Genomic DNA, 69,732 nt, shown 5'->3' on the forward strand with positions numbered 1-69,732 from the left:
AAATACAGTGTAAACTCTATATAACGACACTTAAGGGACTGAACATTTTTCGGCGTTATAAAGAGTGGTCGTTAAATGGAGAGAAATAAAAGATATTATTTTACTATTCTATAATAATATGCATTTACCAATATAGTACACATTTTGCACACGAACATTATTATTAAAATTTATTTTTTTACTATTTGGTGTAGAGGAGCGCTACATTGAAAATTTCTATAATACGTGTAATAGCAAACATTATCTGATTGATGTGCTTCTTTTTAACTGACATTGTTTTGTTAATTCTGAATTGCTCTCTATACAATTGTTTTCAGTTTTATTTAAATTTTTAGCATTTTAAGTCTAATCCAACTCTGCGAACAGAACATATTAACAGTTGAGTAATTAAATGTCATCCGCCCCAGCAATACGTGCGTGACAAAGTAAATTAGTCGCGTAAAAAATCAATAATAAGAAAAATGCTGCTTGATTAGAGTAATTATACTGTAATTTCACACCAATTTTATTTTTCACTTGAATTCAGAAATTTTATTATGTGTACAAAAATTTTACTGCAACCTTGTCACTGAGACAAATATTTTTTTCAACGTAAGTATGCAATAAGAAACAATCAGACAGATTTACATTTTTACTGTTGAAATATGCTATTGGTAAAAATTCGATAAAATACGAAACGATAATGCTTTATACAATATGCGAAGCCTTTGTTACAAGGACCCCTTATTTTATATTTCAATACACACATAGGGATAGCCATGTGAATTATCCTTTATTTATTATTCGTCTTCAAAGTTATAACGAGCATCTCTTCAGTTGTTTCAAAGAATGCCTTTCAATTATTCAAAATTGGACTTTAACTCAAGAACCCCCTATGCACTAAAGAAATCGTTGTTGGGAATTCGACTCGCTTATAACATATATAAGTTCAGACATATAGTATCTGAATTATAATGAATGTAAATTTCAAACATAACAAAGGCCTTTAAATTATAACAAATTATACGACATACTAGAAACTAGAATTCAAAAGCTTTGTCATTCGCTTGAAAATTGTAGATGATATTCTTTAGCTAAACAATATTCTCATATAAGGAGTACATCGCCATCTAGTGGGTCTACTTACAATAAGTTTTTATTAAACAATATTGTTTCCAGGACCTTTATTTATTTTTCCCCATAAATCCATAATGTTATTAGGTATTCGGAGAGAATTATATTACCGCTAAGTGGTTTATTAAAATTATTGGTTGGTAACGTTAAAAACGTATCAGGAGATAGGCTGCGAGGGATTTCAATTACGTAGGGTTCTCCGCAGGGTTAGCCAACTAGAAAGAATAAATGGAAACTCTGAAGCACATATTCACAAATGTTGTTATAAATCATGATAGATTATTAAAAGTGAAAAAGCTTCCAGTTTAATTTATTCTCAATACAGCATATGTGAACCGTCTAATTCGTTCTATTACTGTTTGAAATATCCATTTGGTTTGAATATATGCATATTGTCATATAAAATACAACAATATCAAATGTGCGCTTAATCATACAAAGTATCCTTTTGTTCAGGAAAATATAACAAAAAAACAAGTGAACTGAATAATTTTAGGATCGGGGATACGCTTAACTGCTTTCCATTCTTTATTTCCTTATTTGAAATTTAAATTTTTCAGTATTGGCTTTAAAATATGAGTTCAGGTTGCGAAATATAGAATATGTATATGCAAATACGAATCTATCTAATGCTCTTATTCTTCTACTAAAATACACACCGTGTTATAGAGAATAAGTGCCATCTGCTGTTAACATCGGTCGTTATGTTCTCAAGTTCTATTTAAATTTCTTTGCACATATTTGTTTACATTCATATCGATATGTTCAGACATAGACGCCCAATACGCAAGAATTTTGACACGTCAGCGTCGGAAATATGGACGTCCATTATCAACAAACATTTGCAACAAAATTCTCGGCGCAGGAATAACATTTTGATATATGGATGTTGGAACCGGGACGCAATTCAATAAAGTAACTCAAACATTTCAAATATTGGAAGTTGGAGAATTATAAATCTTCGATGAAAGGTGTCAAATATTACGGAACTCGCCATAAAGCAACCTGGGGGAAAGGAAACACAGGGCTATTTTAAAGGCCCCACGCACGAAATGATAACCTGTTCGCTCACCATATGCACCATTTCGCTCTACTTCACATTTCACATGTGGATCGTTACGTGCTGCACACTAAGCAATTGAGTACAGTGGAATTCGTTTCTTATGACTCCGCCTGTATTGACCAACCGCTTAATATGAAGTAATTACAGTGTTAAGTTTGATTTTCAAATTCCCTTTAAGAAAGTTTGGAATTGATGACTCCGTTTAAAATGACATATCGTTTATTATGACTGATTCTCAAGAAATCATATCCGGCTATAGTGACCCATTTTCGCTCATTTTTCTGACCCTTCTTATGTATATTGATATTACAATTCATCGTTCTTTTCCTTTTTCTGTTAATAAATACAGTGTAACCTCTATATAACGACACTTAAGGAACTGAACATTTTTCGGCGTTATAAAGAGTGGTCGTTAAATGGAGAGAAATAAAAGATATTATTTTACTATTCTATAATAATATGCATTTACCAATATAGTACACATTTTGCACACGAACATTATTATTCATACATTGCGTATAGCCTGTTATCTTCGTCTAATGTTTTTTGCTACTCCAATATTTTAATTGTATTTTGTTACGTATCTTACTCATATCTTGAGATACTGCTGGATAATTTGATTATATAAAAAGTATTTTTTTAATAGTTTCGCTGCATCAAGTGATTGTTTGATGCTTGGTGGAGGGACAGGATCGTCTTCTTCAACAACTTACACAGCTGCAGTTCTTATCTATTTCGGCAACTTAGAAAGTACTGCTTAATGATTTATAATGCCGCATTGTTGTCGTTAAATAGAGTGAGCGTGACGCTATATAGAGTGTAATATTGTATAGAAAATAATGTAAACCAACCAAAGTCAAGCAATTTCGACGTTTTAAGGAGTTTGATGTTAAATCGAGTGATGTTATAAAGAGTTTACACTGTATATACAATTTGTAGTTTTTCTTTCTAATAAACTAAATAACTAACTAAAATAGAAAGTTGTTTATTTTCTAAAACAATGCATTGTATGACGCCCGCGTAACATGACGTGTTTGTCATTTCCCTTCGATGACATTATAAGCGGATTCTACCGTAGTTACATGTAGAGAACTTTGTTCAATTCTACGAAAACATACTAACTAGCTGCCAAGTTCTTTAATTATGGAATATCAAAAACTTTCATAGATATTACAAAACGTTTGAATACTGCCTCAAACAAAGTTTACCTATTTGTACAAATTGATTTTAATAACATATCATCATTTACGTTGTTTTATTAATAGTCGAGTAAATATTTCATGCATTTAGCGGCCCAGGACATTTTAAAATGCCTTTTTTTATATACGATATAAAAGAGTGGTAACACAAAAGATACCTAAAATAAAATGCTCGATTCTTGAAGTTTCTCTACATGAGAAAGCTTATTACACCGTGATATTAATCGAATTACTTATACTGTACCTAATATATCGATTAGACAATGCTCAGTTAATGGTAGCTACTGAATTTATATTATTCAATTACCTTAATTGGTAATAGATCTACAGTATACATAAAGTAATTCAGTAACGTTGAAAATTCCAATTGGCTTTATTAATCAGTAAAATTGAAACAATTGCAGATGCAAATATGTACTTCCGGCGAGTTCATGTTCTGGCCATACGTATTCAAATAAGCAATTAATCGCTTTTTCGATACATCGAATCCCTGATATAGTAAACGATACTAACTACCTACCTAGTATTTACCCATATGCACTACAAATACCTACTATCCAAACTGAAATGATCACGAGGGGATGGGGGAATGGAACAGTGATGCGCTTTTATCAGGCAGAAAGCAAAATCGAACTATTAATGCAATGCAATTGTGCAGCAACAAAATCTGATTATTGGAACGATTCACGCGAACCGACTATCTCGTAATTGACTATTGTTCCCTTTGCCACTATTTAAATCTAATATTCCTGCAGTTTGCTAAATAATTGTTCAATCAAGCTTTCCGGTTTAAATAAATTTATGCGGATGAACAGTTTATATCGAAATTCTGAATAATGCAGCATAAAATCGTGCACTGCATCATCATAGAAATAAAATGTTACTTAACTAGTTTACATGCACTTTATCTTTCTACCATTTACATCTTTTATAATGACACTACCCACAGCAACATACCGCATATAATAGCGAAATGTGGAGGTTTCGTCTTAATTCCAAATAACAACCAAAATGGCCGCTTAGTATGAAATCGCTTATAATGACGGTTTCTTATCAATAACCTCAAAAAATACACCGTTTTTTATAAGATTAGTTAGCCAGTATTTTCGTTATCATACAGAGGCCTTTCGATAGTTAATTATAATCGAATATAAGAGTGTACTAGACTGAAAAAGGGTAACAATACATTGCACGAATAAATATTTTACTTTTATATTTAACTAGCTTTTCCTCGCGGCTTCACTCGCAGAAATTAGTATTGTTTCTCCATAAAACCTTTTAACTCCCAATTGACCCATACAACGTTTTAATTTTATGTAATGTCGCCATCTTAGATTTCAAATACAAAGCTAGCAGCAACATTTCATCCTTAAGGGTTGATTTTTAAAAACACGTATTTGGTTAATTTCAACAATGAGCAACCTTCGAGTAGATCCGAGTACAAATAAAATATACCCAACAGAGACCAATTTTCAGCCAAATCGGTTCAGCCGATCTTGAGTTATAAATGGTGTATCTAAGACGAATTTCTTTTATATATGTAGATTGCTTTTCTTACCTTACAATGATAGCTGCTATCTCTCATTCTAATAAAATTTTGACATCAAGACGTCTTAACAAGAGAAAGCCTATTATCTTCGATATGAAGAAGCATTCTCTTGCTTGATAGTCTTTACGAATAATGTGATATTGAAAGGTAAGTAATGTTTTTTTTTTGACTCACAAAAATAGTTGGTGTTTACTGTTCTAAAAACGTTGTTCTCGAAATTCGGTTATAGTAATTTTCACGGAAGCAGAACAATTATTAGATACGTGTTTCTTTAACAATAAATAATGAAACTTATTAAACCACCTAATGGATTTTATGCAATTTTTTTTAAAAACCCTCCACTGCAATATATCATGGTAACAGCACAATAGGAAACTCCATAGGTACATGTGGTAGTAAAAAATATTATTCTATGCAAATTCTGGACAACTGTTTAGTATACAAGGGCGAATAACAAGCTTTGGTTGGAATGGACGGGAAGTTCAGTTGTAACTGCAACAGACCCGCGTTTTATCGTCACGCGAAAGTGCGAGGACAATAAGAAAGTCATTTTTATTGTCGCTGGCGTTGGTTTAGGAGTGACTGCTAAATCTTGTAACTTTTCAAAATGGACACGCAAGCAAGTGGCAAATTACCAGCCAACCTTTTTCTCTTTAGATATCAAGCTGTTTTCATTCGTGATAAAATTCATTTATGATAACGTTCGTGACTTGTTATGCGTTGCATTTAAGTAGGTATGAAGAAACAAAAAATACGATTCGTAATTACTGGCTAATTGAAGCTACCACCTAGTTCATGGAATGTTTTAAATTAACTGCGAACTACGTACTGCGGAAAACCCTGGACTAAAGGGTCAAAATGTAACCTTCATTTTCAGGGAAAATATTCCGATATTTGTCACTCTTTAATGTAAGAATAAATGCAGTCATAACTATTAAATACGGCATTCATTTTTGGGCCACAAATTTGCATATTATATGTAAATTTTAAATAAATTCATATTTAGGTCACTGGTACTAAGTTGATACATGTAATCAAGATGCAGGGTGGTGAGACGGCTTACCGTTCCCTGCCATTTCTACGTTCCCAATTTTATCTAATAAGAAAGGCTATTACTATTATTATTATATTATTAATGATTTATAATGCCGCATTGTTNCTAGTCATTCTAAATTGTAAAATCGCTTTTAATACAATATTAAAGTGATTATATGCCAAATAAATTAAGCAGATAGATTCATTTCTTTCTGATTCTTATAAGAAATTCGCTCCTTTGACACATATTATTTTGTTTAGAATACCAGAATATAATAAAAAATTGAATTAATTACGCACACCTCTATTAAATACATATCGCACATTTCTTCCTTTTTTTATAAAATACGCGTGCCCTTATCGAATTTGTTTGTCATTATTAATTTACAATAATTTTTAATAGCTTAACCACCTCGCATCTGCATATGCAACGTATACAATCCGACAATAATAGGAAAGGATTTCAAAGACCTTTGTTGTTGTAATTGTCTAGTCAGACACGTGATTAAGTTCGCGAACATACACGTTTAATTTGACAGGGATGTTAGTAGCTAGAAGTGAATCATATTTGATGATAATAAATGTGATCGCTCTTGCTCGATCAACATGCGTGAATAAGTTCCAGTCAACAAAACCACTGTCTCTGATATTTTATTTTAAAAACTACAGTAGTCTCATGAACTTAAAGTTGTATTATATTCTTTTCGGAAAATGGGATTAATAGATTTGCTGGAGGTCACAGAAAACTAATTTACATATCATGACCACAAAAACATCAGTCCTAAGACAGGTTGAAGATTCATCTCTATTCTGTCCTGTCTTTAACCAAGAACCGTAAGAATTCCCACCATCACACAATGAAAATGAAAACACGAAAATTTTTGCAGTCTATGACTGAATGAAATGAATCTTCGGATATTGCTATTAACTTCCACCCCCCCCACCCTGTCTCCCAAGATATTGGAATACGTCTGCATCTACAGTAAGTTGGAATTTAAAGAAATTAAAAATTGTGATGTATTACAAGCAAAAGACCTCCAAAATATGAACTGAGTCAAATTGTTCATTCTTTTTTTTTTTTTTTAAATAGAGCAATATGTACCTAACGAAGGCGTTGATAATAAGAAGCTTCTATAAAGTTATCGAAAAGAATTTTGATTTAACTAAGAAGAAAAGAACATCGTAAAATTTGAAGAGAAAGTAAAACAAAGGAACGAAGTCAGACGTCTAGATCGTCTGATTTCAAACAATTCTTTTTCACACACAACTTAGTTTGTTTATGTTCTTCCTTCGTTTAAGCGGCTTCAAAACGAACTCGAGTTGATTGATGTGTTCTAAGCAGTTAAATTTTACATTCAGCAGATTCCGACTTCTAATTCATTTTCCAGAACGTGGTATTCATGCAAATTACTGAGCACACGAAACGAATTCAATAAAGCAGACCGTTCTCTTGGCACCTGTCATTTACTTTTATTGACATTCTACAAGTCGAGGCCTGGCACCTCCACCAAATAGGTAGCATTAAATATTCATACTTTCTTACTTTTTCTATTTAGTTCACTTCAAATTTTCATATAGGCACCTACTCAGTCTAACTAATTGTTTTTCGATATTCAAAAAACGAACTACTAAACACAGGCAAAATCCTTTTTAGTTCAGATAATCCTTGTACGCGAATAGTGATCTTGAAATATGTAGGTACTATATTTGCTTATACGAGGGTGGATTGATAAGTTTCCGGCCTGACCAAGAAAAACAAGGTTTTTAAAAATTTTTTTTTTTTATTTCTCAACATAATCTCCTCCAAGGCTGATACATTTCTCATAGCGGTGTTCCAGTCTATTAATGCCATCTCTATAGACTGATTCGTCAAGCTCCTCAAAATAACCATTTACAGCTTCGATTACTTCTTCATTGTCCGCAAATCTCTTACCGCCAAGCCATTTTTTGAGATTAGGGAACAGAAAATAGTCACTCGGGGCTAGGTCTGGAGAGTAAGGAGGGTGCGGCATCAATTCAAACTTTAGATCGTTGATTTTAGCCGTCGCAACGATTGACGTGTGCGCTGGTGCGTTATCGTGATGAAACAAGATTTTTTTCTTCGCCAGATGAGGTCGTTTAATTTTCACCTCGTGGCTCAAACGTTGCAATAAGTCTGCGTAGTATTGACCAGTGATAGTATTACCCTTTGCAAGGTAATCAATGTATATAATACCTCTTGCATCCCAAAAAACAGTAGCCATAACCTTGTTCGCCGAAAAAATTGTTTTTGCCTTCTTTGGAGTTGGTTCCCCTGGTCCAATCCACTGTTTAGACTGTTCTTTGGTTTCAGGAGTGTAGTGGTGGACCCACGTTTCGTCAACGGTTACGAATCGACGCAAAAATTCGCTTGGATTACGCTTATACAATGACAAATTTGCGGTAGAAATGTTTTTTCGAATCAATTTTTGGTCGACTGTTAGCAAACGCGGCACCCATCTTGCACAGAGCTTTTCCATATGCAAATGTTGGTGCAAAATATGTTGCACACGTTCATATGACATCTTACAGGTCTCAGCTATCTCACGCACTTTCAATCTGCGGTCTCCCAGCACTATTTGATGAATTTTTTCGATCATATCTGGAGTTGTGACCTCAACGGGGCGTCCTGAGCGAGGCCCATCAGAGGTGCTCACACGACCCTTTTTAAACTCGGAAACCCACTGCTTAACGGTTGAATATGACGGGGAGGATGTCCCCAGTGTTGAGTCCATCTCTTTTTTAATTTCCTTCGGCGTTAACCCCTTCAAATAAAAGTATTTGATGACAGCACGATTTTCCTGCTTTTCCATTTTTACGAAAACCACAGAGGCGTCTTGTTCAGCGTGCTGTCAAACCTACACTAGCAAGGAGATCGGGCTGAAACTATAGCTACAAGCTATCCAAGGATGGTACTATAGAATGTCACCTCAAGGTAGGCCTAGTGGCGTCATCTCTTGGTTAGGCCGGAAACTTATCAATCCACCCTCGTAATAACTGTAACGCTACATATATATACTGCCAAAGTGGTGATAATATTCAGCCAAACAAGGATTCCATTCTTCCTTTCGATATATGGGAACTGTAGTAAAAAGTTATGTGTTACATAACGTTTTCTACAAAAACTGTAAAATATAAATTTCTCTCAAACAAGGGCCCAATAAACCACCTAAAATTAACCGAAAATTGCCTCGCGAGTGATAACAATTTTTAATTGATGTTTGTCAGAAAATTTCTGCACTTCTTTGTGCGGCGTAACGTATACATATGTAGAGTACCAGTAAATTGCTTTTGAAAAACGCCTTTGATCTTTTACAAAAATCATCACGCAGTCCACATCGATTTTCTCCAAAGCAATTGACACAGTCGATGGGAAAGCAAGAAGAATCCCGCCGAATTGGAATCTATTATGCACGCTTGCCTTTTACATGCATTGGTATTTTCTTACAGCATACGCTTTCGAAGTAAAAATAAATTCCGATATAAGGTTTACATATTTCATCTTACATGAAGCGAAGAATAATATCCATCAACCAACTTCGGCTTCGTTCGAAATTGGAATGCGCAAATGAATTTTGCGAAAGAATTTCTAGAACGAACATGATCACATCATCCTCATCTCGTTTAAATTATTTAATTGCTAGCTGTTTCACATTAATAATGAGAAACTATAATTTGTACAGGAACAGTGACAAAACTTCAAAATGTTTGTCCAAACATCTACATTTTTGAGGCACCTCCACCCCATCCTATTCTATGCCAGTTTTCAAAAACTGGAACATTGTACATTTCTTATTTTGTACTCCTGCGTCTACTTTTCATACGACTCTAACTATTAGCCTTTCATGTCTCAGGTGTCGTAGGTATCCATGCAGATACATTAAACGTTTTGTAAATAAGTTTTAACTTCCATAACTTCTCCAGAAGTGGCCGATTTTAGTTATCTAGGAAGTCAGATAAGTCAGGGCGGACGGAGTAGTAGGGATATAAAGCAGAGGATAGCGTAAGGTCGAGTCGCTTTCAATAAAAAGAAGTCACTTCTATGCTCGCGATTGGTTAATTTAGAAATTCGAAAGAGGTTGTTAATGGTGTGTTTGGAGCGCAGCGCTGTACGGGTGCGAAACATGGACGGTGGGGGCGGCGGAAAAGAAAAGGTTAGAAGCGTTCAAAATGTGGTGCTACCGGCGAGTGAAGAGGATACCGTGGGTAGAGAAGGTTAGAAATGAAGAGGTATTAGAAAGAGTAAGAGAACAGAGGACTCTATGGAAGTCAATAATTAGGTGAGATAGGTTGGGTAGGACACTTTCTCAGGCATGAAGGTCTAGTCAGAGACATATTAGATGCAGAAAAGGGAGTTAGAAGGGGTAAAGGTAGGCCTAGATTAGATTAGTGTTCGCAAATTGTTAAGGATGTGGGTTGTTCTAGTTTTAATGAAATGCGAAGATTAGCTCAGGAAAGAGTGGAGGTACGTGTTCAACCGGTCTGATTACTGACAACCTTACGAGGGCGGTTCAATAAGTACCCGTGTTTGAAGACAGAGGACGTTTCTGAGGGAAATTGGTATTGTCATCGTGTGCTGTCATCTATCAAACCACGCCAAAACGAATTTCAGACTGATTGATAGGTAAGTTTTGATTTGGCAGCCATTCGACGTGTTTCGTTATGGAAAAAGAGCAGTATCGTTCGGTAACTCGCTTTTTGTTTTTGGATGGGAAAAAATGCGAGGAGATGAAAACAAAGTTGGATACTGTTTATGGAGACATTTCGCCATCTACGACCACAGTTAGATATTGCTTCAACGAATTTAAACGTGGGCAAAGATCCGTTTTTGATAGGAGCGACCAGGAAGCCTGGCAAACGTTGTTACCGAGGAAATCATTTTACGGATTTTTTAGGAAAAGGAAGAACGATCACTGGACAATACTACAGTGAGTTATTGGACCGCTTCGACAAAAAATTGAAGGAGACACGGACGCATTTGACGAAAAAGAAGGTGCGTTTTCAACACGATAACGCACCGGCACATTCATCAGGAGTTGTTGCCGCCAAAATGCATGAATTACGTTATGAATTTGCTGCCGCACACCCCGTACTCACTCGATTTGACTCCCTGCGACTTCATCTTGTTCCCTACCATGAAGAAATGACTAGCGAGAAAGAAATTTAGCTCAAACGAGGAAGTCATCGCCGAGACAGGGGGGATTTTGGAGAGTTCGACAAATCTTATTTTTTGGAGAGGTAAAAAAAATGGCAGGGACGTTGGGAGAAGTGTATCTTTCTAAAAGGGGACTATGTTGAAAAATAAAAAAAAAATTAAAAAAAAAGGTGTCTTCATTTCTAACACGGGTACTTATTGTACCGCCCTCGTATGATGATGAACCTCTTCTCTATATATTCCCTAGATCAGGTTGTAGTAAACCGTTTTATGTAGATATTTTATATTGGTGGTCTGTGTACGATAAACAAAGTCGTTGAAACCAACAAGTTTTAAGTATATTCAACAGAAACGCTTATTTAATTATTTCATCCTACACAGTTACTAATTATACGAAACAATTTACTTACATAGGTACATAATTAACGTCAGTGATACTTTGCAACGAATTTTAAAGAGGCGGCAGTAAAATGTCGTGCCTTAAACGCCATCTCGCTACTAAGGAGTAGAGTTAATTTCATTTACGCTTAGTTTAATTTATTCTGAGATAGAATAACTTAAACGGGGAGAAATCCCCAGATTATGAATCTGCAAGAATAATGTGTTGGGGTAAGGAGACCACACAAAAAAACCGATGTCGCATCGTCGAGCTGCAACTTAGTGATAAAAATTTTAAACGAGCTTAAGTAACTAAAAACTAATCTATTTGTAACAGCTGCTTTAGAAAACAGAAGCTGATAAGAGGATCCATGCAAATGAGTATTAGAGGTATCATTCTATTACATTCCAAATAAACTGCAATAATTTTAGCAAAGTCACATGTTGTAACCATATAAACATATCAAATAGTTCAAAAGGCACCAAACTAATCATGCCTTTAAATATTTCAATTTTAAATTCAAGTGTATGTTACTAAGGGTGGATCATCAGACAAACAAAATTAAAAGTGAAAATTACCATTACACTTACATAATGTCACCGTAAATTTACTTTTCCTTAACATTTCTGCATTTCTAAAAATAAATATATGCATTGACGGTCAGAAAAATTATAGTAAAAACGTTCTAAAAATTTGTTTTTGAAAACCGCAATTGTCCTAATACGTCACGCTTTTATGAACCACCCTGTATATACATGGAAAATGATTACTATTTATAATAATTTATTCTGTGCTATAAATAATTTGGTATAAAACTTTACTTTTATAATTTATTTACTAATCCGTATTTCTAATGAGACATTGTTTCTGAAAGATATACATAGTTTAGCTAAATTTCCATTCTTCCCGCTCGTAATTTAGAAGTGCAGGAAAAATTCGAGGCCATTAAACGAAACCCATATACGGAAGGGTGTCGGTACTACGATATTTAGTATAAAAAATTGAGCCATTACGACGATCAAATGTGCCCTGGATTACGAACCGACTGTTATTTACATTTGTTTCAGAAGCCAGCTTTCAGTTTAAGCAACAATGATAAATATCCTGCGTGTTTTCCTATAGGAAATCTACCGTTTCCTGAACAAAATTTCTCTCGAAGATACAACTGCACATTGAAAAAAGTAGTTTTGTTCACTTTTTTTAAAATCATATTGGATATGTGAATAAAACTCGTCAACGCCACTGTAATTTATAGATAGATACACAAATTTTATAATAGATACAGTGGAATTCGTTTATTATGACTCCGCCTATATTGACCGACCACTTAATATGAAGTAATTGCAGTGTTAAGTTTGGTTTTCACATTAAACTCTCTATAGGAAAGTTTGGATATAATGATAATGACTCCGTTTAAAATGACATATCGTTTATTATGACTGATTCTCAAGAAATCAAATCCGGCTCTAGTTTCCGACCCTTCTTTGTGTATATATTGATATTACAATTCATCGTTTTTTTTCTGTTAATAAATATATACAATTTGTAGTTTTTCTCTCTATTAAACTAAATAACTAACCAAAATAGAAAGTTGTTTATTTTCTAAGACTTTTCTTTCTATGATGCCCGCTTAGTATGACGTGTTTATCCTTCGATGTCATTATAAGCGGATTCTACTGTATATCAGCAATGTTTGTTACCTGCGACTAGCCGAGAAAGATGAAGGTATCTCTCTCTTCTTTGTGGTAGGTATCTATACAGGTTAGTAGATTAATTGTCCGAATAATAAATTATAAAAGTTTACAATTTTGACTTTATAATCCAAAACCAGTAAAACGGCCAAATTAAACTGAACCGACTATATGTTTGTATATGATACTTATGTATTTTATGAGACATACAAAAAATAATTACAATAAATACAATAATTATTAAGGTACATAAGAAATAATCCTGTGTGTAGTCTACGATTTATAAACGTTCTTGAAGGATAATATAATTTTACTGTCTTCAAAACCGAAAGAAAATCCGGTTGATATAGCAATAAGAATACTTTATAATAGTACCTAGGTTTTCAATGTTATTTAATTGTGCTCATTCACTGATATATGAGCCAAAAACAATTGCATTTGCTATACAAGAGCTATGACTAATACTCATTACATGATTAATTAGGGAATATAATGACGTAATCAAATCAATTATCGGCGAACACGAAAGATACATTAACGCTCCTGAGTTTGATCTGTATATTCGGTTATACTCTAGTAGCTAATTAATAAATGTATTTCATGTTGTACACACTGTATGGAATGGTGAAACCTCAAAATAACTTTTTCGTAAAAAATAAATCATGGAAATAATTTTTCTCATATCAATTGTGTGGCGAAATCTTGAAATGGAACCATCACTTTTACGAAAAGAATAATTTACTTTTAAATAAAACATTTCCTGAATTAGTTTCTTATTTATTGGGACTTTTTGGGCATAGTCATTATAATCCCAAAGTTTTGTCAACGCACATCTTTGAAATCTTCAGGAAATTTTATTAGACCATTCATTATTTTTAGAACAGTCCTAAAACTTAAACATAAATACATACCCTAAGCTTTAAAAACTTGGCCCTTGTACATTAAAAAGGTAGGTACGTATACGTGTTACTTTATTATTTTCTTTTTAATTTACTATTGGCGGTTACTTCTTAATCTAACCTATGACAAGTAAATATTTTTCTAAAAAAGTTCAAATATATTTGTGTTATTCGAAAGTTTCACGAATGTAGCAGGTCACTTATGCATAATCAACCCCCACATTAAATCATTTGTCTAATTTTTAGTAAATTTGTAGTGAAAGAATTGTCGATTCCGAGAAATCTGATAATCTGATAGATTGATATCATTCTAACAGATTTTATATTCATTTCAGTGAATCTCGGGCGATCGGATCAATTTTTTTACTACAAATTAGCTACAAAGTATGATAGCAATTAGATCATTTTCTGAAACAAATATATGATTTGCTAGCATGATATCAAGCGAACGGATCGTCCGATTTCTCGAGATCTGTGGATTCTACAAAATTAATTCTTCTGCTACAAATTCCCTACAAACATACACAAAATATTATTCCAATTGAGCAATTTTCTGAGCCCAAATTCAACTGAAACGAATATGTGACCTGGTAGCATGACATCAAACTAGCAGACCATTCAAATTCTTAGAATCGGTTAGGCACTACAAAATTAATTCTTTCACTGCCAATTAAACATTAGATTCAGTGTTGGGATTGAATATGCGATCTGCTGGCGTGATACTCATCACAAATGCCTTTAATTCTAAACGTCATGCTTTCAGTTATTCCTTTTTCCTGGAAATAGACGGAAACAATCCTACAATTTTAGATTACGACTATTCAACGTTTACCTAAGAGGAAGCATCAGGGTTTTTAAAAGCTTTCAGAACTCAACAGGTTTTCATCTAAAGAACACCAGGAACTCGAGTTTCCTTTAAAATGTTAAAACTGAAGCAGTGTAGTGTAGGTATGCCTATTTGATTTATCATTAGAAATCCAGGGCATTCTTAAGTACATATTATGTAAAGCTAAAGAGAACATGAAGACATACATACATTTGTACGTCTAGTAAATCTGATTGGTGGCGTAGTCTAAATCTGCAATCATCTACAGTTTTAGTGGAAATTCTCTTAACCAGTTAGAACAAGTAGAGCGTATGTAATCGTCTTGTTTGAACAAGTACGTATAAAAATTTAATTTCGTTGAAATTGTATTTACTTTAACAACTGGATTTCAAAACGCCAGAGGACAGCGAAAGAAACGTTATAAATTTTTAATATAATATACCCGTATACTTACAGCAAATTTAAATTACAAAACGATTAAAAAAACTATTTAAGTTTCAATTTAAACTTAAAACGCGAATTTCTGGGTGCCTATTAATTAATATAATTGAAACGTATTGACTTTTACTTGTCTGAATTGTGAATTATTAACTTCCCATTATTAACTTCCCATTATTAACTTCCCATTAGGAAGTTATTGTAATTGGGTCGAAAAGTGAAATCGGAATTTTCATTATATTTCCACGTTTTAACATATTAGTAGCATGCTAGCCAATTTTTTTGATGATGTGTGTATGCTATAACGTACGTACGTACGTACGTACGTATGTACGTACGTTCGTATGTCAGCATTTTTTTCGTTTTCGATATCTCAAGAACGGATTGAGATATCGCCCTCAACCAAAATTTTTTCGAAAGATATTATCATAATGAAGATCTGAAAGAAATTTGAACGAAATCGGTCAAGCCGTTTTTTTTTTATAAAAAAAAAAACGAATTAATTACAAACAATTTAATTAAAATACGTTCTAATCTAATCACAACAATGAAGTTACGGAATCAATAATAACGAAATATCATTATTCAAGACAGGGAATAACATATTATAATAACATATTATAATAAAAATTTGTTTATAACAAAATGAATTGTTATAAACAATCGATAAACAATAAAAAATAGTATTTACCAATTGACTGATGCAAGTACTCTATCAATTCGGTTTTCTCAGACGAAATACTGTTTCTTATGGGTTTATAAAATGACGAACTCTCAAACATTGTTTGTTATTTATTATTGTGCCGCGTTTTTTTCAAACTTTAGAAACGAATGTACTTTACAATAACTGTATTATCTAATGGGAAGTTAGTCGTATTAGCACCGACCAAAGTGTGCTCAGACCAATTTTTGACAATGCATTTATCAATAGTATAATTAGGTGGAGGCGCCTGACAATACATTGCAGATAAATATACGCCATCAAAAATGCAGTTTGTGTCAACTCAACAATATTGTTTTGATGATGATCTGTATAGGTTTAAGGGATATTCTATTACATGCAATTATCAAAGGATAACATCAACTTTTGAATTTTATGATTGCATATGTTCGATTCTGAACTTGCCATTAGTGCATATACCTCATCAGTCAGTCTTGATAATAATTACCGAGATCGAAACAATATTATCAAACACAATGAATTAACATAGTGGAAGCTCTCTACCGTATGAATTGCATTTAGTTATTGTAGAGCGTTGTTAAATTATTGTTCAAAAATAGTTAAGGATGTAGTATGTTCTAGTTTTAAGGAAATGCGAAGTTAGCTCAGGATAGGAAAGAGTGGAGGTGCTTGCCCATCCAGATTTAGGACTATCGACCTTATGATGATGATGTTGTTAAAACATAATGTCAACGGGGTAACGGTTTTTAAAATAGACAGTTATTAAAGCAGTTTTAAAAAGATATTTCAATATTCGCACATGACAGGCACCTGTGTCCTATTATACTATTCTGTTTTGGCATAGGAAAAATAATATAGGTAAATATATATTTGTTTTGAAATAACACAAATCTCTTAATCAACAAAGAAATGAGATTGATTTTTACAAAATTCTATTAATTAAAACTAAAATTTGAAAAACTCTCGAATTGGTTAAATTTCTTTTTATTGTAACACTCGATGTACAACGGCCTGTTTCATTAGTACATAAGATAGTTACTTTTGGTATATGATGCAGTAGTCCTGAAGGAAGAGTGAAATGTACTTATATAGAATTTTTCAGTAAAAAGTATAAGTCAATCCAAGAATAGTTTCAAATTTTGGTTCGTCAAAATGATTCAGCAAAAATTAAGTGTTTCTTCATTTTTTAAATTCTATTAATTTCCAGTTGTAGTTCCATCATTTATGAACCTTCCAGCAAAAAAAAATTGTACCTACTCTCTTGTTACACGACACCTCTTTAATCATACCAAAAGGCCAAAAGCAAAGATTACCTGGTTTAAAATTAACTGTACAGACAGTTCACATTTCCAAATCGAGCAAAAAGGGATTAAATCCAGAGACAAAACACGTTTTGTTAATCAGTGCCGTATGAACCATTTAAATTATTCATGATGCCTGTGATTCGACCCGTTTCTATTTACCTATTGTGTACACCGATTTCAATGCAAGTAATAACAAGTGTCTTCATGCATATGGAAATATATAATGTAAATGTAAATGTTACGTATAACGTCAATGAGAAATATCCCATTTTGAAATTATGTTGCATTAGATGCTATTTGATGTACGCTAATAGTACAACCTTTAACCTAAACAATATATATATGTCCTATTAATTAAATAATTATTCAATTACTCCTTTGCCGCTTTATTAAAGTGATGCATGGTGCCTTTCAATTTTATAAAACGATTTTCAATGTAATACAGCATTGGCCAACAACATTGCCATTATAATTAATTTGAGATAATATGTGTATCCGTTTGTTTAGACGGTACAAAATATTAATTAGGATATTTCAGTGAAAGCTCAAAAAACAGACGGCGCTTTTTGTTAGTTGGTTTCAACTTAGTACTTTTTGATTGAGTTATGATCCAAACTATATCTTAAAATGAAATATTAGTTTAAAAAAGGCATTAGAATGATTTTAGAAGCACATAGTATTAAAGTGATCACACGTTACAGGAAGTAAAAGTGATAATTCAACAAAAAATAGAAATACAGCAACATGTCGCCATCTACTGAGATTTATTGTTAACTGAAGTATTTAAAATCTTTGACTAAGGTTGAACTTATAGTAGTAACTATCGTACTAGTTGAAATAAAGATGATTAAATTGAGGGAGTCGGTAGGAAAATACTTGTGAACAAAACGATGGACTTGTTACATTTATTAATTATCAAATTTGCACCATCATTCTTGTTTTTAATATTTCAACTTAAATTATTATGATGGTTTAAGTGTACTTTTCATATATATATGTAACTCATTCTATAGCTTACAGTTACATTATTTATGCGCTTAAAAATTAATTTACAACATTGATCTCCTGATAAGGCCAAGAATGTCGACGAAAATTTGAGAATTAATAAATATAATAACATCAAACCCATCGTTTTGTTCAGAAGTATTTTCCTACCGACACCCTTAATTTAATCATCTTTAAAATCTTTGGTTTAACTGGTGATTGATCGAGTATGCCTAAGGCGTGCTGATGACATCATACAAGACCGAAATCGTGACCAAAAACTTAATCGGTTCTTATTATCAACTTTATTAGTATTATTAGCGAACAACGAAGGAGGGCTGAAAGAAATAATGCAAAAATTCAATAAACATATAAAAGAGAGAGGGCTGAAATTAAATACAGATAAGTCAGAGTGGACGTGTTTATCCAACCAGTCTTAGGACTGGCAACCTTATGATGATGAAGTCTTCAAGAGGAAAAAAATTAAGAGGAATAAAAAAGAAATTAGAATTCCAGTGGGAATGAAAAATAATCGAAGATGTTACAGAGTACAACTTCTTAGGATTTGTACCGCAAAAAAAAATAATAGAGTAGGTGGACACATAAAAAAATAAGGAATAAAAAAGAATCCTCCAAGGGTGTTCCTGTTTGAGACATCGATAGAGAGCAGGAACGAAAGGATGGTCTAAAAATCATTAGAGAAATATTTTGAAGAAGGAAAATAGCAGATAAACGAATTTCGTACCATACACAATACCATTAGAAAATCAGGAGTCATTTCACGAAAACGCTTGAACCTGTGCACTTTTAAATCTAAATCTGAAAATTTTAATTTAATTTACTCCCCCTTCACCGATACACTGGTAAAAAAGCATCCAACTTCCTGATGGAATGAAGACTGATTTATTTAGAGAATTTACCCCAAACATACTTTTGCGGGCCACTGTATTATGCAGTACCTACAACGCCGCACATGAAATATGAAATAGAAATCTACCTAAAGCAAACAAGGAAGAAAAACAAAAAACACGCAAAATGCGAAAGAAAAAATAAAAAATATAATGACTAATACATTACCTACTATATATCATTGTAAATCAATGACGGAAAAAAATATAAAAAGATCTAAGAAATTCTAGGAAGCAGAAAATCATAGTATTCTGTGAATATTTTTCAGGTTTTTTTTATGAATTTTTCCAAGATATGAAAAGATACACAGATGAAAATTACCCAAAAAGTGAATTGAAAAATTATGTCAAAAAATTATAAGAAATGATAATAAACTGAATGATTTACTATCTATTTATTCTACCCTTCTGCGATCAATGTAAAACATATTTCAAATAACTAATAAAACAATAAAATAGAAAAAGGAGAACGTATTTAACAATAATGATCAGCGATTTTGAGATTTCAGATGTTTAATCATAGTCATGGTGATCTACACAAATTTATAATTGTTAATAAAAAAACAGTGAAGAAAGACCATGAAAATTTATGGAAAACGTCAAACTTTACATGTATTTTTCATTAATCTTCATGGTACATATTTCATATTATTTGTCATAAATTTTCACATTTTCTTTCCGTCAAGGTGAAATTATTATTTTTCTTATTATACATATTTAAATAAATCTAACCCAATGATTCTAATGTATAAATCATTGCGTACCGTTTAAATCAGAAATCAATCAACAATTTGTGTTTACTTTGTTTTTAAGGTTTACTTTAAAAGCGTTACAATTGATACAGCATTTTCCCAATTTATATTGTAATGGTATGTCATTAACCCCTTCAATTCATTTCTCGTATGCACGCAGATCTATGTATGCTAATGTGCGTAATCAATTTTCAGAAAATTATTTTCAGCTTCATACTCCCGGTCTTAATTTTTGAAATGAATTGCTTGGCGTGTTATCCGGACCAAATCTACGCTGATTGCATACTAGAATATTTTCCAATCGAAATGATCGTAAAGGGAATTTTAGTCGACCGGTTTAATAAATATCTTCGAAAGGGTGGATTTCAATTTTATTTTTCGTGGCTCCAATCGCAGTCTGTATTCAGACAGTGAACGTAAAATTGTACCTGTCCAATATTCGAGAAAAATGAACTTCAGTATATACAACGAAACTGGAAATCAATTTTCCTCAAAAAGAAACCACTATTATATTGAACTACGAAAATTTCTTTAAAGAGTTACTTAACCATATCCTAATCAATAGGAACATATTTTTGCTGGAACTGTGTTCAAACATTCAATGGTTCACGATGAAATTCACAATTCAGTACTTACCATTTTTTTAAATTAAAATTGTCAAACTGAATCATAGTACAATTGTTGAAAGTTTGTGAAATTATAAACACCTAATATTTATTGCGTGTGGTGCGAATTAGATCAATTTGCTTTCAACAAAAAATCTCAACAGTTGAATCAATAATTGATGCCAAACAATATTTATAATAAAGAGTCATTAAAACAATCAAACATATGGAAATAAAAGTTAGGTCGGGAAACTGACGGTATTAACACTCTATTTGAATGACTGGGATCATTACAATGCGTTATACATAATAATACTCTTAACATCAAGCATTGCAACTGTTTACTTCTACCTCGAATATGTCAAAAAAATTAGCGATTTTAAATTGTAAAAATTCCGATTAAATAATAACACCTTGGACATCTAAAATAAGCCTGAGGTAGAACATTTGTATGTGCTTCCATATGATTGACATTTCAGAAAATGCGTCAAGAATACTTGACTGATTTATCACTTTATCAATCATACTTACTGAAAATGGTGTATTAAATATTTGTGGTTTAGTTGAAAATATGTTGTGATAGGTCAATACACAAATAATTACATATTTGTATAATAAGAGGACAATTACATTCAATCGATATATATACGTATACCTGTTCCTAACAAAATAATCATTTTTTTTTGTAATTTACAGATATTGTATCACGAAAATGGATACAATTTTTTTTATAATTATTGAATTACTGATGCTAACAATAGTTACGTATAAAATTGTAACAAAAATTCCTTTTTATGATACGAATTCTATATATGCAGTCGTATCGGAGAACTATTTTATTTTGTCGCGGCGAGAAAATTGAGTTGAAAATTCTTCGACTGCGTTCGTTATTTTTGTTATCTTTGAGTGTATTATTTTAAAATTTATGAAACAAGAAAATGAAGTTTGTCTCATGTGTCAAATATACATAAATTTGTGCAGCCGCGACTGCACCAGTGTATCGGGCAAAAGCGAGCAATAAAAGTCGGAAGAGTGATTCTACATCTGGGAAACGACGAAATTGATGTGTTTCTATTTGAAATTCCGATGTGTAGAATGTAACAAGACAGCAAAATTCTAAAAGTAAAATAAGAAAAATTGGAACATCAAACTTTCTGGTTTTCGTTACCAAACCATTAGAACGAACCATTATCAAATAGATACGCTCTCAAACATTTTTCGACAAAAAGTAAGATTAAAGTAATCTTAACATGTACACAATTTAAATTTTTGGTCTACAAACGCATTTTTTAATGATCTTCTTACTGATAAACCAATAACATGTAAATCTCAAGATACCTTTTGAAAAACAAACTAAAATATGTAATACAGTGTAAACTCTTTATAACGTCACTCGATTTAACGACAAACTCCTTAAAACGTCGAAATTGCTTGACTTTGGTTGGTTTACATTGTTTTCTATACAATATTACANATGATGAACGCAAACTATTTTCAAATATATAAAAAGGAAAAACTAACAAAAACCCACTATGACCATTGTTATAAACGAAAGGTTTTCTTATTATGATTGTTTTTAAAATAATACCAAAGTTACAGCATATATTCAACATCAAGATTAGAACAAACGAATTACCTTTTTGCAGTAGGTACTTTTGCGTCACTTGCTGTTGATATTTCTACTTTGTAGATTCCAAAACTGTTCAAAGTCAACACAACTATTGTCTATCGATGAATTAAATGTATAATCACAAATTAAATCGATAATAATGATAGTCTAAGTTATTTAACTCATTTAACTATTCCACGCAAACGCGTACAAACTTATTCACCGCACTATAATAACCAACTACTATCCATCATGCTTGTATAAAGTCCTTTCTCTTCATTCCTTCTCCCCTCCTCGACGACTGATAGATATGATAGATAGTTTTTTGCATCGTTTTACGAAATAAGCTTTTTATAAACTGGTTTGTAGGACTTTACTGAGTTGTTTACTTCACTATTAAAACTGTTTATTCAGAAATATATCTGCATTTTTATTTAGAACCGATTTATTTGGTTTTATTTAAAAAGCTTTGGAGAAATATTTATATGACCAAAAAAATACGTAAAATTACGTAATTACATTACATATATTAAATAATTTAGTACAATAAAGCAATGTATCTGTACAAAAATATGAATATTTTAATGGCAAAAACAGCATAAAAATCAGAAAAAATAGGTAAATGAAAAAAAAAAAACAGCGATTAACCAGGCTTATTTTTGACTTATGATAATCAATATATTTTGTTGTGGTATTGAATTAATAATTATTACACTTCTTTAGTTTATAGCGGTGATTTATTGTTTTTACGGTAATTATTTGATCTTTAGTTTCAATATTATTATAAAAACGTCAGATACAGAAGTTCACTTTGTTTTATAGAACTGAAAGTACATTAATTATTTATTTATGTGGGCTTAACGTTAAAGAAAATAAAGGCTTTCAAAAATAATTTTTATTACAAACGTTATATACGTTATATATAACTACACTCATTAAATACTATTTACAAAAATTAGTACAACAGCTCTCTGGCAAATACTGTAGATAAGGTTCACTTACATCTTACGATTAATGCTAGGGTACCGGGTACCGGCAAACTAGATCTCTGGATTGAAATAAATATACACGCGAACCCGCATAAAAACTTACATGAGAATTTAGTGCTTTTTTGATAATTATTTAGCACTCTAATTTAAATTTAAGTGCTCCATTTCTTATACGAAAATTAATGACGGTTCTGAGTGAAAGAAAAGGTAAGCACATTTACACCAAAATTTTTTAGTACCTAAACGAATTTGTTTCTAAAAATAAGTACCAATCAAGCATCCAACTATGACACCTACCCCTAAAAATGCTTGATCTAAACTAATAAACTTGAAAAATATTGTAAGATTTCTTGCCCTTGCAAACAAAATTATCTTATAAACTTTTGGTTCTCACCAAATTGTTTTTCAATGTATGTTTTCTCAAAACATGGGACAAAAACCTATGCTCTTGAATGGAATAGAGCCCGTCTACTTTAGTTTTGGCACAGGAATAAGACAAAAATTACAGTGACTAATTTTGTTCGCAATGACAAGAAATCTCACTATACTAGCAATACTTTCAAAAATTATTGTTTTATTTGTAGCATTTTTCGTTATAAGTAAAAATTTGGCAAATAACAACTAATGTTAATGAAAAGCAACTGTTTGATTTTGATTTTAATTATACAAACATTGAAATAGCTTATTAAATGATACGAATAGTAAGAATAGACGGTGAAACTGTCTCTCTTGATACATTTGAATGAATTTCTGAAAATGGAACTTATTTCATTCTGATATGGACTATAACACTGCAATTTATGGATTTCTCTTGTCGCTGTACTTTAGAAAAGCCAATTTATGGAAATTTATAACGACCATAACTAATAATTATTGCTTTTCTGGATTTCCAGGCTACTGGGTAGAACTGTTAGAAATCAAACGAAGGATTTAACTTCACCTGAACCGAGCCAGTATACTCCCTCTAATTTATGTTACTAATTACGCTAAATTTATCCATTATTTACGCATCATTTCAAAAAAAAAAATATTGACAAATATTTCACGTTTTAAAACCTGCACTAACATTATTAAATAGGACCAAGAATTATGTAAAGTTTATTTTGTATTTTTCTGCAATTAACAATTACCAAGGAAGTACAAAAAATCAGGTCATATTTTTTAAATCTAAATCACTGCTACATATGTTTGCGTATAATTGTAATTAATTACTTAATCCTTACAAGAACTTGTAGCTGCATTTTTATCTGAGTATTGTTTCTAAATTGATAAAACTTCTACTTAAATCTAAACAATTTTAAGGGCTATTAGAAATATTTCCATATTTTTTTAAATAGGTGAAGAGAATTTTTGTATATGTATAAGTACCTACAGACATCAATTAAAAAGTTTCAATAACTTTAAGCTTATGTAAATACATGTAAGATACGTTCATGAAAAGGGACAAAATATTAATAAAACCATTAGGCGCTTTTTTATATCCCAATTTTTAATATGAGACAATCATGACAAGTCACTTTTTTAAATTAATAGATGTCTCATCAAGAAGTATATCATTTTAATCGAGGTTAGGTTAGGTTACGCTCGTATTTCGTNATTTACGGCACTGATAATTATCATTAAAGAAACTTATCAACTGATATACGAAAACCACTTCATTAGAGACAACCCGTTAGCCTTCTCGTCTGTGTTTGTTTTTTACGTACGAATATTAGGCATGAAAGACTTATTTATTATTTGGTACGATTAATAAACAACTCTGATCGTTCACAAGAAAATGGTATAGGAAACTTGCCTTTCCCCTGTTAGCTTGAGGTCTCGAATTACGAACAGGATCTCGGAGTAAGATATCCCCAAAAAGTGTGGCCAATGTTTTCACATCTGATCCATTTTCATTTGAATGCTTCAAAAGTTCTTGCAAAAACATGCATAGGTAGAGGAAGACGTTCCGCTCCAAATCCGGAAGTTTTTGAACTATTATCTTTGATATAAAGTGGGCAAATTAAGGATTTTAAAATAAAATAAAAAATAATACTGACCTGTTTACAACTCTGATAATTTGAAGAGGCTGCTATGCAGGCATCATGCAGATGATATGGTATTATGGGGTCTTTGGTATATGACAAAAAGAGTAACAAAGCCTCAGCAACTGCATGTATTGGTACAGCTAATAATTTAATTTAGGAAAAATTGCTTACACTCTAGGATAACCATTTTTATATCTTTAACAATAAGGATACAAATTGGATCTAATGATCCCCAGTCTAACCAATCTCTTATACGTACGATGTCCTCATTTAAGGCATTGAGTTCAAATAACTCCTTTGTTTTTAATCCATACCTGTATAAATGATCCACAAGGAGCCAAAGCTCCCGAGGTACAGAATATAATACTGGAGACTGTTGTGTTTCCTGTAATATTATATATAAAATAAATTATGAGTGTTGTCAGCACAGGGCAAAGTAGCATTACGTAAATGAAAGTTAGTATCAGCAATTTATTCTGAAGTGTACGGTGTGTTGCATACCTACTTACAAACAATTCCTTTAAATTTTAACCATTGATTACTATACATCTATTAAAAAACCATAATGGCCGACATCAGTAACAATGCGACAACAATTGAAAAAGAATGATGGCCGACAACAGCAACAATCAGAAAAGAATGATGGCCGACAACAGCAACAATTAGAAAAGAATGATGGCCGACACTAGTAACAATGCGACAACAATTAAAAAAGAATGATGGCCGACAACAGCAACAATTAGAAAAGAATGATGGCCGACACTACGTCATAGTGGAACAATAAAAATGGCCGACTATTGACAATACGAATAAACGTAGATATAAAATCTTTTTTTAATTATACGAGGGTGGATTGATAAGTTTCCGGCCTAACCAAGAGATGACGCCACTAGGCCTACCTTGAGGTGACATTCTATAGTACCATCCTTGGATAGCTTGTAGCTATAGTTTCAGCCCGATCTCCTTGCTAGTGTAGGTTTGACAGCACGCTGAACAAGACGCCTCTGTGGTTTTCGTAAAAATGGAAAAGCAGGAAAATCGTGCTGTCATCAAATACTTTTATTTGAAGGGGTTAACGCCGAAGGAAATTAAAAAAGAGATGGACTCAACACTGGGGACATCCTCCCCGTCATATTCAACCGTTAAGCAGTGGGTTTCCGAGTTTAAAAAGGGTCGTGTGAGCACCTCTGATGGGCCTCGCTCAGGACGCCCCGTTGAGGTCACAACTCCAGATATGATCGAAAAAATTCATCAAATAGTGCTGGGAGACCGCAGATTGAAAGTGCGTGAGATAGCTGAGACCTGTAAGATGTCATATGAACGTGTGCAACATATTTTGCACCAACATTTGCATATGGAAAAGCTCTGTGCAAGATGGGTGCCGCGTTTGCTAACAGTCGACCAAAAATTGATTCGAAAAAACATTTCTAGCGTCGATTCGTAACCGTTGACGAAACGTGGGTCCACCACTACACTCCTGAAACCAAAGAACAGTCTAAACAGTGGATTGGACCAGGGGAACCAACTCCAAAGAAGGCAAAAACAATTTTTTCGGCGAACAAGGTATGGCTACTGTTTTTTGGGATGCAAGAGGTATTATATACATTGATTACCTTGCAAAGGGTAATACTATCACTGGTCAATACTACGCAGACTTATTGCAACGTTTGAGCCACGAGGTGAAAATTAAACGACCTCATCTGGCGAAGAAAAAAATCTTGTTTCATCACGATAACGCACCAGCGCACACGTCAATCGTTGCGACGGCTAAAATCAACGATCTAAAGTTTGAATTGATGCCGCACCCTCCTTACTCTCCAGACCTAGCCCCGAGTGACTATTTTCTGTTCCCTAATCTCAAAAAATGGCTTGGCGGTAAGAGATTTGCGGACAATGAAGAAGTAATCGAAGCTGTAAATGGTTATTTTGAGGAGCTTGACGAATCAGTCTATAGAGATGGCATTAATAGACTGGAACACCGCTATGAGAAATGTATCAGCCTTGGAGGAGATTATGTTGAGAAATAAAAAAAAAAAATTTTTAAAAACCTTGTTTTTCTTGGTCAGGCCGGAAACTTATCAATCCACCCTCGTATGTATAAAAAAATTATGAATGCTTTCCGCACAGGGCAAAATCCAACTCTTGCTCTCTTAACTATTGCTGTCACTGATGTCAATGCTTTAAAGCACATGAATTTAAACAATTAGAATCAAAACATATTAGATTTTTATACCAATTGTATTAGAAGTACAAAAATATTTTGGTAATAATTTCACAAACGTTATTAAATTTCTTGACTTAATAGTAATTTTGGCAAGAAGCTTTATGAGTGTTTTTAGATCCATCTAATAGTAAAATACTACTTCTTATGCCAAATTAATTGTAAATAAAAATTAAAAGTTCATTTGCAGTCTTACCGCATGTTGCAACTGGTCAGGGTTCAAATTCAGAAGAGGTATAGGGGCACGACAGAGAGTACTAATGGAAGTCGTAAAGCAAGACCTTTGGCATTTACCAGATACTGTAATGAACATGTCTTTCCCTCCTGACAAGTGTAATACCAAAATATCATACAATTCTTCTAAAGGCTGCTCCAAATTAACTTCGAATCTTATATCGCATTTTTCACCTTTAAAAAAAAATGTTTAAAGGTAACTTTTCATACAAAAAAAAAATAATAAATGATATATACCTGGCTTTATACAACCAATATAAGGTGTTATTCGAAGCCATTCTTTACAATACGACGTATCATTTGGTTTTCTAATAAATTCGAATTCAGCCAAGACCTTAAATGCAATTGAAAATAATTGCTCTACAATTTTACAAGCAATATTTTATATATGGAAAAGAATCACACGCAAATCGAGCTCCAAATTGGCAAGAAACAATATAAATTTTCTTTAATCCTAAATTTCTATCAAATCTATGTTACCATGTTTGTCTTCTCACCTGTCCCGTATTAGCAATTATAATATCTTTGTATTGCGCTTCCCTGAATTTGACAAGTTCAAAGGTAACTTCAGTTGAGTCGATGGTGACCTGGGGTAAAAATTCGTTCTCCAACTTGTCCATTCTTTTTAATACTTCCTCGTGAACTTTTCGATACTTGGCTTGATCGATAACGCTTATTTGCGATTTAAACAGGGCACTGACAGGTTTATGATCACTTATTCTCATCTCCATGTGGCTTCGGTAGGCGGACTGATATATACCCTTCCCGCGCCATAAAATTCTGTCTGTCCATGCAGGAGCTCGAGCTTTCTCACTTGTATCAAAAATATCCGAATTTAAATCGTACTTATAAGTTGGAATGAAGGTAATATCACCTTCTTGGTAATCCTTAAAATAATAAATGCATTTATAATAATTTCTATTTAGTATAAGGTTTACTAATTATTTCCTTACTTAAATTCGCAAAAAGTTACGTTTAATTTGGAATGTATATGAAATAATACGCAGAGAAAAAGAGAGAATATCAAAAACAATATATGCACGTTTAATTGAATATTTTACCTGTAAAACCCTGCACAAAATACGTTGCTGATTCAATTGATCAGCTAGCAGAACAGGTTCCAAATTGCTTTTTGAAAGATAGTATTTGACTTGATCAGTAGTTAAATCTGTTATTCGATAATTTAAGTCTCCCAACCAATAAACTTGACTGAAATTAATTTAACAGACTTTTTACTTGCAAACAGGCAGAATCCTTATCGTATGTACATTGCAAATTACAATAGACCTTTAAAATGTACGACGCAGCATTTTTCTGCATAATAATGTTTCAATGAATAAAAAACGAGAACTATAAAATTACGACTGGCTCTTTTTACTGAATTTATTTTTAAATTGTATTCGCCAGTTACTCAATGACTCTAAACAACCAACTTGTGGTTAATGGTTTGTTATTGAGATTGGCGATAACGCTTGATTTACATTGAATAAAGACCAGTTAGTAATTAAATCGATGACTAATAATCTATTTTAAGTATCATTTTCTAGATAATTTACTATATTTATAGTGCAAATAATGTAAAGCAACTATAATTAATGAATCAAGCAGTAAATTTTAGAGTTCCAAGTTTACACTACATCATGTTGGTTGTTGCTTACGTTTTGTTTTCGATTTCATGAAACATTTTTCGAACTATTAATACTGATAATCTCAATTGGTACGAAACATCGGTAACAGATTATGACAGTGAAAACCCACAATCGTACATTTTACAGAAAAACACACACATAAGTCTACGAAATGACAATGGCTCAGCAAGTCTTAATTTTAGTATAACAAAATTGACAAATCATCAAAGATATTAATACATAAATAAAAAAAAAAAACAAAAACAGTTATAAAACGGTGCAACTTTTCTTACAGAAATAAAAAATTAAATAATAGCAAAAAACACATACTCATGATCTCTTATAGCAAGTGGGTGTCTTCTAAAATTGGTTCTCAGGTTTATATCATGATAATCTTGATTTCGTCTTTCATATTCTTCTACATGAGCAGCTAAATGGCTATTTACAAAACACAATGATGTATTATGCAACTCAAAACGAACTGACACACCCCCTTTATTTCCCTTAAATAATGAATAAGTAACATTATTCTGTTAATTCATACATGATTAATCAAATAATTATTTGATGTGTTATTACCATTTTTCCTAAAATTCCAGTTCCCACTGTGTCAATGGCCACATTTTTAACATGTTGATAATGTTTGCTATTTATTAAGACTACCAATTGAATTCCTACCAATCGTACTAAAGCTACACATCGATATTTTGCATTGGGATGAACTGCTTCCATAACGGCTTTCCTAGCAAAAAAATAAAATAATGACTCACAACAAATATGTTCTGCTTGAAAAAATAATTTAATAGCTCAATGACTAACCAAAGGATATGTTTAAAATAAAATCTACCAATGTATGCAACAATTTTTTATGAAGAAAAAGGAATGCATAAAATTAAAAAGGAAGTAGAAAGAAAAACACATGTAGAGAAAAGTGAATAGAATATGACATCTTATAAAGAGCAAAATTGAGAAATTACAGTTTGCAAAAGAATATAGAATATGCATATATATCTAAAGTTTATTTACTGCCATTCTTCTTCCCTTGTTGTCTCATTCCACAAGAATGCTTCTTTCCTTAAATCTAATTCTTGAAAACCAACAGCATATATATCTGGAGGTTCTTCATCACAGCTTAACCATTTACGCAATGCAGTTGGAGGTTGACCGTTTACATTCCATGTTCCAATAAATATCCTTATAAAATAATATGCCACATTAAAGAAAAGTTTTGTACTTTTTATTTTAAACATACGTAAACTCTTGTTGATGAGTAAACTCAGGTTCTTTAAGTGTAAGCTGATATTTTAAAAAAGATTCTCTATTTCCTGAAATTCCTTGGCCTTGGCCATTCTTTTGCCTAGTAAGAGGAAAATCTCCTAACTGGAAAGGAAAATCAATATGTGTTAAAAGTGACTGAAAAGTCTTGCTAAGCTACCTTTTCATTTAAGTCCATAACTATTTTGTCTAAGTCCTTATATTTATCTAGCCAAGCAAAAATACAGTCCTTATATTCCACTGGCTTAACTTCTTTGGCTGTTATAACTTCAGATGCAAAATTCGAACTTTCAGTGCTAATTTCCACCTTAAATGGTAGAATTAATGTTTTATAGTAAATGTTAAATATTATATTTTGATAATCTTGAGGAATAGGTTCTGTATCTGAAAACAAAGGTAAAAATCACATAATAATTACAATAATTTTACACAAATATATATTTATTAAAGTTACAAGAGCAAACATTAAAGCAAAATTTAAATTAGACATGCTGCTTACTAATATAAAGCAAAAGAATATCCAAATTGCTAAGTAAAAATAAAGTGTACATACCACACAAAAAGCATTCATCTAATGGAATTATTCTCTCAATTGTAAGATCTGAGAAACTTACAGGGGGTATGTTCACTGACAGAATAACAAACAATGCAAATGAAAATTCGTGCTTCACCAACGCCAAAATTCTTCTATTATCTACCCAGCCTTCTTGTTCCAGTAAGAGAGCATTTGTATGAACCTAAATTGATGATAAGAAAAATAAATGTTCACTAGAAAGGCCGATTACCAATACATAATTGAAAATTAACGAAAGGATACTGCTACAACCAATTCATTCGATGAAAATTTGGACTGTACAACATTAAGTTCATTTTGATCACCTAACATGCTACTTCTTCGTTTCTAATTTAAAAGATAACATTCATTTAAAGATTTAAAACACAAACACCAAAACATAACCTTCCTTTCCAACTGTTGTCTTAACCTTCCTCGCCATTTTTGTTGATCTTAGAATCATAGAGGTACCACGAAATAGTGTTGATTGTGTCTACAACAGATAAGAGAGAATTAAAATCAAAACTTAAATAATTAGTGATTTGAATGATGTACTTTTAAATAGGTAATATTATTTGTAAAGTATTCTTCACTTTTTTATTATAAAATATTGACTACAACAAACTGTATTATATTTAATCATTTTTATTAAGCACCACATTTGTAGGCTATAAAACTTTCTTTGGGTGTTAAAGGGCGCAAACGCGTCAACTTTGGGATTCAAATTCAAACAGAGATTGCGAAATTTAATATAATTTATAAAATTAAAAACAATACAAAAAAATGTCTGCAATTTGGATACATTGTAACAATTGTCAGTTACGGTATCAACCAGATATAAAATTTTTTCTGACTGCATGTGGCCATTTAAAATGTGAACGATGTGCGTCTCGAATGATCAATAATGGCAAGTATTTTAATTATTAATTAATTTATTATGCTTAATTATAAACATATTTTATTTGTCAGGTGATAATTTCAAACTGTGTCTAGTATGTAAAGAGGCCTGTCAAGTAGCTCAACTGTCTGCTGAATTAAAGCCAGAACTACAATTTTTTTTTAAACCAATAAACGAATCGCTTGATAAAATAAAAGAGGTACAAAGTAAAATTTAAATTTGTTAAAACAGCAAATGCTCATTTAGCACATCATTTTTTATAGGCGTTTTCGTTTCAAGAACACAATATGAAAAGTTTGATAAAAACGTTAACGATTAAATACGATCATGCAAAAAAAGAAATTTTTCGAACACATAAAATAATAGACGAATTGAAAAGAGCAAATCAAAATCTTAAAGCTTCAATAGAGGTAGGTTGATTATTTGATGCACAGTAATTATTTTATTATTTATTGTTAATAATATACAGGGTGTCTGAATTAAGGTGCGATTAAAAGATGTCTCCCAAAAAGATTACTGTCAAGTTTGTTTAAGCTCTCTAATTTTTTAAATTCACTACAATTTGTTTAACGATAAACAGCTTTTATTAAAGTAGTTGATTTTAATTTATATACATATACACACAGTTATTACATTTTTTTTGATGAAAAGTTATTAACTTCGTAGAAAACATTTTAATATTATTTGCCTTTATTTAACGGGGAAACATCAAACTGTTCCACTGTTATTTTAATAGGACATAAAAGTGACTTGCATATACTTATAATATGTGTCAATAATACATACCTAGGTTGAGCTAGAAATTTTATAAAAAAAAGTGCAAACCGTAAGAGTTTTGCTATTTTCCATTTAAGTTAATCAACTCTTTTTCCAATTTACGTGGTTTGTAATATTGAAAAGAACTACTAATCAAATAAGAATGCTTCATGCACTCTGAGGGTAAAAAAGTGTATTATAATCCATTATTCTAATTTAAATCCGCATTTCCGTTAATTAAAAAAAAAAAAGAAAACACTATGTTACCAATTTTAAAAGCAGCAAACTCAGTGCAATGAGCTATTTCTTAAGAATTTACTTTTATTTTAATTCAAAAATTTTGTCTGTTGTCCATTATTGGTGATTTTAGTAAATACCTACATGTAATAAGTGATATACAATCAGTTGTCCTTTCAAAATTTTTGAGTAATTTAGAAGAAAAAAAGCGAGTGTATGAAATCCACTCATTTTGGTCAAGAAGTACTCATACATATTTCATTTAATTAAAGAATTTATAAAAACTATATACACAATGTAAATTCGCGACCCTCTTTGAATCATCTAATGCTAGACTATACGAGGGTGGATTGATAAGTTTCCGGCCTAACCAAGAGATGACGCCACTAGGCCTACCTTGAGGTGACATTCTATAGTACCATCCTTGGATAGCTTGTAGCTATAGTTTCAGCCCGATCTCCTTGCTAGTGTAGGTTTGACAGCACGCTGAACAAGACGCCTCTGTGGTTTTCGTAAAAATGGAAAAGCAGGAAAATCGTGCTGTCATCAAATACTTTTATTTGAAGGGGTTAACGCCGAAGGAAATTAAAAAAGAGATGGACTCAACACTGGGGACATCCTCCCCGTCATATTCAACCGTTAAGCAGTGGGTTTCCGAGTTTAAAAAGGGTCGTGTGAGCACCTCTGATGGGCCTCGCTCAGGACGCCCCGTTGAGGTCACAACTCCAGATATGATCGAAAAAATTCATCAAATAGTGCTGGGAGACCGCAGATTGAAAGTGCGTGAGATAGCTGAGACCTGTAAGATGTCATATGAACGTGTGCAACATATTTTGCACCAACATTTGCATATGGAAAAGCTCTGTGCAAGATGGGTGCCGCGTTTGCTAACAGTCGACCAAAAATTGATTCGAAAAAACATTTCTACCGCAAATTTGTCATTGTATAAGCGTAATCCAAGCGAATTTTTGCGTCGATTCGTAACCGTTGACGAAACGTGGGTCCACCACTACACTCCTGAAACCAAAGAACAGTCTAAACAGTGGATTGGACCAGGGGAACCAACTCCAAAGAAGGCAAAAACAATTTTTTCGGCGAACAAGGTTATGGCTACTGTTTTTTGGGATGCAAGAGGTATTATATACATTGATTACCTTGCAAAGGGTAATACTATCACTGGTCAATACTACGCAGACTTATTGCAACGTTTGAGCCACGAGGTGAAAATTAAACGACCTCATCTGGCGAAGAAAAAAATCTTGTTTCATCACGATAACGCACCAGCGCACACGTCAATCGTTGCGACGGCTAAAATCAACGATCTAAAGTTTGAATTGATGCCGCACCCTCCTTACTCTCCAGACCTAGCCCCGAGTGACTATTTTCTGTTCCCTAATCTCAAAAAATGGCTTGGCGGTAAGAGATTTGCGGACAATGAAGAAGTAATCGAAGCTGTAAATGGTTATTTTGAGGAGCTTGACGAATCAGTCTATAGAGATGGCATTAATAGACTGGAACACCGCTATGAGAAATGTATCAGCCTTGGAGGAGATTATGTTGAGAAATAAAAAAAAAAAATTTTTAAAAACCTTGTTTTTCTTGGTCAGGCCGGAAACTTATCAATCCACCCTCGTATATAATCCATATTTAAGGCAACAAAATTCGATTTAAAGAAACTGTTATAAATATTAAAAAAAAATGCTCAAAAATTGTCTTTATAATGAAGATTCGCACCTATATTCGGACATCCAATGCTGTTCCCATTTTTCACGTGTGTTAAACATATTTAGATGCGAACCAATTACTCCTCAACCAGCACACCAATGAGTGGAGCGTGTTCTCTTGCCAATTTTAGCTTCATGTCACCACTTTCAAACATACCGAACTCAATCGTGACACCTGGAGAAAAAAATTTAAATTATAGTTCTCAAAAGGTGCCCGGTTATCCCAGAAGAGTTCCTGTTCCTTCCCATAAGTATCAAAGGGGTCATGTACCATCATCAACGGTAGGTGACTTTTTATTACTTACTTATCGATTGTTTTGGGAGGCTTAAGCTCTCCCAATGGGCTACCACTGCATATAATTAAATGCAAATAATAAGCCATTTATAATTTGACTTCAGCTAATATATTGTTAAAGAAACACTTAAAATTAATAAAAGTTCTTTTATTTTCATTTGACATAATAAAAATGATAATGCCGGTTTAATATCATTCCCTAGCATTTATTAAATAACAATTATGTTCAATTTTCCCCGGGTTTATACTAAGAGGTGGGTAAGGTTTACCTGGCTTGGATCCGGCACCTTTTTTAGGATCCGGCCGGGTACCGAATAATGGCACAGTAATTCTACCACGGAAAAAAGAAAAACCAATACCAGCACTAATAATAATTTAATAAGTATAACAAAAAACCCAAGGAAAATTTTATTGGGATAGNTATTGGGACATGTCGCTTGCCCCAATTTGTATTATTTATTGATTACTATACCAAATTATTTCTTATTTCGATATGGTTCTTGTATTTATTTTTTTTTTTCGTAAACAAGAATACATCAGTTTGACCGAACTGTTATAATTCTTGTCGCTTCTTGGTATATGAGACTTTGATTAACGGTAGGTAATCTATCCTTATTATGATTTTGTCATCTTGCAGACTTATTGTTTATAAAAATTTTAGAGTTGTTTTAAAGGTTTCAACTTAACTTTCGCGTTGAAAATCCGTCAACCAAAAATTAAAATTTCATTGATTTAGTGTTTAGACGACTTTTTAAAAAGGACTTAGTATAGTTAGTGAAAGTGATATCTAACGGGAAGACATTAAGCATTAAGCGTTGTGGTTTTGCCGAGTACCCGATTATCTGTTACCCGGAAAAATCACAATCTGATGGTGTATCTCTAATAGGCCTTCCGCAATGACTGTAGATAAATTATAGGGAAATAGATAAGACCATTTTTCATTCATGTAAGGAAAAGTTTTACTGAACAAATTTTCTTCGTAAACTTATTGGTCACCTTTTCCTTTTGTTAAATATACTCTTTTGTATGTTGTTCTCGTAACGAATCATGAAAATATTATGAATCTATTCGACATTGATGAAATTGTTTAAAGCCCTTCCTCTGAACAATATCCTTGATCGTTCCTTGAAATTTTACCGTGCTTTTCTTCAATTATCCAATGGAATTTCAACAAATCCACGACAGTAAAATCTTTTTTACCTACTTCATGCTTCTGTGAAATTGAGAACGCAGAGTATCAGCATGCGCTTCATGTCATCATCGTGCTTCTGAAACACGATCGTCACATAAACAAAACTGCAGTGGCGTATTCGAACGAGTAATTGTGGACATTTTATGTCAACGTCGTGTCATCGTAAACAAGTACGTGGATTAGTGCGAAACCGCAAAGGTGGCTATGGCCATAACGATTGCTCGTAAATACTTCGGTTTAACTTTAGAAACTCAGGGGCATAAAACGACGACTTCTGACTGAACTGTATACCTACGGACACTTAAATCCACTAATACAGGTTGCCGAAGCATTTTTTTTTTCGAAAAATAAATACTTACCAGCCTTTGCGGTTTTCTTAAATTATAAACAGAAAAACAACAAAAACGTCCACAGGAGTGTATTTTTTAAAGTCATTGTTCTTAATGACTTCAAAAATTAAACCTCCTAGTTAATTTTTTACTTCTCCCATTTATAATAATCTTTTTATACAACTTTTGATATTTTAGTTTGTGTTGACCATCTTCTGTATGGTCAGAATTTCTTTTTTTTTTTAATATTCTGATAAAGGCATATCAAATTATTCTCATTACTATTACCCTTGTAATGCTAGAGACATCAAAGTAATAACAAATACTAAAGTCAACAACTTAATGCAATATAATGATACGGTCTTCCCTTAGTTTGAAATCGATTGCCTCAATTATTAAAACCCGTACTTCTGTTGCCATAGAATCGTGAAATCCTGCACCAACAAAGGTCCTTTGGCAGGAGGAAATAACCGAAGTCACTAAATTCTAATTCTACACATATAAACTTATTTTTGTAGTTTCTTTTCCTTGTATTATCAAAAGGTATCAATTCCTCAGGTACAGAAGATAACTTCACCACATTTTCTATATTAGTGTTTTTGCTGTGATTTAACAACGAATATAAAATAAACTTAAAACAATTGCGTTAATTTATACAGATAAGGAAAATATATATAAATATACAATAATCTATATTGTTAAAGGACTTCGTTTGTGGAGCATTTTAACCACCGTGCGGCGTACCCTTGTCGCATTTTCCCCAATATCCCGCTTAGCTGTTAAAAGTTTTTGCTGTAGTCTGTTTTTTATCAACATGTAATTTTGGTCACTTGTTTGTTGTAAATTCCGGCCTCAATGTGGACTATTTTATTATTCCAACGGGGAGCGTTTAGGCTGGATGCTAAATGAACGTTAAAACCCGTTAAAATAGAAAATTACTTGCGCATTCATTCCCATTATTCATTATTTCGTTATGAATTTTGATTTTTTTTGTGGATCCGATTTAATCAGCTGCCACCGCACTGTCAGTAGCTTACTAATCAAAACAGACACATATTGAAAATGCACATTTTCGTCAAACATTGATGTCCAATATCAAGGCTGTCATTTTTAATCTACATATAACGGCCAATTACTGTTTATAACATTTACAAAAGTAGATGAATAGTAGCAGAAATTTTACATTATTTTCTTTGTGTAGGAACAAATTTTAAATTAAGTGAAAATTAAATAGTAAATCGCCTTTTATCTGTATCTATCTACAGTATACCAACCTTCTTCAATCTCATAGCTTTTATTCATGTTTTACTAAAGCCTTAAAATTACTATCAAATAATTGCCATTATACAAAACTCCATTGTTCTTTAAAAAGTCCAATTTTTCAATTGGATACAATAAATGAATACAGCAATTCAAAAAATGGATAAAAACCTTGACAGCTTTCCGTTGTTCTAAAATTTAGCATCAACAAGGGTCCCAATAAAGTAAAGAAAAATTACAACGTGTAATTATACAACACGCTACTAAAATGAAACTTCTTCAACTACACAAACATACCGGGATAGGGGTTAATATTTGTACACTATGAATTTAAATTTTACACTATACATGACGGAGTTGCCTGTAACGAACGTTGCATTGAAGCGCGCTCATGGCTCAAGCGATCCTCACTACGAACTCGACTACGTGGCCGTGTAGAGGGGAGACATCCGTTGCATGATTTCGTTACATAACAACTCGCATGAAACGAACTTACCCTACCGTGCGTAAAGAAGTTTCACTTAAAAAAAAATTGGAAATTAGCTATCTATTGCTTAATTTTGCTATTTTCTTTTAATTTTGCGTTGACAAATAACCATTGGTTTGTTATTAAACGACGATGTGAAAACTAGTCATTTCTTTAACTTAAACTAATTGTAAGTAAACACAATATAAAGATGAGTACCATAGTTCCTTTGAATTTGATCTTTTGGCAAATCCACTTCTCTTGTTATAAAATGGCCTTATTTTCCTGCTCTTTCATTCCACGTGCCTCCTATATAGATACATATTTTGTTATTTTCTACTTTGAATTGGATAAATGAAACGTTCGAAACAAACTTTTTACTTTCTGAAGCAATTATTAATCAACGCAAATTTCATTTTAGCCTATGTCGTGTTGTAAGCGTCGTAATAAATGATGTAAATCATCGTGGATAAGCGTTCCGATTCTTCTATGCGACGTCGCTCGCATTGGCAAAATCGGGCCGAACAAAATAAGCGACACGTCGCGTCGCGACGCGTACCAACGACGTCGAGTACATGTCAGAAACGGTTCTCGTTTCTCTTCAAAATCGGCGCTTCATTATTATTATCCGTGGATAATAATAACAACGCCGAGATGCATTTCGTTTGATAGGTAATTTGTACATCGGGTTTGAGCAGCTCGTGTCAAAAACTTGATTAAATGACCGTCGTCAATTGACTGAACACAAATTTGAAATTGGGGATGACGGAAACTACTTCATTTATCAATTGAAAATTAGAGAATCCAATAATCATATATTAATTTTATACATTTTCAATTGTAAACCCATCAAAATTGAACTGCTTTTTTTTCAACAAAAATAACAAGGTTTTGTGAGGCTAAAATAGAACACACTTCATAATATAAAATCAATTAATCGTATTGAGTTTTCAAGACGATCGGTAGATTTCGTATCACTGTTATTTTTTCAAACAGTTTTAAAAATTTTATGAAATAATCTTTACTAGATTTAGTGAACGATTTCTTTTTTTTTTTGGCGCGTCGCTATAATGGTTTGCTTTTTAACAGCGTGTTCTCAATGAAAATGCTTCCGTCATTGGTCATCCATGCGGATTAATATAAATGATTTGAGAAACGAAGCGATGGAGAGATGATTGTTAATTCATGAGTTGCAAGAGCATCGTAAAAATTTTAGAAATATCCAACTAAAGAAAAAAAGTTTACCCGCTAAAAAGTTTAAGTTGCCATTTGGCAGTTTCAGATGCCGATTTAATAAAGAGCTTGCTGTTCGTCTGTAATTACGATTTAAAATCGTCGCATCGCGTCTGGGAGCGAATGCATTCGAAAGAAAACGCAACCTCTGGGGTGGAAAGTGTGTAGCCTCTCCGAGGATCGGTTAATCGATGCTCAGTTTAACTTACTTATTTGAAACTTCTCCTTTGTTTAACAACTTAAACTTCTCCTACTAGCAAGGGAGTACTGAACTGTAAAATTTCGATCTCACAATTTAAAAGCTTTTACAGACACGCGCACTTAATTGAAATGAAAATAGATAATAGCTGCTTAGTCCGACAATTCCTTGCGAAATACACTAATAAATTAACAAAAAACAATAAACATTACAGTTACAATTAATTCAAAATTATTGGTAGAGTCGAACGTTCCTCTATATGAAATAAATATCATCAAAGTTGCCAATTTTGGTAAAGAAGGTACCAATAACAATAATTTTATTTCCGTGCTATCAGTACAGATAAAGAATTCCTACAAAAATACACACATCGTGATGGACTCTAGGATTTATTTAAATGTGTACTAACCACAAGTTACTTTTTCGTTTTCGTATCCTTCAATAAATAAATAAATTCACCAGGACCGACTCCCGCTTACCACAATAGACTTGTTAAAATAATTTTGTTCAAAAATTAATTTGGAATAAGTATCTAAGTAGTACACCTTTTGCGCGTACTAAGCGCATTAACGTTTACTAAATTAGGACAATTTTTATCGCCTTTTTTTATGTTCTTTTATACGTACGAAATGATGTAAGGCCGTTATTTATTTATTTCAATTTTGGGCGTTGCGTTGTGTCGTTACGGTATTGTTTAGGAAGATTGCGTTGTAACAATTGGCATTGTGTCCTATAATTGTACAAGTTAGCGAAGAAGGCACCGTGCCATATTGAGCAGGGCAATCGTTGATGAATACCTTCATACATTGTGCATTGCTTATTAAGCAGGCAAGTTGCGGTTGAGAATAACAAGTAAGTAACTTTCGGAATATTAGCCAGGCATGATGTACCGTCACAGGAAAACAAAAAATAAAAGTCCTACTGTTTCGAACACCGGCACCGTTGGCATTATTTTCTAGGGCGCCACGTATACAAACCAAATAAGCACGATCCATCGTTTATGAGAATTGCATAAATATATATTGTAATTTTACAATTTTTGCTAGTCTGTTAGTTCAAGAATTACCCTAGCACACTAAAAGTTCGAAATATCCTAATCTCAAAAGTCAATAAGCTAAATTAGGATTATTGGGAATTTATTTTAACAATTAGAAAATATGTTACTGATTTTCGGTATCCAGGAAGAAAGATAATTCAGTACGAAAAGAGCAATACTGATATAAAACAAAGGTCGAGTCGCCTTTAGCGAGAAGACGGTTAATTTAGAAATCTAAAAGTTTATTAAAGATGTATGTTTGGAGCACGGCGTTGTAAGGGGGCGAGTCGTGGATGATAGGGGCGACGGAAAAGAAAAGGTTGGAAGCGTTCGAAATGTGGTACCATTGGCGAATGATGAGGATGCCGTGAATAAAGTTAAAAACGAGAAGATATTAGACAGAGTGGAATGTGAAATGGCAGTTAATAATAAATAGGCGAGATAGGATTGTGGAACACCTTCTCAGGCGGGAAAGTCTAGTTAGAGACATATTATTAGTCAAGAAAAGTACTGGTACTCGGAGATAAGATTACTATTCGCAAATAGTATTAGGGAAATGCGAAGATTAGCTAAGGATACAAACGAATGGAGCTACAAATCCAACCAATCTTAGGACTGACACCCTTATATTTAAAGTGTTGATGGATTGAGATGGTTTTGTTTTGCTGTCCACCTGAACATAGTGGTACTATGAAAATGCCTACAAACTGCATTTCTTGAACGTTCAGATCAAAATCTTGAAGTAATTCCAATGCCATATTTGGATTTAGTGTCCCACTACGTGGGTGACGAGTGTAGTCATCATGAGCTCTTGTCTTTTCGACTCTAAAAATTAGGATATTTCTTGCTGAAATGTTATTACTTCTAGAAATATTTTTTATTATCCTCAGCAACTGTAAATTTTAGGATGTGTTGTAAGTCATGACTTTTATTATTAATACTCGTGCAGACGCGAACACGTGTATAATTTAAGCGCATACGAGTGTAAGGTATATCAAATGTATTTGTATGAATGTCAACGCAAATATACTCACCGTTCACTCACTCATATACATATACACACATACATATAAGGGTGTGTAGAGGTATATCCGCGATTGTTCATGGTCTCAGTTTACTCCCATGAATAATGCATCGACGTTAGAAACGTTATTACGAATTAAAGCGACGAACCATTGGGTCACTAAATCGGAGTAGTTTACTAACGTGGCGCAATTCGTGATGCTTGAAATAGAAAAGTCCATCCAATAAGTAGCTGATAATACTGTACTTAGCAACGAAGTGAATCGATTTGTTGATATTTATCTCAAAATACCAGTGTCTTTCTTAAAGTTGTATATCATTATCATATTGTAATTTCTAGTGTCGACATACACTACACCCACGTTTGAAACGATATTTTCTAATGCAAATGCCAAACATCTTTTCAACCATCGATTTTCGTCATTCACTTAAAGGTTTCTCCAATATCTTGAATGTCTTAAATGCTGCTATCAACGTATTGTCTTAAATGCAAAAAAATGCATCATTATGTTTTACAAGATATAGTCTGATAACTACCTTTTATGAGTGTCGTACGTAAAAAAACTCGTTATATCTTTTAATCCTTTATTAATTTTCTAATACTAATATAAACGTGTAAAGTTCTCAAGTTTCATTACCTATCTCAAACCTTTTATGTATGTTATGACTGTTCCAATTCTTCAAATCGTTTCTATCATCAGATCTCTGCCTAATATGCTACGTTCATTGCTTATTAATAACGCATCAAACAGCTTCACTGTTCTCCTAAAATCCTTTTCAAATATTCATTCCCCAATAACCTATTCTTGTCTATCTTCGATTTCTGCACGGTCCATTTGTTGTCGTAATTAAGCCTTTTTCCATCTTTATTATACATATGCCTTAACCAAAAATTTCTTCTTCTTTTCTTGTTTAAATATGTACGATAAATATTAGATAAATAGCAATTAGGGCAAGTTTTAATGGACACAATTCAACAAGAGGTATTGATCTGCCGCCTCATTTATTTGTCAAACATTTGGGTTTTATATTTTATCCTTAACTAGCGACCCGCCCCAACTTCGCACGGGTGCAATGCTGATACTAAATATGTATATTTATTTTTGTTTTGTTTAGATTATTATCGAGAAGGGGAAATCTTCAAAAGACAGCCCCTGAACATACTAAATATACTGCAGAATGTCTTTATATACAACATTCACAGTTTTTTTGTCATTAGACAATACAAATCGGCCGATACCGCTATGTATTTTAAATCTTTAATATCTTCGAAAATATTCATTTAAATTACATGCTGTAAAGAGCCAGATTGATCTATATTAAATGAACAATGTAGTTAAGGTACTTAATTGGATAAGAATAATGCTGTATTGCTTACAATCGCTTCGTAAATAAGTCATTATTTCTAATAAAAAGTGAAGGATAAAAATGGTTATTATGGGTTATCCCTAAGAGATAGACATATACCATCGCGAACTTTTTTGTAGACCCTTTTAAGATGTATAATATTGTAGTACATTATTTTGATCTGTCTCGTACGGTTCAGCCAGCGTTTGCAATGTAAGCGCAAAAAATGTGTTTATTTACGACATCACATTAGAAACCTCTAAAATTATCAGTGTTTCCCTACTATATTATGCATGTATTATACATATAAACCTTCCTCTTGAATCACTCTATCTTTTAAAAAAAACCGAATCAAAATCCGTTGCGTAGTTTTAATGATTTAAGCATACATAGGGACAGACAGCGGGAAAGCGACTTTGTTTTATACTATTTAGTGATGAACATTTCCTTTGTAATGATTGAAGAAACGTCTACAGTCAACTATGATTCATAAATTTGATAATATATCACAAATCAATAAATAACGTAATATGTACAACAATGTGATTTTTATTTCCTTCATTTGTGCGCATTTCTGTTTTCAAGTTTTCCTTATTGATCTTCTGCTAGTGTCCCACATAATTTAGACGAGTGGTTTTTCTTATGGATTTCTATTTGATTACAAGAAGTTTCACATTAGAGACATCTTTACAATTCTGGAGTCGTTCCAAACTTCGTCGTTTATTGTTATATGCGGTTGTATGGGCCACTTTGATTCCCATATTCACAAGTTTATTTTCCTATTTACTTCTGTCGACTTCTAAAATTGAAAATAATCTCGTCGCTTAACTGCTGACATAATAGAAATAATAATCGATATATGCGGCAGTACAATATCTCGAAAAACTAAAAATGTAACAGCCACTCTTTGCGCTTAACCAATGGGAATTATGTCAATCCCCGTAAATATTTTGTAATATTTACTAACATTGGTTGTATATGGTTTTTTTGAAATTTAAACTAATTCCAAATTAATTAAACAAAACGTTTTAAACAAGCAAAAAACGAACTGAATTATTAAAGTGTACACAAGCTTTCCGGAACCAACGGTACCTAGCCAATTTTTCGACGAGAACATGGAAAAATTAATATCTGACGTAATTTTATTCGCCTGGCTGTTTACACTTAATGAAATTTATTGGACCCAAGAGTAATAAACATACATTATTAACAGCGCGGAATTGTTAATAGGCCCGTGAAATGGCCGGGCCGAATACGCCGTGTATGTTAATGTTTTAAAATTCATTAGTTTTCTGACTCTATATTGTTGTTGGCTTGTTTGCATACATGCATAGGCAGATATTGTAATTTTTTCTGACCCCGATTGTGTCAGATCGATACCCCCGATAAACCCAAACTCAAAATCGTCAGCATGTGGTGCACAATCCTATTGAACTTTTAAAAGAATAATATTATTGAACACATTGCGTAGAAAAAAAACGAACCGTTGTATGTCTCTTATTTTTTATTAAAGAGTTTGAAAATCGATAGGTACAATTATAGGAAGTACAAATATTCAAAACACATTGCAAGCGGCACTGAAACTTATTTTGGAAAGGAATTCCAAACTGAAAAACAGCAAATGATAGGTACTGCTAGCGCAAAGCTCGCTCTATTTGACCACAAATTCGACAAATTATGTATTTTCGTTCGTACGAAAGAAAAAGGAAAAATGCCCACAAATGAATATGTAATGTCTATTTTCAGTAAGCATTTTCATGTAACTTAAAGCGCCTCGAGTTATATGTATCGTCCACTAGAAGCTCATGCAAAAAAGGGCTGGTTATTAGGCCTCTAAGCTGCAATTCTGGCGGACAGATTTATACCTTATTATATAGTATAGTATAATAAGTATTTTAAGCATATTATAAGCGAGTACAATGTGCTGATCATCCTTAGCCTTTACATTCATTCATAAAGGTAACATCAATAAAATAATTCCAAATTCTAAATATTTTACGGTATTTAAATGTGAAAAAGTTGATTTACGTATACGTACGAGTTTGAAACAATAAAAAAGGTGTAAGGATTAAAATATTCCGCTTCTATCAGTAGGAACTTACAAACTGCAAAGTATTTTCATGCAAAATACTTGCTGTAAAAATAACAAATTCAAGACTACAACTTCTTTTATTTTTTTCTCTTCGGTTTGTAGTTTTACCTATTGCACTCGTTTCTCTTTTATTTGCTCTGAATATTTAACATACAATTTATGCAACGAATTAACATTTTCCCCTATTCATCATGCAACCCAACTCATCGTATAGATTTTTTTTTCCAATTTAAATTTTAGAATTACCTGCTAAGATGTGGTAAAAAAGAATAAAAGGGACACAAACGCGAATGAATAAACAGGTAGATATCTGTATATTAACTAAATAGTTAAATAAAACAATTGAGCCTTTTTTTGACAATTATTTCACATACCTATTCTAATTTATTAGTTTTCAATTTAATTTTTACTATAACAAAATCGCACGAATTTTTCTTACTTAATTCTGTACTCAGTATTTAATGATTTCACAAAAAAAAATATATTAAACCTATTAATATAAACACAAAATTCTCAGTAAACCTGCTATAGACATGTTGAATTGAAAATAGCGTTACTTCAAATGTTAATTGATCAATACTGTGAACTTTGTGTTGAATAAGTGCCTCTTTCATGTTTTGTTGTAAATGAGAGTTCCGTGAAGTAGTTCTTTTTTACAATGTGAAGGTTGCTCTTGTATCTACGTGAGAGGTGCGCCGCAAAGAGATGATCCTGGATTTCTTGTCCTTTGTTTCTTATTTACCTGACTTTAATTGTACAAATTGAACGCTTGCTTTCACGATGGAATAACGTTTAAAAACGCCTCTGAAACGTTTATTGAACTGCAAATTAACCCACTTTGCTGTTCTGTTATTCTCTTAGTTCTCGAACGTGACGTTGTCAATAGGGAATGAAGCTTACGTATTGTGAAAGAAAAATAGATAGGTGTAAAATGTTAAATAGTACTCTGTGTGGTCAATTATAGGTACACAGATAGCTGCCTGCACTATTGGTTGCGATACAATACTTAAAAATACAAAATAATAAAAAATATTGAGTAAATACGTTTACAGAAATTATATCCAAACTATAGAAACTGATCCGGGCGCCCAGATCTTATACCCAATGAGTTAAAAATATAACTTTTCAATTCGATGTATTCTTTGTGTACAAATTAATTCAACAATTTTTTGCAACTTCGAACTTATTAGATGTCATCAGCACAACATAACAATTTCTATAAATCAACAAAACAAAATAAAAAAATCTGAAATGATTTTCGGTTTGTATACACCTAGCCATCTGTATAATGTTATGGTTACTTGCGTAATTGTATTATAAGGGTATTTTAATTTTAATGATCAGTTTTTAAAAATTTAAATTTTAATTGTTATTTAGCCCTCTCGTTGTCGATAGTAAAAGAATATTAGTTTTCAGTTTGCGTGTGAAATAAAAAAAATATCTCAGACGTGCACGTAATTAAAGGTATTTAACGCATGTGTATGAACAGGTGTAAAATTTTGAAGGTTATTTTCGAGCACAAACATTCTAAAAATATTGGTCTATTAGGTTTGCCTAAGCAGATAAGCGTAGCCGAGAAAAGTCACGACAAAACTGGAAACGTTGACAATGTGGATATAAGAACCGAGTGACAACCTGCGACTTGTTCATAAAATGTTAAACATGCGTGCAATACCAGCAACACGTAACACAAAACCATCGATTTTCCAAGTAATACGACGTTTGTTTGACCCAGAATTTTTCCAATCGTTCCTACTGTCCACCTAACTACGTATTGTTTCTTGTTAAGTTCACTGTCCCAACCCCTGAATATTTTACATTCCTTGGCTTGGGTTCCTTTACTTATTTATTTATTAACTAAGGAACATTCTCTTCTACTCATTAGCAAAATGCCTATCGATTTACTCGGATCCAAAAAATTTTCCTTATGAGTAAGTAGTTATCATCAAGTATATTTAAATATTTACCTGATTTTATAATGCCAAAGTAATTCCAACGATTGAACGAAAATATTAAACGCGTAATATTTGGCAATTATGAAGTCCTGACAACATAGGAGCAACATATCAAATATAGTTTCTGCGTCAATTAATTCATTATTAAACAAAACACATAGATAACCGATGATGTCCTTTTTCATAAACACACACGCCTGTTCCATATTTGTCATAATCACTATTAACGACATAAACAACGAAAGTTAATAAAGTAGCACCAAAACCAGAGATACTGCAAAACGCTCTATCTATACTACACATTTTTAAACATATTCGGTGCAGGGTTTATTTATTAAATAAACAGCAATTTGATATTCCATATACATATATTTATAGATACGTATTAGCACTCCACAAGCACGGTTCAGAATGAGCAAACAGCTAAACTACCTCCGTGAAATTGACCTGCCACATGGAGAAATGTGTTGTGTGTTCAGCTTTTTTATTAGAAAGGAACAGAGGACCGTCGTCTGACATTGAAAATATAACACGAGATGCATTTCACAGACATAAATTGTCCGTCTATAAAACGTGTTATATCACAAACTGACGATGATGATAAAATGAATATGCTGACAGAAATAACACTGAAGCCTATTTCTTGCCAAAAAGAAATTAAACAGAACTTTGCAAGTAACTCCTACACAGTGCCGGAATTATATTTTTTTTAAGGATAGGCAACTTAATTTTGTTCTGTCCGTCCTTTCATCCAGAATTAGGCTCGGATATTCGTAAAATTAATCCAGATATGCTAGCAATAGCGCCTGGATATCGGATAGAAGATAGATGCTTTTAGTTGGAAAATGTATCCTTGTATCAGGATATCTTTTCTGGATAACGGTTACGAATAATTTTTACTTTATAACTTAATATTCCGTTTAATATATAGTACTTGCATTTTGCATAGAATCAAGCTTTCAATACATGATAAACTCATAACACCTTCTACTAGACACCCTTCATTTCAATCTCAATCAACACCGTTTTTACCTCTCTTACTGTGTCATGTGAAACGCCACAAGATGCTGTCAAGTAAATACGAGGGTGGATTGATAAGTTTCCGGCCTAACCAAGATATGACGCCACTAGGCCTACCTTGAGGTGACATTCTATAGTACCATCCTTGGATAGCTTGTAGCTATAGTTTCAGCCCGATCTCCTTGCTAGTGTAGGTTTGACAGCACGCTGAACAAGACGCCTCTGTGGTTTTCGTAAAAATGGAAAAGCAGGAAAATCGTGCTGTCATCAAATACTTTTATTTGAAGGGGTTAACGCCGAAGGAAATTAAAAAAGAGATGGACTCAACACTGGGGACATCCTCCCCGTCATATTCAACCGTTAAGCAGTGGGTTTCCGAGTTTAAAAAGGGTCGTGTGAGCACCTCTGATGGGCCTCGCTCAGGACGCCCCGTTGAGGTCACAACTCCAGATATGATCGAAAAAATTCATCAAATAGTGCTGGGAGACCGCAGATTGAAAGTGCGTGAGATAGCTGAGACCTGTAAGATGTCATATGAACGTGTGCAACATATTTTGCACCAACATTTGCATATGGAAAAGCTCTGTGCAAGATGGGTGCCGCGTTTGCTAACAGTCGACCAAAAATTGATTCGAAAAAACATTTCTACCGCAAATTTGTCATTGTATAAGCGTAATCCAAGCGAATTTTTGCGTCGATTCGTAACCGTTGACGAAACGTGGGTCCACCACTACACTCCTGAAACCAAAGAACAGTCTAAACAGTGGATTGGACCAGGGGAACCAACTCCAAAGAAGGCAAAAACAATTTTTTCGGCGAACAAGGTTATGGCTACTGTTTTTTGGGATGCAAGAGGTATTATATACATTGATTACCTTGCAAAGGGTAATACTATCACTGGTCAATACTACGCAGACTTATTGCAACGTTTGAGCCACGAGGTGAAAATTAAACGACCTCATCTGGCGAAGAAAAAAATCTTGTTTCATCACGATAACGCACCAGCGCACACGTCAATCGTTGCGACGGCTAAAATCAACGATCTAAAGTTTGAATTGATGCCGCACCCTCCTTACTCTCCAGACCTAGCCCCGAGTGACTATTTTCTGTTCCCTAATCTCAAAAAATGGCTTGGCGGTAAGAGATTTGCGGACAATGAAGAAGTAATCGAAGCTGTAAATGGTTATTTTGAGGAGCTTGACGAATCAGTCTATAGAGATGGCATTAATAGACTGGAACACCGCTATGAGAAATGTATCAGCCTTGGAGGAGATTATGTTGAGAAATAAAAAAAAAAATTTTTAAAAACCTTGTTTTTCTTGGTCAGGCCGGAAACTTATCAATCCACCCTCGTACATATAATTCAGAAAAGATAAAAAATATCCGGATGTGAATTACCTGGCAGATGCCAATAACGGATCTATTCTTATTCCCAAACTACTAGAATACACAAATAGTATCCAAATAGGTACCTCCCGCACCCCGACTCCAAAGTATCTGGAACTTTTTATTCATCATATTATCATAAGGTCGCCAGCCCTAAGACTGGTTGGACACGCACCTCCTCAACTTTTTATTGGCGAAATAAAATTTATCTTTGCTTCTATCAACAGAAGAACCACAGAATTCAGTTTTTCTTGCCATAATGAAAACCTTTAACAATTATTGAAACTTATTTTAAACAAGGACTGGAGCATTTTCCAGAACAATTTGTGGCAGGAATTTTTCCCGTGATTCTGAAATCTGCCACCGCACCGTTAATTAGACGGTGGCATGTACAATCTATTGGCAATTTCAGCAATGCTATGTACTTTTGTTAAATTTATTTCTAAATAATACTTAATGTTGGTCTGAAAGAAAGCGCAAAAATAGTTTTGTAGTCCTTTAAAGTTTAAAGAATGTCAGCACAGAATTATTTATGTATACCTTCATAAACAATTTACGTTCTTTTCTTGCATTGCATTCCTTTACGAAATTTTTAAATGATTTCTTATTTATAGTTTTTCATTAGTAGATATTAATATATTTTTGTGAATTTTGGAAAATACAAATACATATAACATAAAATTGTACCAGAAAAGCAAACACGTATATGAATCGTGAAGATAACTTTTGTCAACGTTTCGTTCTGTTTTGCGTATAGGATATCCGTATTATCCTTATGTTTCGTATTTTGACTATCCCTTTAAATAACCCCAGAATTAATTTCTAGGTGTAACATCGATAAAATGAAATACATATACGGAAACTATTTAAAGCATTTGCTTTAATTTCGATGATAAAATTTTGTTTGCGGTCACAAGTTACAGACTTTTGGATTTAAGTACTTTTAATGAAAACGAATATGTGTAAGTGACTAACAGATATACGGTTATAAAATTTTAGTCTACCGTGACGTAAGTAGATAATAAAATGCTTGTTTATACTTACGCAATGAAAAAAATATGAAGCTTGGCACACTAAGCACTCTTCCTATTTATTGAAACTGAAACATCTACTCCAAAGTCGTTTATTTGACAAGCAATTGTCAGTCAATATTGAGAGAGAACCATTAGCGCTGCCTTAACACACTTTGCCTTTCCGAAAATAACTCGCGAAGTGTTCGCAAAATTATTTTTTTCTTTCGTCAGTTCATACAGATTTGTGCGTTGTGTGGGACGATATCAGGTAGTTTCGTTAATTCACCATTGATGTTCACCCAGACACATGCGAATAAACGATAAATTTACATACGTAACACTTCAAAAGTAACTGCAACGTTTTCCTATTTAACGTGAAAGAGTTACAAGTACTCAAATAAACTGCTCGTTTTTAAGTAAACTCGTTTGGAATAAAGTATGTTAACGACATTATTTTTGTTCTAATGCTTTTTTACAACATCCGTCTTTTTAAGGCTTCGACAGGATTTTAGATAAAAAGAACGCCAAATTACACAAGCACTGATATGAAATACAGAGCAAAGTTTCTACATATACAAAACTCCCTATAACATAGGTATTTATTGGGCTTGTGTGAGGACATAAAAGATGCTTTAATACGTGCGATTGCAAGAAATGTTGAAAGACATTACCAACATTTTGTTTCACCATCAAGCAATAAAAAATTCTGTTCTCTATCTAACCGAAATGCTCATTGCTTTAGCTTTGTTGTAGAGAATTTACATTGTATAAAATTAAATAAAACTTTATATATTGGACGCTGTGTACATTAGACAGTTGCGAATTAAATTCAACCCGTAGAAGTGAAAACTGTTTTAATGGAGATAAGTTTAATAACAGCTAAACATGAAACCGTCGTGTACTAACTGATGTAATGTAGTTTTGGAAAGTTTTAAGTCGTTTGATCGAAGCTTTTGCCTTGTCCGTTGCTGGTCCTAATGCTATGGATGTCGTGTGTGTAGTAGTGTTACGTATAATACGTGTAGAGACTTGGGGTGCATTTAAGGGTAGTGACCGTAAAATACTTACAAGTCGAAAGTACCTTACCCGCTTTAACGAACGCAGTAATAAAGTTATATAACAGTCGGTATAAAGGTTCTACTACTTAGTCTTTATGCCCCAATAAAATTAACAATGCTAATATTCCAATAAAACCAAAGTAAACCGAATTCGCCTAGTGTCTTGAGTAATAAAGCAACCATTAAAATAAGTAGTGTATGAAGTGAAAATAATAAATTTGGAAATTACTTTAACATAATTTAACTGCACATACGTACAACGGATCGTTTATTAAAAAACATTTTCGATTCAAAGAAATTAAGGTTACGAATATTAAAAATATAACAGTTATTATGCAAGGGAAAACTACCATTTAAAGAAACAAACAATAAAATAATGTTAATGTCTTTATCTCTCTTCTGAAAATGTAAATTTTGTTCAGTTATATATATAGACCCGTGTATTTGAATAGAGATTTTAGTCTAAGCAGTGACAAGAACTTTTTTTACTTATGAAGGTTGATACATTACAAAGGTTTGCATAACTTTTATCGGAAATGCTACTGTATTTATTTTCATTGAAAAGGAAATTTGATGTTTAAAAGCATTTCTTCCCTTGCGATTTTCGTAATCGCCATTGAAGACAAACAAACAGTCCAAAAGTCACCCTCACTCAATAAAAGTCGGGAAAATGGAAAAAAGTAAAATTCTGAAAGAAGTTCTTTTAAAAGTGAGACGTTTTATGTTGTGTGAAAGAACACTGTTTGTCCAAGATAAGAAAAAATCGAAGGCTATACGTACGTATCTACGTTTAATCGAAGACAAAGAACTTTTCTGTTTCGTTTTCGTGTTCGCCTTTTCCTGCCATATCGCCACGTCGGCGGACTTGGACGGGACGGGCGACGAACGTATGGGCGCGAGTTGTATTATCGACATTCTTCGCTTGTATTTGTATTCTTTGGCGTGGACTCTAGCGGACTTCGAATGGCTCGACGATCCGGTCAACGAAATAACACATCCGGTGACGGATATTGTCGCACCGTTTCTCTTTCGAACAAACTGCGTATGTACGTACGATACATGGACGGACGCTACTATTGAAACAGACATGCAATTCGACGGAAATTATGTCGCAGAAATGATGTGCTCATGTGTGTTTGTCTGTATGTCAGCAAGTTGAAATAAAATCGAAATTGCAGGAGTTTATCAGGATGAAAACTTTTAGTTTCTTTGCGTCTAATTCCAATCTGAAAGTGAAATTGAAATCAATGTACGTATTTAAAGAAATTCTGTTTAGAGTTGTTACCATCAAAATCAAATATTGTAAAACATATTGATGAAAAAGAAGTTAAAGCAAAAATTGGTTGTTTCGGCTTTGCAACTAAAAGCATGACAACGGGAACCAATGTTTAATATGAAACGACGAAGAGAGGCAATTTTTACTACCTTTTATTCACACTAAATTGTTTCTGCTGCTTCTAAATTTCCAGGTTTATATGACAACCATTACATTTAATTGCATACTATCAAAATCTATACAATTTTATCTTTACAGTGGGTAAATACAAGTAGTTCAACTTTACATTAGTAAATTGGTTATGAAACGCGTAAATTAAAATAAGCTATATAACAATGCAAACTTGCAGCCAAAATTGTTACGTTCCAACACAAAACAATTGAAAAAATTCATGTCACATCAGAAATCTGACATCGCCTTGTACTTTTGCCAATCATACATCCTGCATTTGACTCATTTTACTGCATACTTGAAACAAATAGCGCGTAATTATGTAAAATAAATTGTTTCGCATTTTCCTGTGTTGGAACAAGTAGCTAATAAATTAATCATTAATTAAATCAATTGGTAATCTTTGTGAATGCATTCGGGAAGTTGTTAAAGATCTATATTGAAAACAGTAATAAAAAGAGAGACCCAAATCTTAAAATTTTCTTCAATGTGCTGCCCAACCGTCAAGTAGGCAGCTAATAAATTGAACTTGACAAAACGCATCCGCTTTGCTTTTAAAACCGAATTACATTTGTCAGTATAACATTTATATTTGCGATGTTTTTGAAATGCGCCCGTTACATTAACAGATGTTGCCGAAGCGTGAGCGGTTCTTACGTAAAAAAGTTTCACAAAATCTCCGGTTTTTTAACGAATGAAATCCTATTCAGTCGGTTGTTTTCGATTTACTTTTTTTCTCTCTTCGATATGTTTGTTTTTCATAAATTGTGTCGATCAAAGTAAATACTGAAAACAATAGGAGAAAATATAATGACGCAGAGCGACAAGTTGAAAGATGAACCGACCTCGTCTACCGTTGGTTTTGTCGTTTCAAAAATAGACGCATTATTTCAAAATAACGTGACTAATTACCTTGTCAACTCAAGAGTGTCTTTCATTTTCTCTAGAAATTGTTAGATTTTCGTTAGTGCAAGCTTAGAACAATACCATTATTCTTTCTGAAAAAGTTTCTGCATTTTTAGTCGGCAACGACGTTTCGTGCATATTTATTTGATGTTAATTATCTTGTAAACCTTCCGCAACTTGCTCTGCATTGAAGATTTATTATTGAGGCATTTTGCTTCTTCTATTGCAAGATGAGCTTTCATTATGAGGTTTTTAAAGTCATAATTACAACAAAAGCAATTATAAACTATTATTACAAGATATAAATATTTTAAAACAAGCTTTCTCATAAAATGTAATTCTACCAGTTTTTCTTCGGTAAAACAATACGAATCCCCATAGATATACGGGGGGAAGGTCCCAGGGGGTCACGCACCATGAAAATTATGGAGGAAGTTTAAAGTTTAAAAATTATTCAAAATTGTCAGATTAGAACTGGTCCAGCTCAAATTATACTGTTCTACCATTTCCCTAAGAAAAAGACAGATTCTAGAAGACAGAATAAATATACAAAATTTATAGACAGTCCAACTAATGAATTTTCAAGTTTTTGTATGCATATCATAATTTCACAATACTTTTTCTGTTAATTTCATTGAAAATTTAAGTTATTCTTTGCGGTAATGTTAATGAAGATTTTATACGACGGAAAGATTTTGAGACTTAAAAATTCTGTGTTCAAAAACAAAAGAAAATAAGACCTTTTCCATAAATAATAAAAAATAAAATTAAAACCCACTTACCTTTCATCCACGATTACAGACTTTTTATATGTATTCCGGATGTATACATAGGTTATACAAATAAATACAATAATTGTAAAGATACAAGATACGGTATAGGTATATTCTTAAGAATAAAACAACTATACCCTCGGTTCATATTTATTTTCTCAACTGTTAATAGGTATATCACAATTTATTAATTCATAAAGGTAAGTAATCACTTTAAAGATTGACCTAAGAAGAAACTAACATAGTAAAATATATATCTATGTTTAAATTATTAATTTTTTCGAACTCTTCGCGATATAGAATTAACTTTTACACTAATATGCCAAACTATGGCAATTTTTAAAAAGAATTCGAATAGTGAAATTTTAATTAGTTCCATAGTATGAATTTATTAGAACGATTTTATGCAAATTGCGCTTTTTATCTTGAAATTTAATTACTAGCTTTATGTTCCTCATTAATTATTCATAACAAATTTACGATGACTACAATACGCAAGAGTAGTTTTTGATTTAAAAAAAATGTTCTTCTGCAGTAATAAAACTTCTATTGTGAATATTTATCGGTAAAACCTGAATGCTTTTCTTCTTCTCCTATTAAATAGGTTTGTTTTGATTCATTGACAATCAAAGAAAGGAAATTACTATCAACAAGTTTTTTGTATGACGACAGATTTTCAGATTTAATCGTTCAATGAAGCATCGAATTTACAACATTTGTACTTTTTAATATTAAAATAGTTCTAAATTGATTTTGAAAATTCAAATTAATTCATAGATTTTTTTAATGGTCTGGTTCTCTTGGTCTCTTCAAAAATAAATTTTTGATACCCTTTTAGAAATTGCCATATGACGATATGGAGTCACTTAAATTGACCTCTACCTCCCGACTTCGCCCTTTACTTACCCCAACTCACGGACGTCATCAAATGCCTCCTTCTGGACCATCTCCAAAAGAACCTACTCCATTGACTTCAGTTCCCATGGCTAGAATATTACTTAATAGACGTCAGAATTCTAACACCAGCAACAGTCGCGGCTGATCGCATTATGGAACCTTGGACAGAAAAATGTGTTAAATAAAACCTGTTTGCACAACTGATAACGCATACACGACTTATACATGTGTAATTTCAACTATTGCAATTATGCAAGAGCGTCACTTGTTTTTCTTTTTTTCTTTATTTTTATACATATCTACATGACCAGGTATCATTCAAATGCAAGTATCGTCCGTCAAGGTAAAGGAAAAAAATTGTAACAAATCAACTCAAGGACAAGAAATGACTACGGCGATGGAAAATTAAAAAATAAATAAATAAATAAAATATGAGTACGTATAAATACATTTTTTAGAAGCTAAAAAGCAAAACCATCCGTTTTGAATTTCCTTTAAAAAAATACTTTTTGAAACAACCTGGAGCATCAAAATTAAGTAAATATTTACCAAAAATTTTTAAATTTATCCGATTTAGTAAAATTTTGTGTACTTATTACAAATAACTACACGAGTATTGTTTACTTTTATACTTTTTACTCTTGCTACTTAAAAGTTCTACTTATTTTAAATAGATTTTAGGAATTTAAACCCTATACCGAAAGTGTATGCATTATCATTACAATGTTCTATATATCTACGTACGTATACGATCTACTTATTCTGTATTTCTACGATAGAAATAAATTTATATTTTGATCAATTAGCATAAACCCTAAGAAACTGTTTTGTGTTTTGAAATTTAAATAATAGTATTAATCATAAAGCTGTAAAATGTTAAACATGGTTAATAAATGCGTTAATAAATAATCATCTATTGTAGCTAATTCTACAGCAATTATTAATATTATTTATATGACAGCTAAGAGTAATGTGTAAAAATGAAGTGTTAAGTTAAAAAAAGATTGACAAAGTAAGTCGTTAAATTAGTTTATAATGTGGAGATAAAATGTATTAATTTTTAATTTATATGATATGAAAATTTAATAATCAGTTTGTCGACATATATTTGAAATGCATCTAAAAAGGTATGTACGATTTTTTCTGTTGTAAATAATAATTATATTTGCATTAAATGCCAAAAATATACATTGTTTTGTAATAAGTGTAACTGAAATAATTTGGAATAAATAATTTTTGCCGGTACCATTAAAAATTACAATTACTTAGCACTTAGGCATCTGAACAACAACATTTAATAATTGAACAGGCTCTTGGGTATTGGGAAAACAAAATTGAAAAACCAATTAGACCATTGTTGATTCGCGACGTTTCGTCTCTATTTCTTGAGACTTTATCAAGCTCTGAAAAACAATTACAAAACATTCTTAATATAATGTATACAGGTTAATTAGTTATATGTTTTGAAAATACCTTCCAAAGCTTAATAAAGTCTCAACACATAGAGACGATTCTTACGATTTCTACGGCAAATTCAGTCATTTAGAATCGAAAATTGTAATTTTTCAGTTGTTATAAAAATTTAGTTTTCTCCGTGAACAAATGTCTAATTGGTTTTTCAATTTTGTTTTCGTAATACCCACGATCCTGTCCAAAAAGGGAAGTGATTTCATCATAATATTACACATTCTAAAAGTTACCTATAAAATTAAACTTTTCACGGAAAAAATCAATACCAAAGAGACATAAATCGCTTCAATATCGTAATTTACTCGAGTTCTTAGTAGTGTAATAATTTTGTCCTTTTTCGTTAATTTGTTAGGTGTAAATAAAAAAAAAACAGGTATAGAGCAACATAACAAATAGCTTTGCAAACACAATCGTTCGATTACATTACGAGTTATTCATCAGAAACAGAAGCTTGATTAGAAACAATTAACATATGAAAAGATTTACTTTCAATTTGTATCTGTATATCATGGTAATACGAATTTTAAGTTAAATATTGCTGCAATTGCTCTACCTGTTGTTATTAGTCGCCGTTATTTAGTGGAGTAACTTTTCATTTACAACATTTGCGGTTGTGAAGTAACAGCTAATTAGTTGTACAAACAAAAATTTTAGGGACACGTTAAATAGGCACAAGGCTACGTTAAAAAATGTGTCAAATTAACTGTGTAAACAGATTGTGAAAAAATATGTATGTATATATATTGTAACACCATCCTTGCGAGAGGTAAAGTATATTTTTTAAATAAACAAAATTATATTCGTTATTAATGTTGTCATCTTATTAAAAAAAACATGAAAAGGTACGCTTTTTAACCTCTGTAGGTATAGGTATATATAACAGCGAAACTTGGTTGCATAATAGAATAACCACCAGGACCCAATAACCACAACTATTAATAAATTTTTAAAGTTTTTTATTTAAATTAAGTTTTCATAGTGAACTGGAAAATGACACTTTCTTGCAAATATCTTTCATATTTGTCTCATTCATCGACATAAACCTTTCGTAAGTATTAAATGAAGTTAGTACAATTCTAATTCTAACTTGCCACGGTGACAATAATTGTTTTTATTCGGGTAAATTCTTTTGGTTATTTTATTATTTCTACGTCACATTCTTTTCGATTGTATAATATCGTTTATGGTTTAGGTACTTAGGTCGGTTATCCACGATGCCGGTCAAGCTACGGTCGGACGATTAAGAGGGTAAATTGAGACTGATCTCGATGGGATCGTAAGTAATATTTGCTACCACTGAAATTACGTGAATCGGTTAGCCAAATTCAGTTTCTTATTCCGGATGAAGTAGATTGCGTGCGATTAATATTTTTACTCAAAATTTCGACTTAACAGGCGCCGATTGCATCGTTTTTGGGAGCATACATACACCGAAGTAACAAATTTTATCACTTACATATGATGGCAGATTATCAAGTCTTTGTACCGAATGCCAAAAGAGAATTAGTGAATAATAAAGACAATCGATCGAGAATGCGATCTGATACTGGCGAAATTTTGATTGAAAATTTTAAAAAAAGATCTTCCACATGTTTACCGTTCTCTACACAAACAAAAAATATTAAAACGAAACATTCGTCGACGTTTTCTTACAGAAGACGGAGAAGTGTAACAGACAAAACAAGACCTTTTAACGTACAAAAAACTTGTAGTCTTTATCTAAAGTTACTCCACTAGATACCGACACAATTTATATCACACGGTATGCTCAAATTCGTGTAATTATTATAAACAAAGAGCAGAGACGGGTTAGTAGTTTAGCATTAACTGTTTTAGTTTGGTTGTGAGTGTTGTTTTTGTTAGAACAAAGAGCCACTTACTGGTAGATGAAGACATGAACATTAGTAGACACAGACAGAAGCCACACACGAGGGCACTCTTGCTGCAATTACCGCGTGTTCACAGGTAACGGTAATAATAATAATACATAATAATATTTAATATTATTATAGTCACGAGGTGCACATATGCATGTATATATATATATATAACACGATTAACGGATATTATTATTTAAGTATGTATGCAGAGAGTAGAGCAGCGAATCATTCCAGCCATGTGTATTTTTTTGGTGTAACTTTGGTATAATTTAATAATAGAAATCAAGGTACAATTCAATACATCATCATGCTGTAGATATATAAATCATCATGATCATCATTGGTAATATAGTAGTAAATAGTAGACTGAAACTAAAACATTATCACTCAACATTTACATATGGCCTAGACGGAGAAACTGAACAACAGAGGATGTTGCGCGCTCACGCCACCAAACACAGAATTTACATAATCTACTGAACCAAACAAACATAATAATCCAAACATAATAACACTTAATTGTTACCCGAACATCCTCTTCTTGACATCGTCATTATTAATTTACAAGGGGGGAGAGAGAGAGAGAGAGGTTACGGCGCTAAGGCCGGTTGCGTTTTTTGATATTAAAAAATATTTCACAGTTCATACGATTAGTAGCTAGTTGATCCTGAGAGGGGCCCGCGCGGACGCCACTGGCCTCGTGTCTCATCGCAGGCTCCGTGATTCGTGCTTTATCATTATACTTATTATCGCTATTGTTCTTGTCGTCAAGAAGGCTGTGCCGCGCGGGGTCGTCCAGCGTCGTATTCTCGTCTTTGGTCATCAGTATGGCTTCGAAGCCTCTTTGGCGCGTTTCAATTGCACCTTGAGTCTTTTGGTGCCTATTTGGAACCCGTTCATGGCAGATATAGCCGCTTGGGCCGATGCCGCATTGTCAAAGGATACGAAACCAAAGCACTTCGACAAATGAGTCTGCTTATCTATGAACACTTTTGCCGATATGACGGGACCGAAGGGCAGGAATGTCGACGCCAGGTCTGTGTCCGTGAACTCTTGCGGCAGGTGATAGATGAACAAATTGCAACCTTCGGGACCTGTAACCAAAAATAAAAATTCGATCACAAAAAAGCATTTCGGTGCTACACACTAGCAATGCGTCAATAAGTTCTATAGTTTCTTCCCTGCTGTAAAATGTTTACGTAGCGTTCTAATAGTAGAAACAAACAGAAATAATACGATTGTCAATAATTTACAAAAAAAATAGCATATGAACCGATCGATTATCACCAAAAAAAATGATAAAGAATCGAAAAAATCGATAAATATTGAAGGAAAACGTATGTTTCATAAATATGCACAACTTGTTGCTCTTTTGGATGAAGGACTACTCAATCCTGCGAATTATTGTTTCGATCAATTAACAGTACGACTATAATTGCACAATGAAAATAATTTACATCAATTTTACAATTAAACTAACAATAACTTCTAAATTGATAACAGAATAATTTCTTACGCATTCTCTTAAACTGAAAAATCTTCAAATCTTTCTACTATTACAGTCACTTGAGCAATGCAAAACAAAAAGTAGTACATATCTACTAATGAGAGTTATAAATTATGCTTAATTAATCCCAAATTGATATTAGCACACTTTCGCTTAATTAAAAAAAAAACAAATTCATGAGCAAAATTATGAATGCATCCACATCTAAAATTGCGTGAAATTAATTCATTTATGAATTCTAGCGTGAATTTTGACTGAATTCGTTAAACGGATTTTTTTTAATTGCCGACTAAGTATTCTAGTATTAATCAAAAATATACCAGTTGACGGTCGAAACGCAATAATAATGTGCTCATACTAAATTAACTAATAACGCAATAATCTTTAGGCTTGATTAGTCAAACCTATTACAGGTCCGCCACGCATCAGGCTTTGATCATAACACAAAATTTGACTACAAGAAGTTAAATAAGAAAAAAAAACCAGTGAGGAACATCGGTTTCGTACAAATAAGGAAAATTTGTTAACTTTTGGGTGTTTCATTTTCACTAACATTAATGGCTAGACTACGCCGGAAGGTAGGGCGGAAGGCCCTCTTCAGCCTCCTTTCAGGAATCGTGAGAATGGGTGGATGGTGGTTCGGGTGAGAAAGATGAGACGGACGAAATGAAGACAGAAGAGAATGAAAGATTATCTGTGGAATATTACTGCCTCAGCATTTGCCTAAGTGATCCAAGGAAATCACAGAAAAACTTGAACCAAGGCAGACGGACCCGGAATCGAACCGACGTCCTCCCGAATGCTAAGCAATGGTCTAAACCTCTAGGCCATGCCGCTCGGTACAAATAAGGAATGAGAAGTCTCCTTGACAATTATATTTGTTTCACTCGATAAAAGCAAAGTCCGTAGTAAATTATAGAACTGAAACAAAGCAATTTTATTACTCTCTTTAACATACTGCCCCCATACTTTTTAAATAAATCCTAATGATTAAGTTCATCTCTGGATAATCTGTAGTATAATAAAATATCAGGCTCTCTTCCAGATCAGTTATTATTTATTGTAGATTTTACTTTTCGAAATCAAGCAGTCTTAGGACTGACCACCTCATAATGATGAAATCAACTCGAAGAAGACGTTTTAGGTTTTGAAATTTAAATTATGATTTGATATTTGAATTATTCAGAATCTGCTCGACCTTAGATGATTTTAATCCCTCTGCCGGTTAATGAATGAACAGCAGTTACATCTTTGTGTCCTCTCATTTCTCCAAGACATAAAAACGCACAAAATAGCTCAAAGAAGCAAACTTAATTGCAGAATCTCTTTAGGTCTAGAGCTAGGGCACAGATGCTTAGAATATAAAATCAGCATTTTCTTGCGCTGGGGGCTATCCGCCATTAGAATTTTATTGGTAATTAAATTTTGTCTTACTGATGCTGGTCTCATAAAAGTGAACGACTAATAACCATTTTCATAACAAGATTTTGTAAAATAAAAGTAGCAAATATTTTACCGTGTTTCCGCTTTTGGTGTCACCAAACAAAGCGTGCCTTTTCTTATTATTTCAAAAGTCTATTAAAGTAATTTATTCATAAAGGCATGCATCTATTTTTTTTATGAATGAATAATAGAAAACCTGTTTAAAAGCTTTTAGTTTCATGGTTAACGGTAAATAAATAAAACCTCTATGTAACTACTATTTACCGAAAGTTTTCACTTTTGTTCAAAATTACGGCTATTTTTTACTACGAGTTACTATTTCTAATACAATACTTTTTAGTTAAATATACACGCCATATGTTAAGCATGCACGGTTTGGTTTACGCATGATGTTCCAACTGTTTGAAATGAAAATAAGTAAACAGCAATTACTATTATGAAAACAACATTTCCACTTCGCTTTTTGATCTTTCGCCTTTGCTTTATTTTTCCAAGCTTATGTATATCAACACATACTAATTATTGCGACCGATTCTTCATTAGAGACACAAAATGGAAGTTAATTTGTACACGGACGTTTGCTCTTTTTATCTATATTAAAGTTGAAACAACTGAAAAGTTTTTGATCACAGAAAGTGTTGTAATAGTTATATTAAAAAAAAAGAAATTAACCCCTCAACCCCCCTGACTACGGCGGTGCACACATGTACTAATGGCATGTAAGACTGTAAATAAACAATGAATTATAGATTTTCCTAGGTCCAGAAACAATAACCAACCGCTAAAATATTTTGAAGTCCCTAAATGTCGGCAAAGGTTTAGCACATATTGCATTATGCTCTTGATGTGTTTTAGGATCAAATTGAGTTACTAACGTAATTGAATTAAACTGGGGCAAGCGCTTGTAAAATAAGAATCAAATATTTCCCTTGAAAAGCGGAAAGTTATCCTTTTGTTTCAAAATGTCCTGAACCATCCACAAAGCTTATTAGCACGAGAGAGCTGTGGTCCAAGCCGAGGAATTAAATCTTGTAAACTAGCAGAGCATGAATGAACCAACGCAAAATGTGATAATCGCCACACTGACTTCAACAGAAGAGGTGGAAGAAATCCCGCGGGACCACAGGCTTTGGACGCCGCGCTGCTCCAGGATTGTACCACACAACGAACATTCTGGTTTATTTAAATTTTTGATACGGTACGGCACGGCTTGCTGCGGTACGTTAACCGCTGCTGACGGACGCTGTTCCTTTAGTCATTCGCGCCTTTTTAATAAATTCATGAGAGACAGACGTTGTTTTTGCAGCGAGAAAATCTGGTCTTTGCTTTGGTCGACGCCGCGAAAGCTTTAGCAAAAACACCAACGCGAATGATGCTACAAACTACCAACATTCATTATTACCGTGGCAAACAGTGGAATGAAACTTTTTCTAAACCAATCAAAATTAGTTACCCAACTCTGGAATAACAAAAATTCAGATCAATCCTTTTACTCGCAAATCTTTAAGAAGTCACAATTCTCTGCTACTGAAACTGAATACGATTTCTTCGTCAACATTGAATTAAACCTGAATCCAACCCTGTTGCTTTGATTCTTTTAACTTTTCTTCGGTAAAAAAATACAAATTAGTCAAAATTTGCCAAGTAACTGACCAACTTCAATCATTTCGAGTATTAGAGATGCACAGGATCGTGGTTTTTACACCTTTCGGATAACTGGGTACCCGGAATTACTTCTGAAATTTAATGTTTTTTTACATTGATGATAGTAAGATCGTAATTGTCGCTCCCCTGCTATCTAATAACTGACGATCTAATCTTTCTGAACCCATTAGAATCTAAACTTGATACATGACCGGAAAGATACCCGTCCCATATCTAAGTTAATGATAATCCTCCACACAACAGCTTCAAATCCGTACAGTGGTTTGTAGCAAAACATTTTCTTTTTTGTACTGTAGTACACAAATACAATTAACAACTGAATTAAGCAGAACAATTTTTAAAATTTTTGTGTTTAAATTTTTGTTAAAGATTATTGAAAACACCACAGGTAAGCTCATGAAAGAATAGGAGCAAATGCACAGGCACATAATTAATTTTTGGAATGGTCAAGGCATGTTGATGATGATCACCTACTCTTTCAAATTTTTGCCGTCAATGATACTCGCAATTGTTTTTTCTTTTAATGTTTTGCTCCACTGACCGACGACATGCATGTACGAAAAACGAAAGAGCAAGATTAAAAAGCATGCCTGGTTTATTTGTATGAATAGTCATTACGGTTTTTGTTCAAATGTGAGAGTATGCAGCGTGGGTTAATTTTTCTATGCTTTCTTCGTTTCCTGGGGGGTATTTTTCACAACGGTGATTACCTATCCTACCATTACGATATCGGCAGTGATACTTTAATAAGTCAATTAGGTACCTGCTGAGAAGTAATATGAAACTAAGCGAATAAAATAGAAAATAAAGCATATGATTAGTATTTACATACTTACAAAATTTTGTTGCATTGGGATTACCTTCAAAATATTATTCAAGATATAAGCATGCGTTCTAGAAGAAATTTCTTCTTCTGCCTCATCGTAAAGCGCATTATTTGCATGAGTGACCTGTTGCTGTGCAGTTTTATCGTAGAAATCGGCTAATTTTCTTTTAAAATCTTACAAATTCGAAATTTGTTTTGTGGTGACAATCGTTCTCTATCTTCCGCTATGAGGGCTTAACTACAACTTTTTTATATTTTTTGGGGCACGTCTCCCACAAGAATGAATATAAAAATATTAAACTGAAACTTACAAAATCTCTTCTAAGCTAGTTACCAGTTGCCCTATACATACGTACGTACGTCTATCGGGGGGTATAATTTTTTTTAAAAGACCATAGAACGAAATAAATTATGTTTTTAAGCGACGAACGTGCCTTTTGAATGTAAACTTTTGAGATAAGTTCGCGTGATTCATTGACACTCGAAACGAAACTTTATATGTAAAACAGGTTCGAAAAATACGAGATTTTAGATTCTGTTTCGGAGGAACAGTATGGGAGCACCTTTAAAATTTCATGTGTGCTTTTACTGCCACCAATGCCGCTTGCTTGCTGCACTAGCAACCGATTCATTGTTGTGTTCGGAGATTTATGGATTAAAGCTTTAAACCGATAGACTCGCCCCCATTATACGAGCCAGGACACGTACATACTTACATATGCATGTACAAACTAACACACATAAATAGAAGTGGAAATGTATAATGTGTAGACGCCTAAATCACTTGCAAGATAATATCGGTAGCTGCTACAGTGTTATAGCAAAATAACCAAAGTTATAATAACTTTTAACTATTAATTTAACTAAGGTAGAGTGACTCGACAGCGAGTAAATTAATAATTTCGACGGGTGACTTTTCAATACCAATAGAGAAAAATCGCCTAATTTTGGATACTGTTTTATCTCAAAGACCATTACTAGTTTTTCTGTGGATAAATCCACAAAACGAAAAGGCTCCAAAATAACTATGTGATGTATACACTTCACACTGCTATTTCAGTATTAGCATAAAATTATGGGTTTATTTGTGACATTTTTTTTTTGTTTCTTCGCTTACATACTGTTATAAAAAGGTAAATTGTCAGCTTAAGGAACGTACCCTCACTATATGAGCCATTTTATTTACAATTTTTTACCACCCTTCCCCCTCGGTAACCACCCGTGATATATGCCATATCCCTCTAGTTATCACGTAGTAATATGGTTTTAAATCATTTTTTAGAAACAGAAAGTTTTGAATATAACTCGAAAAAACGCAAGATTTCTCCACCGCCCCCACTCCCACAACCAAGCGTGGTATTTTTGATGACCCCTTCCCCTATGATGGCTGACGTAGTATGGATACGTTCCCTTAGGGTACTGTAATTTAGCACGCATATTTTATAATAGTTATAGAGTATGCTCAATAAGTGGTTGAAACAAAAATTGCCTAATTTGGAATAGGTAGGATACCCTAAAACTCGATATTCAAAATTAGAAACCATTTAAAAATTCGGTTTTAAAGTGTGTTTAGCGATAGTGGTAGCGATGTCTGGTAGTAAAAAAAAATTAAATTAACAAGTGTGATTTTTGCATCGAAAGATAGGTTCCCAATTGTGGATAAGGTATCCAATCTTTTAAATTTGAAAAAGTGCCTTTTCCTACATTAGACTAATTTTTATTCCTTTATTCCCTTTATGATTGAAATAAATATTTATGTTTTCGTTGAGGCATAATCATAGCATATTCTAGGTGCAAAATAATTATTAAAATATGCTTTATTCACACAAAAAAAGTATCCAAAATTAGATGACTTTCTTCTATTCTAATCGAAACCAACAATTGCAATTAATTGATGTGGTTAGTTTGAACGGGCCGCCAGTCAAACTATAAATAACCTACGAAGTTTTTTTGCTTTATAAAATGATTAGATTAATTAGGCCTCATTTGTATCAATCCGAATTCAAACTGAAAAATATTGCAATACCAAGTATTACGGTCCTGTTACGTATTGAATTTTTCGTTACATAATTTTTGGTCCCCTTTAAAAAGAGTGCTCCTCATTAAATTAATAATTCAATATCCACTATCCTTAGATGTTTATACAAAGGTATCAAGCAAATATTAAAATTGCCTGACAATCAATACCATTGCTATTTCTTATCTTTAGCGTATACACAACGATATAATCACACAATTATGTTACCCACAGCAATTTATCCATTTTATCAAAGACAGGATAATCCGTAGGCTATTCGGATTTCACATGTCATTGTCTTCGGACTCTTGTCAGCTTGTTACCAAGAGACTTTTGTTTATGTAATAAAACTCTAATTACACACTAAACACACATTTTTCATGTATGCATGTACGGTATATATCATGTGTCAACGCATACAAAGAGTTTTGCTCAACATTTTCCAAGAAGTCCGGTAGAAATTCACGTTGACTCTTTACTTTAACCACACGGCAACACATCGGTTCATTTGACACAACAGCACGTTATGTGTACATGTGCTTAAACAACACATTCACGATAAAAAAGTCCGATAGTGTCAAACAGTCGTTGCTGATTACAGTGAGGTAGCGAATTACTTAATTTTCTGCTGACAGGAGGTAAACTAATAGCTCGTGAAAACGTACCAACAGATTAACAAACACAGACTAAAATACAAACATATTCGCGTGCAAAGCAGGAGATCGATAAAACAACTGTCCTATTATTTATGCTTAATCGTCGTCAAATGAATACGTACACAGTAGGGTGCTTCAAACAAAATTTTTAATTTTTTTAAAGTCTTACCCCCTCAAATGTTTCTATTTGATGTAAAAAAAATCCTCGCCAAACATGAGCCCTATAGCTCAAATCTAAGGAGTCGCTATTTTTATTTCAGTTTCCCATTTAATTAACAAAGGAAAAGTTTTTTTTTTGTTTTAAATTGAACTTACACAATTTACGCAATTTTTTCGAAAAAAAACCGTTTCATATTCTCAAACTTGAGTCTTTGAGCTTTACAAAGCTCTAAGACAAAGTATGATTATCTTTACAAAAAGAGTAGTTACAGCCATTTAAAAATTACTAAATTTTGAAATTTGAGAAAATAGTTCGCAATTATTTTTTTTTTTACATAATCCTCAAAATTTTTAATCAATAAAACACATGTTTTGACTGGAAAGTCCAATTAAAATTGGTTAAGAAACGATAAGTTCTTGGTTAATAATTTATCTAAACTGCCAGACGTAGATCTCGCTTTCCATCTTAATTAGATCTCATCAGTACGCCGTAATAGGTAGTCTCCATAAATCTGTGACTAATTAGACGGGGATTGATATAATACCTAGTAATCGCAGTACATCATCATCAGGATCATATGGTTACAGTAAAAGAAGACAACACTCACCCCTTTTACGAAATACGTTCACTTCGCGAGTGTTGTCTGATCCTACCGTAAGATTATATCCTAAGCATATCCTTAAATATTTTTGTTATGAATCATAACGAAAATATGAGGAGATGGGTAAAACTAATCGAATTCTGATAACTAATGATCCGATTTGAAAAATTTAGATATCGGTCAAATAAAAAGCTTTTGCTGTAAATCGATCGATTAAAGACAGGAAAAGAGCGGCGGTTACCTTTTTTAAAGACGAACAAACAATCAAAATTAACTGTAGGGGGAAAATTTTAAACCAATCACCATAACTGCAGGTCTTGTTTTAGTGTGATTATTCTGTATGATTCTTTGGTTTCATTCCCCTAGCTTAATAATATATACCGAAAAAACAGTATATACGACGTTCACATATTAATAAATACCTACATACAAAACACATTCGTCATAGTTTTAGAAGCAATGACCGCATCGGCCGAAACTTTGTGAACAAGATTAAAATCAGTGAAATATTCCTTTTATGTATTTCTATTGATTTTAGATGTCATTATATTTATGCAAATAGGGGATGTTTTCTATGCAACGTAAGATACGACGTCTTTTATAAATGGAAAGATATTGTGAAACGAATCCAGTTTTGTTGGTCATGCAGTTAGTTTGCATTTATTATTTACTGGTTTATACATACAAGGCAAATCGCTTCATGAATAAAACCCTTAGTGCATAGACAATATGCTAAAAGGGAGCGGACGAAAAATAAGGCTTCTGCTAACAAAACTCAAGTATTTTTTCTTTTCTTTTCAAGTACCCACTGCATTCAGATTATAAAAAGTTAAAAAACCAAACCTAGCAACTTTCTAAAGAAAAATAATGATATTTGTGTACTTATATTAATTTATCACTTTTAACATAAAGTCTCTGAAGACTTGACTTGCTGAACATATACTTTGAGCTAATCTTCGAATTTCTCGAAAATTAGTCTAGCAAATTACCCTAGACAAAAATTTTCAGTCTCTCAGAGTCTTTCAGCGTCTCTCACAGTCTTTCACGGTCTCTCAGTTATTGCCTAGGTGTTTTTATGGATCTCTCACCTCAGAGATTCGAGTCTCTCACAGAGAGACTGAATGAATAAAACTGAAATATTAAGAGACTCGAGTCTCTCGTAGAAAGACTTGGGTCTCTGAAATATGTTGAACTTCGAAAATTTTAACCATGTCTATCGAGACACCACTTATTGAGAGATTCGAGTCTCTCGTTCAGAGACTGGATACGAAATGAGGATCTCTCTATGAGCGACTCGATTTTCTCATTCAGAAATGACAGTCTCTCTCAGCGACACCACAGAGACTCGAGTCTCGCTTTCAGAGACTCTGAGAGACTGAAAATTTTTATCTCGGGTTTCTATTATTATAAATATATATATTTTCAATTTCCCCGAACATTGGCATTATCATATTCATTGCATTCCAATAGTACTATGCTATTTGGTTGGTAGGATGTACCAAAAATTACAACCTTAGGTTTATAATTGAAAATTAATCAATACGTACTATTTTACAGTAATTTTTATTAATTTATATTTAAAGTAATTTTCCACGTTTTATAAAACGTGTTTCCTCAACACGTGTTATACGTGTCTGTACAAATTATAACACGCTTCCAAAGTTCCTATTTTATACCAAACACGTGTTAACAAAACACATTTACTGCGTGTTACATAATCACACTTTAGCGTGTTTTAAAATGTCACACCTTGAAGTGCGTTTAAAATGACTACATCGAAAAAACGCGTAAATGTGTGACAATGTAACACACTTAGCATTTGCAGTGTA

General features: G+C 32.8%; 2 protein-coding genes and 1 long non-coding RNA gene across 4 annotated transcripts in view; 1 reads left to right on the plus strand and 2 right to left on the minus strand.

Annotated features, from left to right (window-relative positions):
* Window positions 1-24,800: 24,800 nt before the first annotated feature.
* LOC108736710 (inositol polyphosphate 5-phosphatase OCRL-1) lies at window positions 24,801-34,841 on the minus strand. 2 transcript variants are annotated; one of them, XM_018469241.1, is made up of 16 exons: window positions 34,762-34,841; window positions 31,542-31,629; window positions 31,401-31,484; window positions 31,137-31,320; window positions 30,744-30,967; window positions 30,561-30,688; window positions 30,335-30,502; window positions 29,888-30,050; window positions 29,639-29,811; window positions 28,742-28,889; window positions 28,178-28,567; window positions 27,918-28,014; window positions 27,643-27,854; window positions 25,439-25,610; window positions 25,238-25,365; window positions 24,801-25,179 (listed from the first exon to the last, which is right to left on the minus strand). In XM_018469241.1, exons 3-16 carry the CDS (start codon window positions 31,467-31,469, stop codon window positions 24,925-24,927), a joined length of 2,511 nt encoding a protein of 836 aa, XP_018324743.1. In that variant the 5' UTR covers window positions 31,470-31,484; window positions 31,542-31,629; window positions 34,762-34,841; the 3' UTR covers window positions 24,801-24,924. The 2 variants fall into 2 exon arrangements, with proteins under 2 accessions (XP_018324743.1, XP_018324744.1); XM_018469242.1 differs by having other exon boundaries at window positions 31,401-31,629.
* On the plus strand, window positions 32,111-34,904 carry LOC108736713. The gene is made up of 3 exons (XR_001937765.2): window positions 32,111-32,233; window positions 32,298-32,444; window positions 34,818-34,904. It is a non-coding gene; the product is annotated as an uncharacterized LOC108736713 (long non-coding RNA).
* A 24,349-nt stretch (window positions 34,905-59,253) lies between these two features.
* Window positions 59,254-69,732, minus strand: part of LOC108736711 (CUGBP Elav-like family member 1) — a 152,241-nt gene continuing 141,762 nt past the window's right edge. The window contains exon 9 of the mRNA XM_025974205.1: window positions 59,254-60,122. Within this exon, the coding sequence (XP_025829990.1) occupies window positions 59,851-60,122 (272 nt within the window). The 3' untranslated portion in view covers window positions 59,254-59,850. The remainder of the gene's footprint in view (window positions 60,123-69,732) is intronic.

This window comes from Agrilus planipennis, unplaced genomic scaffold (genome assembly GCF_000699045.2).
Source record: "Agrilus planipennis isolate EAB-ADULT unplaced genomic scaffold, Apla_2.0 scaffold119, whole genome shotgun sequence".
Taxonomy (NCBI): Eukaryota; Metazoa; Arthropoda; class Insecta; order Coleoptera; family Buprestidae; genus Agrilus; species Agrilus planipennis.

What these genes read in the sequence shown, in the direction of transcription:
- LOC108736710 (XM_018469241.1), bottom strand. Translation starts at nt 31,469, where the DNA reads ATGTTAGGTGATCAAAATGAACTTAATGTTGTACAGTCCAAATTTTCA. An exon ending in CTTGCTATAAGAGATCATGA is followed by an intron (nt 28,890 to 29,638) that starts GTATGTGTTTTT and finishes AATTAATTTCAG; the next exon opens with TCAAGTTTATTGGTTGGGAG. An exon ending in TTTTGTGCAGGGTTTTACAG is followed by an intron (nt 28,568 to 28,741) that starts GTAAAATATTCA and finishes TATTATTTTAAG; the next exon opens with GATTACCAAGAAGGTGATAT.